At 36.6% G+C, this 60,948-nt stretch overlaps 1 pseudogene; it reads right to left on the reverse strand.

The window, feature by feature from the left end:
• Window positions 1–27,883: 27,883 nt before the first annotated feature.
• Window positions 27,884–44,425, reverse strand: LOC100252337 (4-hydroxyphenylpyruvate dioxygenase-like; annotated as a pseudogene).
• Window positions 44,426–60,948: the final 16,523 nt, after the last annotated feature.

Consider the following 60,948-nt stretch of genomic DNA (forward strand, 5'->3'; position numbering starts at 1 on the left):
CCCATAGTGAACATGATAAAGAGCCTCACCAATCAACAAATCAATGCTCGGAAAAAACAATTGAAAAATAAGAGTAAATCAATGTGGAAATGAGACATAAAAAGCTCACAATAGTCATACCTAGAAAGCTCCCCTCAAGCAAAGAGTTGCTTGGTTTCAAGCTTTGCTCTCTTTCCCACATATCAACAAGATCTCTCCATTTTTTGCTAGCCCTCTTTTGGATCTCAGAAAACTGAAAACCTCCCGCTCATCCTCAACTCCTCTATGAAAACTCACTCTAAACCTCTACCTCTCTCCCGTTCTCCCCAGGCTTCTCACTTTCCCTTGCTCATGGTTTAAGCTCAACTCACTCCTTCTATTTTTCCTCTAAGCTGCTACTCTTATATTTCTTTTTCCTGCTTCCCATCACGGCTCTCACCAGCTTTACTAATCCCTCTCTACTCATCTGTCATCCGTTCAGAAAAGTCTCATATTAACCACCACTATGGCGAGGTGGTGGCGTGTTCTTGCCACATGTCCATGCAACTTGCTTCTGGCATAAAGAAGTCCCCTCTCCAAATGAAATGTTGCCAGCTCTTCAAAGGTGATAAAAACATGCTCCAAAAATAACCAAAAAACTTAGACAAAAAATGAGGGTTTACAAACATGTCCCTCTTCGGTAGAGATAATGAGTGAAATGAATGGATCACAGATACATGAGAGGTGAATGGAATGAAGTGAATGTATCGAAGAATAGAAAAGATCCCGAATTTTGGTCTAAATACATAACACGATAAGCTCAAAATTAAAGGCACATACTAGGAGGATGAGACTCTAGCTAAATATGTGGATTATGCGAGGAGTGTATATGCAATGAATAACACTAGACTGTGATACAATGAACAGTACAAAAGTGATTGAGAAATGAGTGATCGACACATGGAAAAATAACTCAAAGGAAGGATAAGGTGTGGCTCAAGGCCGAATAGACTCAACTCAACTGACAAGATGAATGACCGATTGATATAGGTGCGATCCTAAAAACTCAAATTGAACTTAAATTGACATGGAAGACGACCGAACGATATAGGTGCGGTCCCAAAAATTCAAACTCAAACTGACAAAACAATGACCGATTGATATAGGTGCAGTCCCAAAAATTGAACTGACAAGATGAATGACCGATTGATATAGGTGTGGTCCTAACTCAAACTGAACACAAATTGATAGGAAGATAGCCGATTCATATAGGTGCGGTTCTGACTCAAACTAACATGACAATGAGATGATCGATCGATATAGGTGCGACCCCAAACTCTAACTGATAAGACGATGACCGATCGATATAGGTGCGGTCCTAGAAACTGAAATCTAACACAAGATGATAGGAAGATGGTTGATTGATATGGGTGCGACCCCAAAAACCTAAACTCAAACTAATAAGACGATGACCGATCGATATAGGTGCGGTCCTAGAAACTGAACTGACAAGATGAATGACCGATTGATATAGGTGTGGTTCTAACTCGAACTGAACATAAACTGATAGGAAGATGACCGATTGATATAGGTGCGACCCTGAAACTTTAACCGACATGATAATGAGATGGTCGATTCATATAGGTGCAACCCCAAACTCTAATTGATAAGACGATGACCGATTGATATAGGTAAGGTCCTAGAAACTAAAACCTAACACAAAATAATAGGAAAATGGCTGATCTATATGGGTGCGGCCCCAAAAACCCAAACTCAAACTGACAAGACGATGACCAATTGATATAGGTGCGGTCCCAACTCGAACTGAACACAAACTGATAGGAAGATGACCGATTGATATAGGTGCGATCCCAAAAACCCAAACTCAAACTGATAAGACGATGACCGATCTATATAGACGCGGTTCCAAAAACTGAAACTGAACTGACATGAAGAATAACCTATCGATATAGGTGCGGTCCCAAAAACACAAACTGAACTCAAACTAACATGGAAGATGGTTGATCGATATAGGTGTGGCCCCAAAAACCCAAACCCAAACTGATAAGACGATGACTGATTGATATAGGTGTGGTCCCAACTTGAAAACTAACATAGAACTGACATGAAGATAACTGATAGATATAGGTATTGTCCCAATTCGAAAACTCAAACTCAAACTGACAGGAAGATGACCGATCGATATAGGTGCGACCCCAAAAACTCAAACTGAACTCAAATTGACAAGACGATGACCGATCGATATAAGTGCGGTCCCAACTCGAACTGAACACAAACTTATAGGAAGATGACCGATTGATATAGGTGCAGCCTTGACTCAAACTCATACTGAAAAGATGAATGACCAATCGATATAGGTGTGGTCCTAACTCGAACTGAATACAAACTAACAGGAAGATAACTGATCGATATAGGTACGACCCCAAACTCTAACTGAATTGACAAGACGATGACTGATCAATATAGGTGCGGTCCCAACTTGTATTGAAATCAAATTGATAGGAAGATGATGATCGATATAGATACGACCCCAAACTTTAACTGAACTGACAAGAAAAATGATCGATCGATATAGGTACGGTCTTGAAACTCAAACTGACATGGAACCGACATTAAGATGATCGATCGATATAGGTGCAGTCCTGAAAACGCAAACTCAAACCGACAAGACAACGACCGATCGATATAGGTGCGATCCCAATTGAAACTGAACACAAACTGATAGGAAAATGATTGATTGATATAGGTGCGACCCCAAAAACGCAAACTCAAACTAACAAGACGATGATCGATCGATATAGGTACAATCCAAACTCGAACTAGACACAAACTGATAGGAAGATGATCGATTGATATAGGTGCGACCCTAAAAACCCAAACTTAAACCGACAAGACGATGATAGATCGATATAAGTGCGGTCCCGAAAACTGAACTGACAAGATGAATGATCGATCAATATAGGTGCGGTTCCAAACTCTAATTGAACTAACAAGAAGATGGCCGATTGATATAAGTGCGACCCCAAAACTCAAACTGAACTGAACTGATAGGAAGATGACCAATTGATATAGGTGCAACCTAAAAACCCAAACTGAACTAATAGGAAGATGATCCATCGATATAGGTGCGGTCCCAAACTCTAACTGAATTGACAAGACGATGACCGATCGATATAGGTGCGGTTCCAACTCGAACTGAACACAAACTGATAGGAAGATGACCGATTGATATAGATGCGACCCCAAACTCTAACTGAACTGACAAGAAAAATGACCGATCGATATAGGTGCGGTCCTAAAACTTAAACTGACACGGAATCGACATTAAGATGATCGATCGATATAGGTGCAGTCTTGAAAATGCAAACTCAAACTGACAAGATGATGATCGATCAATAGAGGTGCGGTCCCAACTGAAACTGAACACAAACTAATAGGAAGATGACTGATTGATATAGGTGCGACCCAAAAAAAGAAAACTCAAACTAACAAGACAATGACCGATCGATATAGGTGTAGTTCCAACTCGAACTGAACACAAACTGATAGGAAGATGACTGATTGATATAGGTGTGACCTTAAAAACCCAGACTCAAATCGACAAGACGATGATAGATTGATATAGGTGCAGTCCCGAAAATTGAACTGACAAGATGAATGACCGATCAATATAGGTGCAGTCCTAAACTCTAATTGAACTAACAAGAAGATGACCGATTGATATAGGTGCGGCCCCAAAACTCAAACTGAATTGAACTGATAGGAAGATGACCGATTGATATAAGTGTGGCCTCAAAACCCAAATTGAACTGACATGAAGATGACCGATCGATATAGGTGCGGTCCCAACTCAAACTGAACACAAATTGACAAGAAAATGACTGATCGATATAGGTGAGGTCCCAAAAACTCAAACTCAAACTGATAGGAAGATGGTCGATCGATATAGGTTTGGTCCTGAACTCTAACTGAACTGACAAGATGAATGACCGATTGATATAGGTGCGGCCCCAAAAACTCAAATTGAACTCCAACTGACAAGACAAATGAATGATCGATATAAGTGCGGTCCCAAAAAACTCAAGCAGAACTAATAAAATAGGATGAATGATCTATCGATATAGGTACAATTCCGAAAACTCAAATTGAACTGAACTGATAGGAAGATGATCGATTGATATAGGTGCGACCTCAAAACTCAAGCAGAACTAACAAGACAGGATGAATGATCGATCGACACAAGTGCGGTCCCAAAAACTCAAACTGAACTGAACTGATAGGAAGATGACTGATTGATATATGTGTGGCCTTAAAACCCAAACTGAACTAACATGAAGACAACTAATTGATATAGGTGCGGTCCCAACTCAAACTGAACACAAACTGACAGGAAGATGACCGATTGATATAGGTGCGACCCAAAAAACCCAAACTGAAACTGACAAGACGATGATCGATCGATATAGGCGCGGTCTCAAAAATTGAACTGAAAAGATGAATGATTGCTTTATATAGGTGCGGTCCCAAACTCTAATTGAACTAACAAGAAGATGGCCGGTTGATATAGGTACGGCCCCAAAATTCAAACTGAACTGAATTAATAGGAAGATGACTAATTGATATAGGTGCGACCTCAAAACCCAAACTGAACTGACATGAAGATGATTGATCGATATAGGTGCGGTCCTAGCTCAAACTGGACACAAACTGACAGAAAAATGACTGATCGATATAGGTACGACTCCAAAAACTGAATTGATAAGATGAATGACCGATCGATATAGGTGCGGTCCCAAAAACTTAAACTCAAACTGATAGAAAGATGGCTGATCGATATAGGTGCAGTCCCGAACTCTAACTGAACTGACAAGATGAATGATTGATTGATATAGGTGCGGTCCCAACTCGAAAACTCAGACTTAAACTGACAAGAAGATGACCGATCGATTTATGTGCGACCCTAAAAACTCAAACTAAACTCAAACTGACAAGACAAATGACCGATAGATATATGTGAGGTCCCAAAAAAATCAAGCAGAATTGACAAGACAGGATAAATAACAAATCGATATAGGTGCGGTCCCAAAAACTCAAACTGAATTGAACTGATAGGAAGATGACCGATTGATATAGGTGCGACCTCAAAACTTAAGTAGAACTGACAAGACATGATGAATGACCGATTAACATAGGTGCGGTCCAGAAAACTCAAACTGAACTGAATTGATAGGAAGATGACCGATTGATATAGGTGCGACCTCAAAACCTAAACTGAACTGACATGAAGACTACCGATCAATTTAGGTGCGGTCCCAACTCAAATTGAATAAAAACTGACAGGAAGATGACTGATTGATATAAGTGCAACCTCAAACTTTAACTGATAGGAAAATGACCGATCGATATAGGTGCGACCCTGAAAACCTGAACTGACAAGACAAATGATTGATTGATATAGGTGCGGTCCCGAACTCTAACTAAATTGACAAGATGAATGACCGATCGATATAGGTGCGGTCCCAACTCGAAAACTCAAACTCAAACTGACAGGAAGATGACCGATCAATATAGGTGCGACCCAAAAAACTCAAACTGAACTCAAACTGACTAGACAAATAACCGATCAATATAGGTGCAGTCCCAAAAACTCAAGCAGAATTGACATGAAAAATGACCGATCGATATAGGTGCGGTTCCAACTTGAACTGAACACAAAATCAAACTAACAAAGCAATGACTGATCAATATAGGTGCGGCCCCAAAAACCCAAACTCAAATTGACAAGACGATGCTCGATCGATATAGGTACGATCTTAAAAACTCAAGCAGAACTAACATGAAGAATGACCGATCGATATAGGTGCGATCCCAACTTGAATTGAACACAAACTCAAACTGAAAAAACAATGATCAATCGATATAGGTGCAACCCCAAAAACCCAAACTCAATTTGATAAGACAATGACCGATTGATATAGGTGCGACCTCGAAACTCAAGCTAAACCGATAAGATGAATGACCGATTGATATAGGTGTGGTCCCGACTCAAACTGAACTAGCATGATAATGACCGATCGATATAGGTTCGGTCCCAAAAACTCAAGCAGAACTAATATGAAGAATGACTGATCAATATAGGTGCGATCCAAAAAACTCAAGCAGAACTGACATGAAGAATGATTGATCGATATAGGTGCGGTCCCAACTCGAACTGAATACAAACCCAAACTAACAAAACAATGACCGATTGATATAGGTGTGACCCCGAAACTCAAGCTGAATTGACAAGATGAATGATCGATTGATATAGGTGTGATCCCGACTCGAACTGAATTGGCATGACAATGACCGATCGATATAGGTGTGGTCTTGAAAAATTCAAACTGAACTGACAAGAGGATGATCTAAACAAATGGCTCAAAGCTAAATGATGTCGCGGATAGTGATGTAGACAAATTTGACACAGAAGGGGATATGCCCCAGTATGCAAATCATGAGGGTCGATAACTAAGTTAAAAGGTGAGTGAAGTCTGCTGAAGGTCCGATGAACTCAAATAAGAGGGGTATGCCCTAGTATGCAAATCACGAGGGTTGATAACTAAGTCGAAAGGTGAGTGAAGTCTTCTGAAGGTCCGATAATCTCAAAGAAAGGGGTATGCCCCAGCATGTAACGATGAACAAACTGAAATACAAAATGCCTCAAAACTACTGTACTCTGAAATATGCTCATCCATCATGTAATGAAAATGTCTAACCTCAAATAGGTAATGCCAAATAGGACCATGTATTGTGATACCATGCTGACAAAACAAAACTAACTGATGAATAAAAACAATGATGACCAGTGCTCAAAATGCAAGGAGCAAACAAATCAACACTCAACATGCCAACTGTCAAAATGAAAGTATCATCACTAATAAATCAACAATCTGTCAGGCCTTGTCATCATGGAAGATGTTGAACCTAAAGTTCAAAAGATGTATGAAAGCACAACCAAGGAAATCAAAGACTGATTTACATCTTCTCTTAATCAAGAGAGGGGTGTGAGGTCATGTGTAATGGTGAGATGTGTGGGATAAAAGAATGTAATGATCAAGCTTTGGTAAGATAAAAAACATGAAAGTATCAATGGTGAAATGTCTGAGTACGAAATGAAAGGTAGACAGGTATTCGAGTGTAGACCCTCCATTTTGTCCTCCTAGCACATGTCCTATTAGGTATTTGTCCCGTATTTTACAGCAATTCCCCGATGACCCATTACTACTCGTGTAGCCTATCTTTTCTAAGCCACCTTGGGGACTTTGGTTAAGGGATTTATCTATTCCCATTGTGACTCTTGACAACCCTAATTTAGACTCAGGTTCACTTAGACACCTTAGGATCACTTAGACACCTTAGGATCACTTAGACACCTTAGACCCACTTAGGCACCTTAGAATCACTTAGGCATCTTAGGTCCACTTAGGCATCTTAGGTCCACTTAGACACCTCAGGCCCACTTAGACACATTAGGATCACTTAAGTACCTTAGGTCCACTTAGGCACTTTAGGTTCACTTAGCCACCTTAGGTTCACTTAGCCACCTTAGGTTCACTTAGCCACCTTAGACCCACTTAGGCACCACCCTAGGCCCATTTAGGCACACTTGGCCCATTAGGATGCATTTGGGCTCATTTAGGCATATTTCAACTTTTTCTAGGCCCATTTAGGCATGATTAGCCCACTTAGTTTTACCAGTCTTGCTTAGGTCACCTTTCAAGTAGGGTTGCATGGCTTGTATGATTAGCATGTGCTTGATTTTCTTATTTTATTTTATTTTATTTACTTATTTATTAGTTTTGTTCATTTACTTATTCACTTTTTTCGGAAAATTACATGAGAATTTAGATTTTAGTTTTTTTTCTAATTGCATGAATTGATATCTCATATATATTCATATATTTACTTTACTTCATTCATCTATTCATTTTTGTAGGAAATTGCTTGAGCTTCATATTTTAATTCTTTTAATGTGTTCGATATCTTAGTTTTAATTGCATAATTTTAATTTTAAATTTTCAACTACATGATTTTTTTTTATTTTACTATTTACTTTCTATTTCACAGGGGATGAGGAAATATTTTCTCCTAACGAAGTCGTTGAAGGTATTTTCATCATATGGGACGACATGAAGCAGAGTCGTGATTGTGGATTTGTTAAGCTTCCTAATAAAGAAATGATAGTGGCAACAATCATCGATCAATGCATTAAGTGGAAATTATGTGATGAGGGGTTATGATTTCTGATTTTTTAGAAAGTGGAGAATTAGTCCAGAAGATAACGATGTTTTCTTTTGAAAGAAAATTTCCATAGTTGGTTTTGGCAATGGAAAAAAGCTATGTAGCGTGTATATAGACGGGGTGTGAGGCCATGTTCAAGGAGAGGTGATTGAAAAAAAAAAGATTAAAAAGAAAGAAAGGAAATGAACATAGGTGGCTGTTGTTCCTTCTATTATTGTGGTTGGAGAGAGGAGCTGAATGAAGGGATTGATAAGAGATTAAAAAAGAAAAAAAGAAGAAGGAAGGGGGTTGATTTTTGAAAAGGGAAGGAAGTGAGAGAGAGTTAGATAAAGAGAGGAGGTTGTCGTTAGATTTGAAGGTCGATAAAGGAAGCTTTTGAGAGAGGGGAGATTGTCGTTTCATAGGAAGGCTGCCGTTTTGGGATGAGAGAGAGAGAGCTTTACAACATGAGATGAACTGTTTGAAGAAATCGGGAATGAGTTTTTTTTTCAGTGAGAGGAGACTGTCGTTTCATAGGAAGACTGCCATTTTGGGATGAGAGAGAGGGAGCTTTATAGCATGAGAGGGGCTGTTTGAAGAAATCGGGAATAAGTTTTTTTTTTTTTTTTTCAGAGTGAGTGGGGTTGTTTGAAGGGATCAAGAGAGAGAGCTTTGAGAACGTGAAAGGGGGCTGCCATTTTGGATCGGTGCAAGGAGTTTTTCAGAGGGAAGGATGCCATTTTTTCATCACCGGGCTACTAATTTTTTCATCACCGGACTTCTGATTTTTTTCATCACCGGGTTGCTGATCCATCATAGCATCAACTCCAAGTCACAATTGGTGTCTTCCACTCATCCTTCATCGCACCAGCTGTACACCACTTTTTCTGGTATCTTCACGGCCGTTAGGTAAGTCAATTGTCTTTTTTTATATATGCATGGGTTTTCAGAAACAGTGAAGGTTTGGAACTTTTTTTTTTTAGTGGAATTATTATTATACTAGGTAAGTGGTTTGACTTTTATTACTAGCTCCAACATACACTTGTTTTGTTTTAATATGGCAACATGATAATTATGTTTAGGGTTAGTTTCGATTTACTATATTAAATTCGGAAAACATAATTTTTTTATGTAATTTTACTTTGAGAGAAAAATATAGTTTGATCTTTATTTAATTTAGTTTTGATTCATTTAACTATTGATTATTTGTTTATTTATTTGCCACCAATTTAATGCTTTGTAATCTATTTATTTATTTATTTGTTAATAATATTGATCCTATGGGTTAAAAATTCACTTTAAAAAAAAAAAAATTGTTGTAGGTGGGTTGAATTGGCTTTAGGTTTAGTTAAAATTTTAGTTTGTCGAAATGATTGATTTTTATGTGTTAAGTATTACATTTTAAACTTACCTTGATTAGTGTTAAAAATGTTTGTTAAGCTTAAATTTTATTTTAGTAACGTAAGTTTATTAAAAAAAAAAAATTTCATTTCATTTCATTCATATTTATTTATCTATGTGTTATCAACTTATCCATTTGATTATGAGTTTAATTTTATAGGTTAGAAATTTAGTTTTAAAATTTGTCTTAGGTAATTTTATAATTTAATTTTTGGCTAAGGTAAAATTTTAGTTTGTTGAAATAATTGATCTTAGGTGTTAAATATTTTGATTTTTGAATTTGCCTTAGTGTTTAATTCATTTTGAGCTTAGATTTCAATGTAAATTCATTTAGGAAGCTGATTCCATGAACTCATATTTTGTTTTAGCTTGCTTTCATTTCATTTGATTCATTTTAATTGTTTAGGTGTTTTTTTATAACTTTAAGTTATTAATAAAATCCACATTTAGAAGGTGCTTTGCTTAGTTTACTCTGAATTTCACTCATCCATTCAGTTCAAGTATTTTCTGTAACATTAGCTCACTAATAAAATTAATTCTATGATTGACCATTCATATTTACCCTAATTTAATTTGGTCCATTTTAATCAGTCTAGATGCGTTTGTGTGTTTAACCGATCACGTGCTAATTCGTTATTAATACTCTAAATTGACATGTTTCTTGAATATTAGTTCTTAATTCTTAGTGGGTATCTCGTTAGTTTATTTGACCTAAGTTTAAATAGTTTATTACTTTGATAGTCTCTTGTAAAATTTGCTTTTCAGAGGCCATTGAAAAATCACGAAGATTGGCCTCTACCCTCACCTTTATCATTTTTGTTGATTACTAAAGAATTTTACGTCGTGATTTCATTTTCTTTTGTTTTGTTTGGTATTTTGTTTCTTATGTTTTGTTGTTTTCAAATTAATTTCATTTATTTTTAAAACAAAACATTTTTCTCAAAAGATCCATTAGAAAATCTATTTTTTTTTTTATTAAAAAAAATCATTTAGAGTCCTTAGAATTGAAATCTCATTTTCTTAAAATAATATGCAATCATTTTTTGATCGGTTTGCATCCTTCTTAGTTTTCAATGAAAATTTGGTTTTAAATAAAACACGAATCAAAGCTTGTGTTCCCAAATAAATGGGATGATTCTAGGCTAGATTTGTGTATACCAATTGGGGAATTGGTGAAACCCCTACATAAGAAAATTTTTCAAAACTCTTCCTTGCTACCAGTTTTCACTCAGCCACTGACCCTTCAGATTTAAAATTCATTTTAGCAACTTTAGAATGTTTTTAAAAATTTTCCAAAACTTGTATGACTTTCCTAATTTCTTGAACTTGAATTTAAAGTTTTGTTTGAGTTAGAAAGCCATTCTAGAATAGAAGATATAAACGAGTCTTTAGGGAGGCTCCGTTTTCACCTAGTTCTGGACACCCAAAATCTTTTAGCAAAAATAAAATCCTAGAAATTTTTTTTAAATTTGATTCAATATTTTTTCTCAATTATAGGCTTCTTAAAATTGATATTAGATACAATAAATATAAAAAAATATGCCTTTTTGAGGGAGATATGATTTTTCAAATTCGTACCTATTGTGCATGCTAAATTCTAGATATCTGATTAGCTTGAATGTTTTAAAAATATTTGGGGTACTATCTGACCTTGGATTCATTTTTTTTTTATGTGATATAGACACTTTGAACCGTGTGTGATTTTTTTTATTTATTATTTTATGTGATCATTTATTATCTAAAAAAAATTTGTTTATGCATGTCACTTTTTCTTATCTAATCTGGACGTTGTAGAACCTTTAGGTGTCTTTGCTATAATATGTCTTTTGAATGAGTGTTTGGCTTTTGGTATGTTGATCTAGATGTGTAGGAGTTGTTTCCTGAAATTTTTCGTAATTAAATTCCACTCTAAGCCATTTTTTTAGAAATTGTTTTATGATGTTTCCTTTTCTAACTGCATGATGATGGTTTTATACTTTACTTGAAATTGTTATTATTTTTGGAGTCATTTGATTTATCTTAGCTCAATTTTTGGATTTGACACTGTATATTAGACATAATGGATATGTTGTATAATTTATACTTGTCCTAATCACTCTAGCATTTTTGGAGGAATCATATAAATTATGCATGCTCTCCAAGTATGCTCTTTATCACTTACTTTTTGAAATTTTATGAACATGCATGTTATTATGAATTTCATTTATGCTTGATGTGATCTTTAGGTGCTTAGATGTATGCTTGATTTGATAAGATAACACACATGTTGTGTGCTATATTTCCAAACTAACCATTGATGTCTTGTGATAGTGCTTAAGAAGCAGTGTAGGTACACATCTTAACTCTCTTTTATGAGTATGATCGATTTTTCTTGTTTGGCATGCTAGTTTTGAAGTCACCTTAGCCTACCTAGGTATCCTCAATTAATCAATTGATTGCCACATTTCCCTCAACTTAGTCAATAGAGACATTTTTAGGGCTTAGAGGGATGCTACCTCTTAGAGGTACCTTCCTAGTAGGTAACCTGATCCTCGGACCTAGACTCGGGTTTTTGAGACACGATTTTCCAAAAATGTGGAGTCATTATTTTTAGGGTTTTATTTCTTATTTTATTTTCCCTTTAAAATAAAATAAGTGGCGACTCCGACTTTTTCCAAAACAATTTTTTCACAAATAAAAGCGAGTCTCGTCGATTGAGTTGGGGAGCACGTGAAAAATGCGGGTCCACATCGAGATCATCCAAGTATGCCGAGAAGACTAAACCCAAGGTGTCAATAGCTCCATAATCTATCGAAAGCAGCAATCATAAATAGAAAGTCAAGTCTCGATGTCCAAAACAACCAACTAAGTGGCTATGCTCCAGTATGTAATGATGACAACATGAAACAATCCAATGATCTCTATATCACCCATCAGATGCTCCAATGTAAAGAATCAATCTGATCTCCCTCCATAAGATGGATGTGCCCTAGTGTAAAGGATCCAATAGGATGGCTATGCTCCAATGAAAAAAAAAACTCTCCATCCCGGCTATGCCCCGGTATAAAGTAGTGTATCCGAGTCAACAACTGTTGAGGAAGATCATGCCTAGTGTACGTCAACAAATCTATCAATCTCTACTTTTGGTGCCAATAACGAAAACATCTGAACACAGTCCATATGAATCATAATCCCTGTGCTCTATGAATGCGAATGAAGTGGCTATACCCCAATATAAACCATCTGAAGTGACTATGCTCCAAGATAAATCAAAGTCCATCACCAATGAGAGGGCTATGTTTCAACATGTGTCATCATAATAAGGTCAATCTCATTTCTCAATGCTGAAAATGAATATACCAATATAACCTCAACAGACCCTAATCACCTCATGCTCCACAAGAAATAATAGAGTGACTATGTCAAGCATGCACAATCTCTGAAGCAACTGTGTCTCAAAATAAACCATCATCTAAAACATCAACCATTAATGAGTGGAGTGTGTCCCAATGTAGAATATAGAGTAAGGTGACTGTATCTCCAATGAAAGTGCTCTCTGAAATGGCTATGCCCCGGTGTAGGGTCATCCCACAACTCCTAATCTATCATAATCCAAGTGAAGAAGCGAACTGACTATGCCTCAGTGCAAGACATCATCTCGAAAGAAAATGTCATCAATGAGTGGGGTATGCCCCGGTGTAGATCACATCACCTCTGAAAATCCATCACTAATAAAAGGGGTATGCCCTAGTGGAATCCATCACCTCAACTCCCCATCCATCATGTTCCAAGAAATAATCTCCAACCAATCTCAAGTATTGCCCATGTGTGAGCCGTCAAGCACAATGTGTGAAGTCATGGTCTCAGGGTGGTTTTAAGACACGGGACATAACGTAGGCTAAGGTCTTAGGGTGAAAGAAATGAAAGGAAACTAGGCTCAATAATCCCAATGATATAATACTCATACCCCTCATGCATGAGATGCAACGCGTATAAAACATCATGAGTCACGGACCTAAGGATCCTCACACGAAAAGTGATGATAAAGGAATGGACATATCGAATAAGTAAGAATAAAGTGTGGATGTTGAACCCAAGTTAAACATCATGCAAGATGAGAAAAGAAAGAAATCATATGAGGTAGAGTGAAATGGAAGAATAAAATAAAGATAGAAAAAGGTAAAGAGATAGAAAAGTGAGTGATGGTCAACCTGCATCAAAGCATGGAGATAGGTCACATAAAAATGGATGTAATGATGAATATGTCAAGGATCCAAAAATCTTAAAGAAATGTCACACGCCCCTCTCACAAAAATCGAATGGGCAACTCATACTCTCACCCAAAATATATACTAAGATAGAATCTCATAAATATGCTCCTATACAAACTCTCTCTAACATATAAACTTAATTAAACAAACTAGCACATCCATACATGTGCTCAATGGAGAATGATAGAATGAAAAATGCACTATCTTTTATCTCTTAGGTATATTTTTTTGCACATACTCTGATCAATAATGAATGAACTCCCATGAAAATACATACCCAAATGATCAAACCCTCTCCATATACGGATGTAACACAAATCCTCACTAATAAGACAATCTCTCAAACTGAGATCTTTGAACCACTGCCTATGGGGTGAACGGGGGGAAAGAATGTGACAATCATCTATGCAGTGACGTGTGAAAAACCACCACTCAAGGTGAAACAAGGATAATGTCGTGTAAGCAATGATGAGAGGAAAGACAGATAACGAATATCACATGTGGTGATAAGTAATGTCGGAAAAAGTGATGAGATGATGTCAAAATGGAAAATATCACAATGAAGAGTGAAAGATGAGGCCTGAATATGTAAGGTCTAGAACTCATAACGTATCCAATCAAAGCATGCAAACACTATAAGGTCCCCAACCCAGTGTAATAGGTAAATGAGGTGATGAAAGAAAAAGGCTATTATGCACATGTGAGGCTCAAAGGGCTACCAACAAGTAACTCTATATGCGAGGGTGATAAAGTGAATAGGGTAAATGAGCTCATGAAACAATGGCCACCCATTCTTTAACCACAACCACAGACATCACACCCTCAAGATCTCACATGGTCAATACTAAAGACTGACATCTATCAAACACAGTCATGTCAACTCCTCTGAAATCGTGTGAAAGCTCTCATGGATGCTCTGTGATAGTCATCAAAGCCCTCTGACAATCACCTCACTCTATCATCATAATCCACTCACCATTGTCTCATAAAATCATCATCTCTAGTCATCCCGACTCTCTAAAGTCATGTGCAATGGCTCGGATTTGGATACTCCATGATAACTCCTCTGTCTTAGCAATATCATCAAGTAGTCAAACTACTCTTTCATCATGATCCATCTATCATCATGCAAAGCTCACCTCAAGTCTAACCATCTCGGACTCTACCTGGTCAGATCAAAGAAAATGGTGGAAGAAATAGGCAATGACACTGTAGTATGCTAAGGCGAACAAATGTAGTAAAGTCGTATAATGGTACCAAGGGGTGGTGTCATGTCAGGCTCAAAATGGGTAGGTCATCAAGTTTACAAAGCCAGGATATGGATATAGATATGGTACTACTCTGATCAGAAGGTGAAATGGGTCACAGTCTCGAATTCTTTAGGTCGATCTTTTGATCCTAGGTCAATAGGTTCAATATCCTCCATGATAGGTTAGGCCAAAGTGATCATGATGTATAAGTGAACAGATGTCTCATATCGAATGCATAACACACATTAAGGAAAGATATGTAAAACATGCGTTCAGAGTATGTGTTATTCTCTTTCTTATGAGTACATCATGCGTGAAGCGATAAAGGACTACAAATGATTGGACTCTTAACATGAACTATAAACAATGACTCTGAACCAAACTGGACTCAATAAAACAAAAATAACCTTGATGAACTAAAAACTGGACTCAAATAATGGAAATGACTTTGATGATGACCATAATCAAAATGAAAAGAGCTTTGAGCTAAACTACTACAGAGTGATGTGCCCATGTTGACTAAACCAAGTCCTCGCCTTGGAATATCCCAAAATACCATATGACCATCAATATCATCAACATCCAAATCAATCTACTGAAGACTAGGAGGAGAGGGAATTGCATGTGTAGAATGCGTAGGCAGGGGATTAGTGGTCACACTTGGCCCAGACAAGTTGACCAACCCTGAATCAATCAAGTCCTGTATTGCATGATGGAGAGCCGCACAACCCTTAGTATCATGCCCTTGAATCTGATGATATAAGCAATGCTCATGTAAGCGGAAATGAGGAGGAATAAGATGTGGCAAGAGGCGTGGTGCCAAAGGAACAATCACACCAGCATCTCTGAGCTTCTTGAAAGCTCTAGTCAAAGTCATGCCTAATGGAGTGAATTGTCTCGTGGGCCTCTATGCATATGGTCTAGGTGGTGGGGGAATAGTGGCTCTCGAATGTGGTGGTCGTGGCTGCATGCTAGTCTGAACAATGTAAGGCTGCTGAACATAAATTGGTTGATATTGATGCTGTGGATGAGAGAAATGAGCTCTAATTGTAGGAGGTCTGTAAGGTGAGTGATGTGCAGGCTTCTGATGTTGATAGCTAATAGTATCAACCTCTTTAGACTTACTAGATGATCCAATCGACTTTTTCCCCTTACTGTCAGGGGAAGGAGCAGTATCTGTCCATAATCCTCGAGCAATGAGCTCCTCAACATTGGAAGTTGCATGAATTAAATTCTTAAGATCCTGAATTAGAATGCCCACAAGGCGTCTAGCAAACCTCGACTGTAGGTTCTAAAGAACCATATCAATCTGATCTTGCTCCTTAGGCCGGTCTATCATACCAACCACCTTTACCTTCCAACGACTGACAAATGAAGAAATAGACTCATTTGGCCTCTGTCTGGTGGCCTTCAACTCACGTCTAAATGCATCAATGTTGGCACTAAAAACAAATTGAGTCAAAAACTCATGAGCCACATCCTCCCAAGTGCGAAGTCTCAAAGGCTCAACTGAGGCAAACCATATCTGAGTTGCTCCACTAAGAGACATGGGGAAAATAGCCACCAACTATGCATCATCTATCCCATGTGCTCTCATGACTGTGTTGTATAGTCTCAAGTGGATCTTAGGACAACCAATCCCATTATAATGCTCAATGTCTAGCATGCGAAACTTGGCGGGCAAGCTAGCCGTCGGTATGCCATTCCTATCATCCCAAGTCAAACCTCCATCGTGGACTCAAGCCTCTTAACCCTGGCCTCCTGCTCGACTAATCTAGTATCATCAGTAGTAGTAACAATGGAAGGTGACACTGTGGCAGCAGGTGGTGGAGCAGTCTCACAATGATATGATAGATGGAATGGAACGCCATGTGAAGTCCCAGGTGGAATAACCTGCGCTGTCTGAGATGCATGGGGAATTGTCTTGTCAATGCTAATGCCGATTGGATGATGATCCTAGCGAGAACTCTCTATCTGATCCAAGCGTCTACTGGCTCCTGTCATGAACTCCTGAACAGAAGCAAGTGTAGAAGCTAGTTCGTCAAACATCTCAACTAAACTATCTGAACTCTAATGTGAATCTGCTTTGATCAATCGACCTCCAACTTTCCTCTAAGAATGTGACTCCACACTCAACCAACTCCTAAACTGACTCCCTACAATGCAAACAAAATGAATGAAGGACACAAGATAGACCCCTAAAAGACAATCATACAACATGCAAACACATGGTCCTGGGGTGGCAATCTGAAATTTGGATGTATGATGAGAACTCTAGAGTTATAAAGGTGTCCACTGTGAGATGGCTACAAATGTGACTAGAGAATTCTTATCAATAATCCAAAATGAAAAAGGTGTGAGAAACACACTATCATGAGATCGATACTCCATCTATAACCACATATCCTTAACTCAGATTTCAACGCGAGCTCCATAAGAGAAAATATAAGGTGACCAAGGCGAATCTTTCGAAAAAAGTGTAAATGTGAAAACATGTTTTTCACATTTCTGTAATGAAAATATGAGCATCGAGTTGAAAATCAAATCAATGATCAAACAAAGAATGAGGTACTAGGCCCGTGATAGGTGTACAGTGTAAAAAGATGATCATGATCAATGAACATATCCCAAAACATCAAGTAAGTGACGATAAAATGAAAGGATGTGCCAAGCCAAGAAAGGAAGACGAAAGCCCTGGGGAGAAAACATGCTAAACTTGTCGAGTGAAAAGAATAATCTAAGGCGACATGACAAAAGGTAATCCAACTGATATTGAAACTCGTACTGATCCTTGAGCACTTTCAAATGGAAACTGAAAGAGAAAACACTGGACCTAGGTGGTGACTATGGCGACTCTAAAGGCTCTCAGCTGCACCCATGCGTGAGGAAAGAATCTTAATAAAAGGATCTAAGCTTATCCTGCAAGGTTAAGGTGGCTTTAAAAAGAGAAACGTAGATTTTCAAGGGTCCCTAGCAGAAGTGATCATACCCTCTGGTGGTACGCAACCCTCTGCACGCCTCCGAAGAGACGGGGCGTTTCCATGCAAGGGGCTCATCACCTCCACACATGCACTACCTCACATCCTAGGGGGTCTCCTATGGTGAAGGCTCTCCTAATGGTTGGCGTATCTCACAACTCTGGTCACTCATCAATGATCTAAGGTGTACAGTGAGTGGTGTGGGCGCATCCAAAAATCGTATGAAACTAAAAGAAAATACATTGGCCACACAAATATCCTGAAATCTAGCTCTAGGCTATACAAGTCTTCAAAGTTCGGACTCCAATCAACATCAATATGTTGACCACCTCCAGATTGCTCCCAAACATAGTTATAGCCCATTGCTAGACCCTACTCCTAGCCTCTAACTCGATTAGAGAAGCAGACACACACAAGGTCTCACACTTGCAAATGTAAGAACTGAAATGAAGGAAATGACTAAAATCAGAGGGTTGGAGGTAAGAGGATAGAAATCCAGCCCACACAAACAAGTAGCATGCAATCACACAAGAGAAGAACAGTCATGCACCATACAACCATGCAAAATAGGTATATACCATCCAAATCTACACACAAGCTAATCGAGATGAATATCTGGCAATGATAGCATGCTCTAAGATGATCAAGATAATATACAAATAGGAGAATCAACACTAAGACAAACAGGATATACAACAATATGAACATACATGTCAAAGTGAACAGGATAATCATGGTAAGAGCATAATCGATCAATATCATCAGCATGCCAATGTCGCAAATGGATATAGCAATCAAGCATAGAAAATCACTGTATCAAAATCCTCAATGTGCTATGATCACTTAAGCATAGAGAAACACAAAGGGAATGTATCTATCAATTGACTAATCAAACACCACATTTGCCTCAACTTGAGTTCAAGTTTGACCCTCTAATAATTCCTAGTAGAGTTGCCATTTTGTGGACCCCATATTTTGCACAATGCATTCCCACTTGATGGCACAATTCGTTTTTTATTTATTTGATGAAAATTTGATTTTTTTAGAAATACTTGGAGTCGCCACTTATTTTTGTTTTATTTTTAAAGGGAAAAACAAAAAAAAGAAAGAAAACCCTAAATGTGACTCCTGAAGGAAAAACGAATCTGTGAAAAATTGAGTCTCGGTCCAGGGGTCAGGTTACTTATTGGGAAGGTATGGTAATGACCATAACACCCCTCTAAGTCCTTAAAAATGGGTCTCTATTAATTAAACTAAAGCAAGTGTAGCAATTAATTAATCAAACATGGGTACCAAAAGAATATCAATATAAAAATAATCAAATGAATGAGAAAGATAGAGAGTGTACTTGAGTAATGAGCTGATTGCTTCAAGAAAACAAAGGTTAGTGAACGAACACAGAATAATCGCATGCATGTTATAGAGTTAGGCAAATCAATCAAGCATGACAATCAATCAATTAATGAAGGAAAAAAATCCCATATGTTAGGCCCCATAAAGGCCCAATTTATTTTTGCATGAATCAATTTCATAAATTCCATTATTTGGAATTATAGGATTTGATTCAAGCTTATTTTAAAACATTTAAAAATCAAGGAAAATATGAAATGATGCTTGCCGAAAAGAAAATGGTAGTAAATTTTATTGAAAAATGGAAAATATTTAAAAAAAAGGAAAAAAAAAAGGAAGGATGCATGCCTAGTGGAAAACGGTAGCTATTAATTTATTAAAATTAGATTTATTTAAAAACAAGAAAGAAAAATCGAAGAATTAAAATTATTTGAAAACAAGATTTTTGAAAATGCAGTTTTTGAAGGCATGCATAAAAATATAAGAGGTATGACACGTAGGTTTTGAGAGTGGCCCACCAAATGTGGCCATGCAAGGGATCTTGTGCACTGGTGGTGGAATATGGGATACCAACAAGAGAGAGAGTTGAGGTGACTGCTATGGGTCCAGATGGTTCATCGAATAGAATGTGAAGCATTGAGGCAAACGAGTAGGCTAGATATCCATTCAGCAGGGTATTGGCATGGTTTTGATTAGCCTTAACACATAATAACGTGGTGCATGGGTTAAAAAAATCCGTACTTTTTATTTATTGTCCTTCTTTAAGACATGTGCCTCCATCCCGAACCTTATGATCTTTGAAAACCTTTTCAAACCTAGCAGATTTTTTGAATCTCTCAGCAAATACAAACCCATTCTCACTGCGATACATCATGTCCAGCCTAAATCCGGAGTGGAGTACCATGTTTTTAATAGACGTTGCCTTGAGCCAAGCCCTCGTCTATTTCACTGTCATGGACATGGACACGGTCAGATTCAAGAGGATGCGTGCTCTTGGGTGTACTAGTGACGTTGTCGGAAAGAGTGGAAGCCAAGCTTATCAGTTATCTCAACAACATTCATAGCATTAGGAGGATCTTGTTCGTTAGCAAATGTAAGCAGCATAGCCTCATGAAGCTCATCCTCATTCGGCATCCTGTGCAACTAATCTCTGGCCTTGAAACCTTAATCTCTTAACCTCGACATCCCAGGTGGTGAAGCTAATGTTCTTGTATTCCACAACTGACAGCATCAAGAGCTTCATTGGCAATTCTATTGTAACTAACATACCATTGAGGCTTTATCAATGGCTCCACAATATCCTTGGTCCTTGAACAAAGGCCTAAACGCATCTCATTATCCTTTGCGCCTTTATAGAGTCCCATTTTTGTGTAATGCTGCAACCACAACCTCACGGGCTTTGAAACGTGGCATCCCTACAAATTCTGGACCACCATTGCTATTTATTTTTCCATCATTGGTGAAAATATTGATGAACTCAAGATTATGACGCTTCCCAACCTCAAAATCATTTGGATCATGGGCTGGAGTTATCTTAACAACACCAGTCTTGAAATTCTTGTCAACGAGTATTGCATCATAAATAATAGGAAGTTTCCTTCCATTAAATGGATGAATGGCGAATTTTCCATGAAAACCCATGTACATTTCATTATCAGGACGTACAACAATAGTAGTATCACCAAGCATTATTTCCACTCTAGTAATAGCCACAACTATTTTTTTTCCTCATTCTATAGGATAAGCAAACGATGTTAAAACACCAAACTCCACTGGCTTTTCATATCCAAGAATCTTTAAGAGAGTCTTAACTTTGATGTCCTCATAGTCCACCTCGATATCAGATATTGCTGTTCACAAGGTGCAATCCCAAATTCACTAATCCCATGAAACAACAATCACATCAGAGTCATCGAGCTTGCTCTCTTCTTCCAAATTTGGGTTTGAAGTTTCAATAGCATTCAGAAGCCCTTCTCTATCATAGTCAACTGGTAATGCACATACTGATATGCACCCAAAATACCCACATAAAATAGAGGAAGACAACCAAGAAAATAGAGTATGGGGAAAAGAAACAAAAATGAACCAGTGAAGGCCCCATTTCATGATCGTTCAATGGGCTCATACTGGTGGAAAAAAAAATTCACAAACTGATTCAAAGCAAAAATGCAACCAATATCTCTAGATGCCCCATAGTGAACATGATAAAGAGCCTCACCAATCAACAAATCAATGCCTGGAAAAAAACAGTTGAAAAATAAGAGTAAATCAATGTGGAAATTAGACAAGAAAAGCTCACAATAGTCATACCTGGAAAGCTCCCCTCAAGAAAAGAGTTGCTTGGTTTCAAGCTTTGCTATCCTTCCCACAGATCAGCAAGATCTCTCCATTTTTTTCTGGCTCTCTTTTGGATCTCAGAACACTGAAAACCTTCCTCTCATCCTCAACTTCTCTATGAAAACTCACTCTAAACCTCTACCTCTCTCCCGTTCTCCCCAGGCTTCTCACTATTCCTTGCTCATGGTTTAAGCTCAACTCACTCCCTCTGTTTTTCCTCTAAGTTGCTACTCTTATCTTTCTTTTTCCCACTTCCCATCACGACTCTCACCAGCTTTACTACTCCCTCTCTACTCATCTGTCATCCGTTCAGGAAAAGTCTCATATCAACCACCACCATGGCTAGATGGTGGCGTGTTATTGCCACACGTCGATGCAGCTTGCTCCTGGCATAAAGAGGTCCCCCCCTCCAAATGAAATGTTGCCAGCTCTTCAAAGGTGATAAAAATATGCTCCAAAAATAAATAAAAACTTAGACAAAAAATGAGGGTCTACAATTTTATTTATATTTTTTAATGGTTGAATAAAAATTTTTGTTTGTTTTTTTTTCTTAACTAAAAAAACTAAAATAAAATAAAATAAATTAATGCAAGGTAATTGTAGACCCCCTTTAGTGGTGAGGACCCGGGGGGGGGTTTGTTTTTTTGGGAATTTTCATTTATCTTGTTGGAGGGGTAGGGGACCCCCAACGGAGTTTGGATGTCGTCTGCATGAGACGTACAGATGGAGAGGGGCAGAGACGCCGACTGTGCCAGTGGTCAGAGACTTCATTCTTGCTGACTAGAGGAGCAGTGGACTCGAGGGTGGCTTGCTGAGGAAGACACAAATAGAGGAAGGAAAGAAAAGAAAGAAAAAAAAGAAGGAAGGGGGGGCCTGTTGAGAAAGACAGGAGAGTGGGTCAGGGGAGAAGGGCATTTTTCGGGGACAGACAAGGAGGAGGATCTGGGGGTGAAGCTTTTGAGGGGGAGAGAAAACTTACCGGTAAAGAAGGAAGAGCAGAGGAGGTCGCGTTCCGAACTTTCAGGTAAATTTATCTTGAACCTGGTATGTGTCCTTTTGTTAATGCCTTGCTTCATTTTCTGTTGATCCATGGATACGGTTATTGCTTGCTGTGGACGTTAAGGGCCACAGGTATGGGTTTTAGTGGAACATGTTTCGTCATTCTGGAACACCCTGTTCTAGTTCCTTTTGATGCTCACATTCACTTCTTCTGTAAATGACTGCATATTTCTTCTGGATTGCATGACTGAATAAATATTTTATGGATTTTCCTTTTCCTCCCATCAGCTTGTCATCCGTCCATTCATATGCAAACGAGGTCCCATGCATGACACCACACTCACCACACTCCATTTCTCTTTATCCTCATACCCATCACTTTCAACATCATCCATGCTCACCATCTCCGGCTTGACCCATGAAACCATTTGCAAAACCCACCACCTATCATACCCATCACCATTCTCATCCATTTTATTCATACCCATTTTCCACACGTGCATGGCTACCCAAGCCCCCTCCATAGCCATTACTAAAGTCTCAAAGTCCACCATTCCACGTGCATGGGGACTGCACATGCATGTCGCCACCCGCCACTCCCTTCACATCTTTCTCCATCCTTCCCATTTCTCATTCGCAAGCTTTCTCTCTCTACACCACATGCCATCTCCAATCTGTTTTCTTCACTCACTAAACCCATAAGATCTCGCCACTCTTCATCTCTCATTCCATTTATGCCAATCTATGTTTTTCATTTCTTGATACCTATTCCACTAACCTCCCAACATCCATGCCATTCATGAATAACACCACCGAACCCATGTTTCTCTCACTAACCCGCTTGCCATATCCATTGACCCACCCATTTCATACCCTCTTACCTACACCGTTCTCACTTCCATTCCCTACTCATCTCAATGCCCACTAACCCATTCCACCAATGGAAACTCCATGCGCATGGTACCACGTGAGAATGGTGGATAGGTAAGATGGTGGCTGCGTTGGGGAGTGGAGTTTGTTTTTTTTTCATGAAGAAAAATAGCTTTGTGGTGCTCTCGGTGGCTTTATTTGAGACTTGCATGAAAAGTGGGTTTTGGATGGCATTATTGTAATATGGGGGGTAGTCTAATGGCCTTCTTTAGTATATTGGCAGCATAGGGAATGGGTTGATTTCCACCTTGGGCACGTGGGGAAGTCTTGCAAATGAAGACCATCCAAGCCTTTTCTTTCACTATTTCTTTATATTTTAATATTAGGACAATTTTCTAACATTTCAATTTTTTCAAAATTTCTTTTTTTTTTTTTAATTAATTTAATTTTTCGAAATACCATTCTCGAATAATCTTTCAAAAAAAATCCTACGTCCAAAGTTAATTTTCAATCCCAAAATTTCCATTATTCAATTTCATTCGTTTAAATATTATGTTTGTTAATTATTAATATTATTTCGTATGTATTTGTTTATCCTCTTTTAAAAATCTTATTCATTAAAGCCCAATTCTTCAAAAATTCTCATGTACTAATTTAATTTTTCAATCCTAGAAATTTCATTATTCGTCTAAATTTTATTTTTGTTAATTAGAATTTTTATTCCATATCTATTTATCTATATAAGGTCCAATTCTCCGAAAATCCAATTTCTGAATTAAATTCTCAATCCCAAAAATTCAACTATTCGTCTTTATTCGCCTAAATATTATTCTTATTCATTAGTATTATAATCTCATACCTACCTATTTATTCAAAGTCAGATCCTTTAAAAATCCAACGCCCTAATTCAAATTCTTAATTAGAAAAATTCCACTATTCTTTTTTTATTCGTTTAAACATTATTTTTGCTAATTAGTATCATTATTCCATACTTATTTACTTATTTATTTCAATCATTAAAATTCAATTCTGCAAAACCGGATTTCCAAATTTAACCTTGAGACTCAAAAATTCCACCATTCACTTTTATTCATTCAAGCATCATCTTTGTTATCATTGTTATAAATTCCACGTTTACTTATTTCTTTCTTCTAAAAATTCCAATAATTAGAGTCCAATTATTCAAATATCCGACTTTCAAAATTAATTTTCAAAATCCCACTACTCACTTTCATCCGTTCAAATATCACTTTTGTCAAAATCCGATTTTCCAATTTAGTCTTTAATCTCACAAACCCCACTATTCACTATTCATCCGTCCAAATATCGTTTTGATTAATTAATAACATTATTCCATATTTACCCATTTATTTCTCTTAAAAATCTCAATCATTAAAGTCTAATTCTTCAAAATTCCGATTTCTAAATTTAGCTATCTAAAATTCCAAGTGTCCTGTCTCCGAACTTAATTTTCAATTCCTAATGTTCCGATTACCGTATTTACCCAGTTTCTCATTTGTTATCATCATTATTTTTATTACCATTTTATTTGTTCATTTCTAAAAAGTCCGCCTTCAAATGATCTTCGAGATTTCGTTTTTTCAATTAAATTTCAAAAATCTAATTTTCTCCCGAGTAGTTTTAATTCTGCTCTGGCTTTCAAACAATCTTCTGCTCCTCTTGACTTTAATAAGCGTGAGTGTCATTTTCATAATTTCAGAATAATGGAATTTGTGAGATTAATTCATACAAGATCGATCGGGCTTTGGTGGGGGCCCCACATACGTGATTTTATGATTGATTGATTTGTTTGTCACGCGCTATTTATTTATCCTGCTCTACGACGTGCATGCTATTATTTCTTAATTGTGCACTAACGTCACTTCTTGATAGCGCTTCATGGATCACTGCCCAGGTACGCATCTACATCCGCTCTGGTCATTTTCGATATGCATGTTTAAATTCTCACGTGTGCATGATCACTCTGAGTATTCATTGATTTCCTCATCAATTGCCATGATTGCTTCATTTTATTAATAGAGACCCGTTTTTAGGGACTTAGAAGGGTGCTACGGTTTTTACCGTACCTTCCTGATAAGTAACCTGACCCCCGAACCCGATCCGGTTTTTCACAGACCACCTTTTCCAAAATAAGGAGTCACACTTAGGGTTTTTCTTTCTTATTTTGTTTACCCTTTAAAAATAAAACAAAAATAAGTGGCGACTCCAAGTCATTTTCATAATCAATATAAATCAATTTTTCAAATTAAAAATCGAGCTCGCCATTCGAGTGGGAAACGCATGAGCTGAAATGCGGGGTCCACAAATTACTTTTATTTTCTAACATATTTTATATTTATATTTTTTATAGTTAAATAAATTTTTTATTCTTTTTTTCTTCAAAATAGAAAATAAAATGGAATAAATAAATAAATAAATTTGGACTAAAATCTATTTCTAACATATCTTTTATTTATATTTTTTATAATTCCATTTCAATCTTTAGGGCATTGTGCAATTAGTTTCCGTATAATTAGAATTGAACAACTTACCTTTTAAAATGATTTAATAGTATAACTTAATTTTTGTAAAAAAAATAAAATTACGAATATAGAATAAAAGAATGTTTTATTTGTTTTAATTCTCAAACAATTAGAAACATAGTTTACACACTAACGTGAATATATTTTATACATGCATATGGAATTTACACAATTGGATAAGGGTATTATACTAATTTTACAAAGCAAATACATTAATTAACAAGAGGTGTATAAAGCTATTCTTTGTAAACGATTTCAATCAATTTTGAACAATTTTTTTTTTTCTTGTCATCCAAGGATTACATACTCTCATGTCACATATTCCTTCATCACAAATTCATTTTATTCATTTTAGTTAACTCGCATATGACAATTCAAATACTTATTTTATTAATGATATTTAGGAAAAAAAATTTGGTTTTACATCTTCCACCATTTTCTTAATTAAACTGTCTGAAATAAGACATTGAAGCAATCACCCGAGCACGCCACATTCTGCCACGCCCATATATCGTATCAACATATTCCATTAGACCTCGTGTCACTGTTCGCTTAAAGGTGAGCCATTTTGCCACTACACAACTTGGAGTGCTTTTATGACCAAAGCCTTGGTTTGATTTTACCTATCCTTCAACATTCTACAATTTTTTCCAGAAAATAATCCATATGAAAGCTACGAAAAATTCCCCATTCCAAAACTCAAGCGAGTGGGAGACAGTTAACCAAGCCGAGTTCCCCATAGCCTTTGGGATGAACTAAAGGCCTCTTTAGTTAATCCCAAACTAGAAAAAAATACTTTTGAAACCAGATTGAGAGAGAGAGAGAGAGAGAGAGTAGCAACATGGAAAGCAAGCCGGGATCAAAGGGATTGCTCCCAGAATGATCACCCATCACGATGCCCGACCATCTCAACAACTGGATCTCAAAATTACATTGAACGTCTCTGAAGAAAGTTCTAGGTTCCAAAAGAGGCCCTTCCCACTTTCACGAATTACAATATCAGCCAGCGGTTCACAAGGCTTCCCTCATAGCTTTTACCCTTACAATACCTGTATCACTTCTGGTATACCTTTTGCGGACACTGGGATTAAAAGCAGCACCTCTGATATGGTATTCCTATAATGATTTCCAGCCTCTGTTTTCAGTGTTAGATGATTTAAAACACTGGAGGTTCTTTCTAAAGAATTCATGTCTTGGATAGGAAAGTTATATGAGATACAAGCAGTAATCAACGTAGTGGAAAGCAACTTGAAACTTCTGCCCCATTTGTGATGCAAGTGATTTCTGACCAGTATTAGAAAGAACCAATTTGGGTATTCCTATTGACAGCTTAATAGTAGCCAAGATGCTCTTCAAGGGGAATTGTCTCCAAATGCTTTCCATGTTTTGCATCCCCAATTAGGAAAATCTTTCCTTAGCAAGATTGGAAAACTTCTGCCCTGCGCACAAAGAACATGTAGCACCATAGTTCTTGATATTGGAAGCCACTATTATATCTTGTCTTCTTACCAAGAAATTGACTGACATCCCTTCCACAAGACAGAAAAGAGACTATCACAAAGATCCCAAAAAGTGATATTCCTCACAAAAGGTAAAAAGACAGCACTTGCACAAGTAACTTTAATGGAATACCTCTGATACTTCTAGAATAGGCCACCTTAGCCTTTTCCGATAATAAGTTCTGCACTGCTACTAGTTATCAATTTAACAGTTGGGGAATCTATATAATATTCAGCACAAAGCTAAATGCAGGATCATTCTTCCATGTACTTGATTGCAAAACACTGATCCACAAAAGGATTGGTAGCTTTAATGATCCATAAAATTATTTGAAGATTGAAATTAGGATACACACACTAGGTTAGACCCAGAATGATGAACACTGAACTTAACTATTCTCTCGTTCTTCATGTATAGATAGGGATGAACTAATACAGATAGGAACAAACTAACCCAGGTTCAGCGGCTGCCTCATCAAAGAGAATTATGGATCAAGGAGACACAAGAAGTTCTTGTTCTTATACAGGAGCAGGCTCTGCAATTCGCTTGGCTTCAAGAGTCTTCTCATACTCTTCAATGGATTTGAAAAGTTTTGAAAAGTTGCCTTTCCCAAACCCTCCACACCCAACCTTCTAGGATACCACCTTCCCTTCATCATCCTTCACCATACACCCTAATCTCTGAATCATCTCAATAAATATTGTGGGCCTGCACAAAAGATACAAGCAAAACCAATTAATCCAGCAATATAATGCAACTCCAGAAATATGAGTTTTTTTCTCCAGTTCTTGCCATAGCTATCTTCAAAATGGGGAAGACAGCCTCAAAACACTAGGTATCCAAAAGGGGTGATCAATTAGCAACTTAAGATTAGTTCTAAAAAAACAAAATGACAGATAAAAAAGACAAAAGATCAACTTTTTAGGGTCTCCCTTGTGCATTAGATTTAGATTCCTTTCCTCCTGAATGATGTTACTGTATCAGTTTAGAGGCTCCTCTCCCATCCTCTGTTTCTACCCATTTATTCCATTTCATCTCTCTGTTGTTGCCCCTTTTATTTGAACAAAAAAAATAAAAAAATAAAAAATGAAGAAGAAGAAAGGGGAAAATGGTAAAGCCTAGATCCCCTGCATCACCACTCTTCCAACACAAGGATTTAATCAGAATTTCCTGAAACAATAAATATCATTTAATTGGAAAAGAAAACAAAAACAAAAAACAAAAAAAGTGAATAACAACATATATGGGTTACGGGCATACCTATCATCCAAAGGCTTGGTTAAAATCTGGAGCAAGGTACCTTGATCATCCTTATCCACCAAAATCCCCAAGTCCTCACACTCTTTAATTTGATCATCCGTCAGCACATTCCCAGCCCTCTTCTTCATATTACGGTAGTAAGTTGGTAGTGGCGAGGGCATGAACTCGAAGCGCCCAACCCCGCTGCGCCGCCTCATCTCCCGCAGTGTCCTGCAAATATTGTCGCTCATCAGCACCAAATGCTGCACTCCAGCCCCCTCATTGTGCTCCAAATACGTCTGTATCTGCCTCTTTCTCTTTGCACCAAACACCGGCTCATTCAATGGCAGCAACACCATCTCATTGTTGTTGGCTAACACCACCGAGTTTAGCCTACTCTCGCTAGTTCCCACGTCCTCCGCCGCGAACTCTGCCAACTCGTGAAATCCATTTAATTGCTTCAAGTACGCGACCACCGGCGCCAGCTCCGGCACGTTACCCACGGTGTGGTCCACCCGCCGGAGCCCCAAGTCCATGGGAAACGATGATCCTTCGTCCACCCATAGGGATGGACCTCGGAGATCACGAAGGAGCCACCCATCGTGACCGGAGGCGACATCGGCCTCGCGCTGTCAGTGATGCTGGTATGGAATGCGCCCTCAGCGTCTTTGACCTCGATGGCCTCGGCGTTTTCTAGATCTCCGGCGATGGATGGAGAATAAGGTGCAGTAAAGAGGAAGTTAAGGTCGTCAGAGTGAATAAGATAGGAAGCATAGATAACGTTTCCAGTGGAGTTGTTGGACTTGACAACAATGGGCATGCCCAGACCCTAGGAGAAGCGATGGGCTAGATTGATGGCATTGGTGGACCAGAACTCGATATGGTGGAACCGCTTGACACCGAAATGATCGGACATGGGGTTGGTGCGCACGAAGTTGGAGAAGCCCACCAGCTTGAACCTGCGCCGTTGTCGCTTGCTTTTCCCATTTCACTGGCGAAGAAAGCAGTCGCGCGTTGGTCGAAGGCAAGTGTGGACCTGTAGTGCAAGAGAGTGGATATTATAGGAATGAAGGAGTCCAGGGAAGGAAGGGAACTTCTGGGCACGTGTTATCACTGGACTGGTTTAGCTTGTTTGATGTTTCAATAGCTTGTGCTTTTCTTAATGACGATGATTTAATTTTAAGTACATAACAATTCTCTGCTGTCAAAAATACAAAACATAATGTTTTTGAAAACATATTTTAATTTCCTAAGAATTATTGTAAAATATTTTCAGAATTTTTTTGAAACGAAAATTGTTTTGTGAAAAATTGACAAAAAGAAGAAGAAGAAGCAAATGGTATAAAATAGCTTAATAAATATTATAAATATAAAAATACTAATATAAGTAAAATATTATCATTTATATCTTTGAAATGAAATATGATGAAGGATGTAATGACCCACACCCAACCACTAATCAACCATATAGATATTGTCAGCTCGGTTCAAAGGCTTTAAATTGCGTGCCTACATAATTAAGAACCTGCACCCACCAATCAACCATGTAGATATTGTCAGCTTGGTTCAAAGGCTTTAAATCGTGTGTCTACATAATCAAGGACTTGCACCCAATAGTGTAAATAATGTCCAGGCTAAAAGGGTCCTTATGACTTTAAAATTCATCTACTTTAGTTAAGAAGAGTTTATACTAATATAGTGTCAAGAACTTTATCCCTTATCTGATGTGAGACATCACAAACATCCGCTATGTAGGCATAATGTCCTTGTTGCTTTCCATGGGTTTTAAGTCGTGACATAGGAAGTATGATCTACATATTTTGTTTATTTATTAAACTATAAATTATTATAAATGGATATATTTTTATATTAAAATAAATTATTTAATTAATTATAAGCATATTAGGTTATTTTATTAGATAATTTTTTTTAAAAAAAGAACAAATGCATTTCAAGTATAATATATATAAAAGATAATATAAATATAATTTTGATTATATTTTTTTATTAAATTTTTATAGTAATGAAAACTCAAAATCAAATAAGGTTTTACATTTTATTTTTAAAGTTTTCATTTTTCTTAATCACAAGCATTTTCAAAAAAATAAATAACTAAAAATTGTTTAAAAAAAATATAATTATCCAAGTTCATATAATGATTAACTAAACATAACTAAAAGAAAATTCATCTTTACAAAAATAAGAACAAGACTTAAAAATTTATTCTCATATTCACTTTTATCAATATTTTAATTCATCTTTTTGGAATATATTATGTTTCACTACTAATCCGATCATGTTTTCATTTCTTTTATAATGTACTAATATAAGCTGGGTTTGGTTACCTCAATAGGATGAGTTGGGATAAAACAAGATAAGATATAAATATATTAGGAATTATATGTCATTAGATAGTGTATTCATATCCAATGATATCATTTTTAATTGAATATTTGGATATTATATTAATATATGTATATTTCCTATAATATCATTTTCAATTGAATATGATATCTTTGAATATTATATTAGTATGTGTATTTCCTATAATATCATTTTTAATTGAATATGATATCTTTGAATATAATATACAGAGGAATGATTTTAGAAAGTAATATATTCAATGAGATATATTATGCCATATTTATGTTTAGTTTATAAAAAGAAAAAAAAAGGAATGAAAAACTTTTTATGATTAAAATATCTGGAGTTTATAAATAAAAATATTATATTATATTGTTAAATATAATATTTGTATTTTTAAATAAAAATTTTAATTTTTTGAATTAAAATTTTTCGTTTCACAAAATGATAATTAATATAGGAAATTATAAAAGATAAACAAAATAGGCAAAAAGAGTGAAGTTATGATTCATGAAATATGTATACCTTGTATCTTAATATAGAATTATTTTATCTCATATTAATATAAGATGATTATATCTCATATAGGGTGCAACTTTAGGCAGGTTGACTCTACATGGCTCAACATTTGGGTAAGTTTAGACAGTTATTTCTACATAGCTCAACATTTGGGCAAGTTTAGGCGGTTATTTTCAATATTATGATTGAGTTGGGGTCATGGTTCACATAGTTTGAACCTAACTTAACCCAAACTTGAGTTAATATTTTCATAACATTTATAACGTATATTATTCTATATAATAATATTTATTTTCTTTTTAGTTTTTTTAAAAAAATGTCAAATTAATTGTATCATATATTTTTATTTTTATTTTTATTTTTTAGAACAATACATAATTTTTTTTTGTTGCTATCTTGAAAAAATTCCATAATTACTATTTAAATTTTAGTATAAATATAAAGATTTTTTTTCTTTTTTAAATATTATGGATAGTATACAACCCAATTAACCTGAGTCTAACTCAATCAACTTAAGTCTAATCTCACAATCTAAACTCAATCCGAAGTTAGAGAAATAAGGATGGGTTGAAATTGAATTGAATACGTCAAGTTAGAAGTCAAGTTGGATAGGAGTCGAGTTGATTGTTTTTTAAGTTGGATTGAGTTTGAATTAGCTATCAATTCAACCAACCTCCCTAAGTTACAACCCTAATCCCATAGGAGATTAAAAAAATATTATTTATTTTATCTCATTTCAACCATAGGCAAGACATATTATCTCATTTTTATTTTATCTCATATTATACATGAGATATAATATAAATCACATGCTATATCCAACTAGTGAGACATGAATTAGAAATAAAGAAAAACGGTCTCATTTCATTAATGGGACAATAAAGTAATACATCATAGAGGAAAAAGACAGTAGACATCAAACCAAATAAACACATTCGGAGCCATCTTCCAATAAGCAAGTTGTCTAATAAGAAAGTTGTAATTTAAGTAATGCTAAATACACCCATATTTTATTTTTTCTTTGCATGGGCTTATTTAGAAATAATAAAAACAAAAAGAGATTGTCGTCTAGAGAGAAAATGAGTTTTACAAAAATATAAATATTCTTCTATTTTTATTTTTATTTTAGGATTTTATCTTATTAGATACTAATAATCCTTATAAAAAGAGTCAAACTTGGTATAAAAACAAGTTGATGGAGTAATTGCATATGAATATCTAATAGATGGAAAAATTATTAATTAAGAATAAGAAATTTATTTTATTTTCTATTATTTTTAGATTGTTTTTAAAATAAGAATAAAATTTAAAATTGATTTTCATGAAAACCACAATTCACTTTTATCAAGATTTTAACCCTTTTTGATATAGTTATGATTCACCACTAATCCAATCATATTTTCTATTATAGTGTGTACTAAATACACCTAAAAGAATTAGAAAATGCATAATAAAGAAGATTTGGACGAAGAAAAATAGTCTCTATTAGTTTGATTAATAGTGTAATAATAGTAATGTATTGTGGAGGAAGAAACATCTATGGAATGGAAAAGTGGTCCTCTAAGGGTGTTGCTAAACATGCCCATCTTTTCCTTTAATAAAAATGGAGAGAAAGGGTGCTCACAGATGAATATATTGATATATATATATATATAAAACCAGAAAGTTAATTTATTATATTAATGAAAATTTAATAACAATTAAAAATAAAAATCATTAAAATTTAAAAATTTAAAATTTTATATGCATCTTTAAGAAATGATAAAACAATTAATACATGAAATTAATTTTGTATAAAAATATTTGTAGACCTCTCTCGGATAAAGGGGTTGGATTTTATTTTATTTTATTTTTTTATTACTATTATTTTTTTGGCCATCTTGAGAAGGAGCCATTCTTGGGCAGCCAAACAAAATGGAAGGTGAAGGAAGAATAGCTGGTGGGTGAGCTGTGCTAGGCGGTCAAATGGGATGGGAAGAAGAGAGGACAGAGAGGTAGTTGGGGCTATAGAGAGCTGTTGGAAAGAAACCAGAGAGAGTTTTTGGGTTACATGGAAGAGGGCGTGTTGGTGGCTGGTTACAGAGGAGCGTGTTCGGCAACTTGAGGAAAAAGAGAGAACCTTTACAGAAGCAAAACCTAAAGGAGTTATTTCAGGTATGATTGACGTATGTTTCGGGTTCTTTTCTGCTTTCATGCTTTTGTTTCTATATTTTCTACTGGTCTTTGGATGTTGTTGGTTGTTTGTTGTTTGTTATGGACATTAAAGGGCCACAGGGTTGTCTTGCTGAATCTGATTGTATATATGCATGTTCCGTTTTGCTTCCATTTTCGATGTCTTTGATTTCTCTGGTAAGTATCTGATGTTTTGGCCCATCACTGAATGTGATCCTCAAAGATCGTGTTCTTACTCCTTTTTATTACACCCATATTTTGCCCATTGATCTTCATGAAATGGAGCTGGATTTAACAATGTTATCTTCTCTTGCACCTGTCCTGTTTTTCTTCACTTTCACTTCTCTCTCTCTTCTCTGTTTTCTCTTCCATGAATTTCCTCTTCTGCTCACTCTTTCTCATCTATTCTCTCATCTCTATTGTCTCATTCTCTTCTAATTCTTAGAGTCTCCTCTTATATTTTTGGGATTATTATGAGAAAACCGGAGGTAAAGTTTTCAGGCATGGAGTCAGCGTTTTCCTGTAACTGATTTTTTTTTTCTCTTTTCTCATTTTTTAAAACTTTTTTTTTGGTCTTTTTGTTGGTGGGTGCTAAACAAAGGTTCTGTCTTGCCTTGTTTATGATGCACTCTTCACAATGCCTGTTTGATTGAAGTCAGGTGCACATGGGTTTGCTTTTTGTGCTATTTTTTGTGGCTTTATTTTGCTATTTTTAGACCTATTTATTGCTTTGCTATTGAGAAATGAGAATGCACGTGGGGCAGTGTTTGGATGAGAAATATGTTTATGGTTTTTGTGTTTTATCAGGGTAAAAAAAACTGTTCTTTATTTTGTCTTGTATGTGTGTTGTGTTGTGTTGCTTTCAGTTTGGGTTGTTTACTTCTGGGTTTTGTTTTGTTCACTTCTTTTATTGTGTTAATATGTTGCTGAGTTCTTCAGCAAATCTATTAATAAACCTTAAATTTTTATGGGGAATATTGGCATCTTTTGTTGCCCTTAAGACTAGTGAACAACTAATTAGTAGTGAGATTTTCTGGTCATGTCTCTACCTTATGTTAATTAGGTTATTGTAGGGGTTCATTTTGTAGGATGGTGTTGGTTTTTGACGGACCCAAGCACATTCTTGGATCATACTTCAAGGGTGTGATTGTTTGATTGCCATCATTTTTTCATGATTTACATGTGATCTACTTCTGCCAATGGAATAGAGAGGGGTTTGCAATACAATGGTAGGGCAAACCATGATTAAAAAAAAGTAGCTTTGGCAATGAAGAAACATATTAAAATCTTTGGAAAAAAATCATTGTATTCTCAAATAATTTTTCGAAATTTCGATTCTCAAATTTAATTTTTAAAACTTCAATTTTTAAATAATTCTTCGAGATTCCAATTTTCGAATTTAATTTCCAATTTCCAAAATTCCAATTTTCACATTTATTTATTTAATAATTATTATTTTTGTTATTATTATTGTTTTATTTATTTATTTATTTTTAAAAATTCCATCTTTAAATAATTCTTCAAAATTCTGATTTCGAAATTTAATTTCCAATTTCCAAAATTTCAATTTTCACATTTATTTATTTAACCATTATTATTTTCGTTATTACTATCATTGTTTTATTTATTTATTTTGAAAATTTTCATCTTTAAATAATTCTTCAAAATTCTGATTTCGAAATTTAATTTCCAATTTCCAAAATTTCAATTTTCACATTTATTTATTTAACCATTATTATTTTCGTTATTACTATCATTGTTTTATTTATTTATTTTGAAAATTTTCATCTTTAAATAATTCTTCAAAATTCTGATTTCGAAATTTAATTTCCAATTTCCAAAATTTCAATTTTCACATTTATTTATTTAATCATTATTGTTTTCGTTATTTTATTTATTTATTTATTTGTTTTTAAAAATTCCATCTTTAAATAAATTTTCAAAATTCCAATTTCCAAATTTAATTTTAAATTTCCAAAATTCCAATTTTCACATTTATTTATTTAATCATTATTCTTATTATCATATTATCTATCTATTTATTTATTTTTAAAAATTCCATCATTAAATAATTCTTCAAAATTCTGATTTCCAAATTTAATTTCCAATTTCCAAAATTCCAATTTTCTCATTTATTTATTTAATCATTATTATTTTCGTTATTATTATTTTATTTATTTTTTTAAAATTGCATCTTTAAATAATTCTTCCAAATTTAATTTCCAATTTCCAAAATTCCAATTTTCACATTTATTTATTTATTCATTATTATTTTCTTTATTATCTATTTATTTATTTATAAACTTCCATCTTTAAATAATTCTTCAAAATTCCGATTTCCAAATTTAATTCCCAATTTCAGAAATTCCAATTTTCCAATTTCCGAATTTAATTTCCAATTTCCAAAATTCCAATTTTCACATTTATTTATTTATTTATTTATTATTATTATTATTATTATTATTATTACATTTATTTTTAAAAATTTCATCTTCAAATAATTTCCAAGATTCCAATTTTCATAATTTAATTTTCATAGGTTCAATTCTCAAATAATTTATTATTATTATTATTATTATTATTATTATTATTTATTTCAAATTTAATTTCCAAAGTTTATTATTATTATTATTATTACATTTATTTTTAAAAATTCCATCTTCAAATAATTTCAAGATTCCAATTTTCATAATTCCAATTCTCAAATAATTTGCTAATTTCTTTCAAATTTAATTTCCAAAGTATCAATTCCTTAATTTAATTTTCAAAACTCAAATTCTCAAATAATTTTCAAAATTCCAATTTCTTTCAAATTTAATTTCCAAAATTCCAATTCTTAAATTTAATTTTCAAAATGCCAATTTTCAAGTAATTTTCAGGCTTTCAATTTTCGAATAAATTTCAAAACTTTAGTTTTCTTTTAAATAATTTTGATTTCACTCCAGTTTTCAAATATTTCTTTAATTCTATCACTCTTCATTTTTCCTTAAGGTTTAAGGTCACCAAAAATCTCGTTTTTAATAAACTTGTTGCCTTTTTCTTTCAGGCAAGCACATTCATAAATTTTTCTTTGATTTTAAAATAATTTTTCTGTTTCTCTTGATTTTTAAATAAGCAAGAATGATTTTTTCATGATTCCAAAATAATGGAATTTGTGAGACTAATTCATGCAAGATAAATTGGGCTTTGGTGGGGGCCCCACATATGAGTTTTCTCTTATGATGGTCAATTTTCATACTTAATGAATATTGTTTGATCTTTGTCTTGCTCTTTGATACGCATGTGATAATTTTATACTTGAGCTAACCTTGTTTCCATGATAGCGCACTATTACTTGTTGTTAAGGTACGATCTCATTCCCACTTTGCTTATTCTTATGCATGATTTGTTTTATTATTTGATCATTTCATTGGTATCCATTAATTTTCTTATCAATTGCCACACTTGCTTCACCTTATTTAGTAGAAACCGTATGTATACGGGCTTAGAGGGGTGTTACGACTCACCACCGTACATTTCCAATAGGTAACCTGACCCTCGAACCCAGACTCAGTTTTTCGAAGACCTGTTTTTTTTTTCCCTTCAGGAGTCACATTTAGGGTTTTCATTTCTTATTTTTTTCCCTTAAAAAATAAAACAAAAATAAGTGGCGACTCCAAGTCTTTCTTTAAAAATCATAATTTTTCACAAATAAATAAAAAAACGAGTTTCACCATCAAATGGGAACGTATCGAGCGAAATACGGGGTCCACAAAATGGCGACTCAGTTGGGGAATTAGAGAGTCAAGCTTGAACTTAAGATAAGACAAATGTGGCGTTTGATTAGGTGATTGATCGATACCATCTCTTTGGGCTTTCCTATGCTTAAGTGATCATAATACATTGAGACATTGACATGTTGATGATATTGATTGATTCTCTTATTTGTCTTAGCAGACTAATTCTGCTCTTGCCATGATTATTCTACTCACTTTGACATGAATGTTCATTTTGCTGTATACCTTATTTGTCTTAGTTTTGATTTTTCTTGCTTGTATATTATTTTGATCAAATCATAGAGCATGCTATCCTTGCTAAATATTCATCTCGATTATCATATTTTTTCCTAGCTTGTGTGTAGATATGAGTAATACACATATGCTTTGCATGACTTCTCTCCTCCGTGTGATTGCATGAGTTGCTTATCTATGTGGGACACACACCTATCCCCTTATCTCCAAGTCCCTAGTCTCGGTCAACCTTGTTTTCCTTGATCTTGTATTTGATATGAGACTTGTTGCTTTGTTTGTTCTTCAATCGAGCTAGTGATTAGGAGTAGGGTCTAGTGATGGGCTATATCTATGTTTGTGAGCGTTTTGGAGGTGGTTGACACATTGATGCTAATAGGAGTCCAACATTTGAAGACTTGTATAACCTAGAGTTAGATTTTAAGGATATTTGTGTGGCCAGTGTGATTCTTTTTCTACTTTAACTTCATAGGTTTTTCGGATGCACCCACACCACTCACTGTGCACTTTAGTTGACTACTGAGTGTTGAGAGTTGCGAGAACTTTCACTATAGGAAACCCCATGAGATGTCGAGGTAGTGCATGTGTGGAGGCGATGACCACCTTGCATGGAAACGCCCCGTCTCTTTGAAGGTGTGTAGAGGGTTGCGTACTGCTAGAAGGTATGATTGCTTTTACTAGGAATCCTTTAAAGTTTACCCATGTCCTTTTTAGATCCACGTTGGCCTTATAGGTTGAGCCTTAGATTTTTCAATCAGGATTTCCTTTCTTAACACGTGGCTGCATCTGTGAGCCTTCAGAGCCGGTTTAGTAGTGATAGGTTTAGTTACCTTCATAATAGTCTCTTATATATATGCTCAAGATTGGATATCAGTTTGATTACTTCTAGGTTACCTTTCAACATATTTGATAGACATTCTTTGTGGAGTTTCCTTTACCCCGTATCTTATCTAGTATTTCCACTATTGTAGGAGTATTGATATTCGATTTGGGTCCAGCTTCTTGGATAAGAGTTAGGGGTAGATTGATCAGAGCATCAGACCAGTCAGACCAGAGATCAGATAAGAGGGATATGGATTCGCAGGTGGTTATCGTTGACTAGTTTGCTACGACCATGGCTTCGATTCAAGAGGCTATAGTTGGCTTAGGCTGGATGATAGATGGGCAGTAGGCCCAACAGGTTCCGCCTCAGGATGGCGCACAGTCTGAACCTACAGTACAACCACTCCCTCCACCTAATTCGTCGGCACCACAGGCTATACCTTTCACTCTACATAGTCAGATCGAGGTTATCCCGCCTCTTGTCACCATGCCTACCCTGACCTCAGAGGACCCACATGCTCGTATGGATAGACTTGAGTAGAGGTTGAGGCAGTTGAGGACTATAAATAAAGCTATTACTTGGAAGGATTTTAATGGAGCACTAGTGGCCAGTTTATCGACCAAGTTTAGGATGCCCGAGATTGAGAGATACATGAGCATTGGTTGTCCTCGCATCCATTTAAGGCTTTACAACACGATCATGAGGGCTCATGGATTGGATGAGGCCCAGATGGTTATGTTTTTCCCTATGTCTCTGAGTAGTGCGACACAACGTTGGTTTGCTTCATTAGATGTATCACGCTACCGGACTTGGGATGATTTGGCCCAGGAGTTTTTGAGATAGTTTGCATTTAATACTACCATTGACGTCTCGAGGAGAGAGTTAGAGGCTTTGAGACAGAGTCTGGAGGAGTCGGTCACCTCATTTATCTCCCGCTGGAGGGAGAAGATTTCACAGGTTATTGATAGACCATTTGAGAGGGATCAAATTAGCATGATTATGAGGAGCTTGCAGCCTCGATTTGCTCGGCACTTGATGGGATTTCCTCATATGGATTTTGGATATTTGGTACAAGCCTTATATGGTATAGAAGAGGGCATAGCTAGAGGATTATGGTCTGAGTCTTCTCATTTTGATTCAAAAGGGAAGAAGCCCTTAGGAGGACAGAGATCAGGAGATGTGGGTGCTATTGATTCAACAGGGTTGAGACCTTCTAGATGCTATCAGACAGTTGGGCAGGCTTTTGGATTCTACTACCCATCATCGTCTCGTGTGCAGTATAGGCCACGGGCACCTCATCAGTCATATGATTAGGCCTACATGTCTCCTACATTAGCACTGCCTTACCACGTTGCATAGGGCATAGAGAGCCTCCTGTTTCATATTTTGCCACAGGGCAGCCATGTTATGTAACACAGTTTGCCGTGAGACCTACAACATCCTATCTTAGACCTAGAGCTCTGCAGACCCCTACTCCTTTTGCTTTGAGGACCTAGAGACAGTTTTCACAATTGGGTATGCCGTTGAGCCAGGCTCTTCAAAAACTCACAAAGGCTAGATTGTTGACAACTCTCACTCCTAGACTATTACCTCAGCCTGCCCTGCCTCAGTTTAGGATGGATCTACACTGTGCATATCATCAGGGGCCATGACATGAGATTGACCGTTGTATTGCTTTGAGATATGCTATCCAGGATTGAATTGATCAGGGTTTGGTTCACTTAGGTCAGCCAAGTGTAACCACAAACCCATTACCGACTCACACTACACATGCGACTCCCCCTTCGACCGATGACATACACACTTCATTGACTTCGTTGAGCTTGACGATCATATCCACATGCTGAGCTGGGATAAGTCAGAGCTAGAGCCCATAGTATTAGACGAGATTTATGAGATAGGCAGAGTGAATTTGGGCCCTCAGATGTCCACACCATTTAGGCTGGTCCCTGAGGCGGCATCAGTATAGATGACCATTGTTGAGCCATTAAATTTCCCACATTACAGTGTTCAGACACCATTTGTTTTGATTCCAGATGTTGATGAGGTTTAGACTCCATATATTGATGATGTTCACACTTCCGATGTACAGTATGTGTGGACTCTCACCCGATCTACCGACCGGTGCAATTTGCTATTTTAAAGGTGAAAGGGAAAACTAGTTTTCAAGTTTTGAAAAATTCGTCCCTGTGAGGAGCGGTTTTATTTGGAGTCGCCACTTCCTTTTTATTTTTATTTTTAAATGGGGAAAATTTAAGTAAGAAAAAAAACCCTAGCATGACTCCAGTCAAGAAAAAGCGGTCTGCGGAAACTAGATTATGGGTCTGGGTATCAGGTTACCTATCGGGAAGGTACCTCATGCGAGGTAGCACCCTTCTAGGCCCGGAACTCGGTTTCTACTAATGAATTGGGTATATGGGAGCATATGGGTCAAATATCAAACAAACCTTGGGCTAAACAAATGACATGAATCACATAGACCCGCCTAGTATTTAGCATGCACGTACACTCAACAAGTCAAAATCAGAGTGCATACCTGAGGTCCCTAGCCAAGCGCTGCATAAGAGGTCAGTCAATAAGCTCAAATGCACAACAAATATACATAGAAATCATGCACCAAGCATTCATGGGAATTTCATTATCCAAAGCCGAAGTGCATACATGTGGTCCTCAGCCATGCGCCGCAAGGAAAAGGTGAGGCAAGTAATACAAGCATACAACATGCACTCTCAATCAAATATCAAATCTCATACCCAAAAGGGAAGAAAGCAGGTTGAAATGAAATAAATGATTTGCTTTCTTTTGCACACATTCCTCCAAATTCCATCAAACCAAACCATGCTCGCTTAATCCATATTCTTTCCATCCACAAAGTGGGCTCACGTGAAATCTAACCAAACCAAACTTTGACCCTAAAGGTGGCCCACAAGTGCCTTGGAGCCTAAGGGCTCAAGCCACAACAAAAATGGGGGTCAAAACATGATAAAACTGGGGCTGCCTAGCAGAACCTATTGAACCAGTTCCCAACTGGTTCAACTGATTGAGAAAAATTCTGAAACTTTACCAACAGATTCCTAAAAAGAATAAGGAATCCAAAATAAAAAATAAAAAAATGGCGCTCAATTCTGATCTCGGATGAGGGAGAACTAGCTGAAACAATGCAACGTGTTTATGAAACGGGGATTGCCTAGCAGAACCTGTTAAATTGGTTCCCAACTAGTTCAACTGATTGAGAAAAATTCTGAAACTTTACCAACAGATTCCTTGAAGAATAAGGAATCCAAAAAAAAAAAAACGGCGCTCAATTCCGAGCTTGGATGAGGGAGAACCGGCCGAAACAATACAATGTGTTTATAAAACAGGGCTGCCTAGAAGAACCTGTTGAACCGGTTCCCAACTGGTCCAATCGATTGAGAAAAATTCTGAAACTACACCAAAAGATTCCTCGAAGAATAAGGAATCTAACAAAAAAACGATGCTTAATTCCAAGCCCGGATGAGGGAGAACCGGTTGAAACAATACAATGTGTTCCTTGTAGAAGGCCAAACCTGAGCCACCCAACCTTTCTATAAAAAATCAGAAAAACTTCAAAATAGAGTCTTCCCTCTCACTCTCTGAAAATACTCCAAGAAGTTCTCACCAATCAAGAGCTCCTTACTTCCTTCTTTCTTTCCATTCTGGCCTTTTATACCAGAACCCCTGCTCCTATGTATCCCGGCGAGGGGAGGGGGCCACAAAAGAAAGGCGCCGCCCATGCCATGGCGGCAAAGGAAGCCATCCCGTTCGGGCACAAAACCTTCCAGAACTGGACAGGTTGATATCTTATATACAAGCCTCTGTCATTCTCCAATACAAGCTCAAACACACAGACAAGGACTCTAACACCGTAAAAAAAGAGTAGAAAGCATAGATGAAAACATCAAAGAAAAAAAATCCCAGGGAAGGGTGAGCAAAAGATGAATATAAATAGCCTTAGTTCAATGGTAGATTCATGGGCTGAAATGGGGGAATGATTCAAAACAGATTTTTAACATGAACAAAATCAAACGGGATCAATGGCATCTACTGAATGAAGAACATGGCAAACAGACAAAGAACCAATTTCAACATAGCAATTTATGGCCCTTTTCGTCCACACCAATCAATAAAACATTAAATATTCCAAAACAACCAGAAGGAGGAATTGAATTTAAGCAAGAATTCTGAGAGTAATTAGAAACATACCCTGAAAGAACCAGCATTTGAGAGGTGTTCCTCAACTTCAAGTGAGATTGATTATCCTTCTGCAAAATCCACTCAAGACCGGTGATCACGATTTTTTTTTCTTCTTTCCAAAGCAAACAAAAATTTTTTTTTTTTTTTTTTCTCAAGATCCTTCCATTTTCCCGTTCTCTCTGTTTTTCTTTAAAATTTTTTCCTCATTTTCCCTCTCAGACCTTCGTTTTTCTTTTTCTCTAGGTGTCAAACCCTCAAAGACCCCTAGACTTTTTCCCCATGCTTTCAGTTTCCCTTTCTGCAGAGTCTCTACCTCAGATTTCTCAAAAACCCTCCCTCTTTTCCTCTCCAAACATCTCATATTTTCCTTTACTCTCAAACTTTTTTTCCTCAACATCCGCACCACCCCATTTTCTTTCTCATTAAGCTTTGGAAATCCCCACCTTCAGCCTCAAAACCCCAACTCATTTAGCTCTCATCTTCCCAAGATGGGCAGCTGCCCCTCATTACTTCATAGTTCTTTGTCTGCCAAGAATCCACATGGATTCAAGGTGAGTTGCAATCACCCCGAAAAATGGCCCAAATCGGAGGACATAAAACATCCTCCTAACTCATCTGGAGCACCAGGGCTCGAGCTAGCCTGAACAAGGGCACCAAAAATGCAAAAAATAGAGTCGTTCGCAAGCAGCCCCGACGAATCGGTCGACCACCTAAAAAAAAACTTGACGAACCGGTTGAGCTGGTTGCCCAACCAGTCGACCGATTGAGAAAAATTCTCAAATTTTGACACAATGTTCCTTGAAGAATAAGGAATCCAACAAAAAAACGGTGCTTGATTCCGAGTTCGGATGAGGGAGATATGATCGAAACAAGCCCAAGTGCTCCGTATTTAAACTTGCTCTTATGGACTCTATCTGAACTGAAGTTTTGGGGAGACCTCACTTCTTTCTTTTAGCATGATGTGAACAACTAGGGAATTGGCCATGACGACACTCCAAAATGAACTACACACTCGCACTACATTGGATCGCAGATGAACCGACACAAGACTCGAAAACCGATCAAGCCCAAAAAGGGGCCATGGTGGTGTCATACGAAAAAAATTGGGTGCATGTGACACCCCTAAGATAAATGCAAGTTTTGAAGGAAAAAAATTGAGGGTCTCTGATGATGACTTGCCACCTGATGATTCACATGGTGACGGTTGGCAGAGTCACTTACATAGTATTCTCTGATGATGACTTGCTACCCGATAGTCCGGACCATACACGTCCACTATATATCTCAGTCGGTTGTTCAGGTCGTCGAGTCCCATATGTCATTTTGGACATTGGCTCAGCCCTGAACATCTGCCCTCTAGCTATTGCCATTGCCCTCGGCTATGCCTTCTTTGACTTTGGTCCCTCCACTCAGACAGTCTGAGCATATGATAGCACTAGGAGAGAGGTTATGGGCACTTTGGAGATTGAGCTATTGATAGGTCCGACCACTTTCCCCACTTTGTTCAAGGTTTTGAGGATTCCTACATCCTTTAACCTACTATTGGGTCGACTTTTGATTCATAGAGCTGAAACTATTCCTTTTTCCATTCATTAGAAAGTGAAGTTCATTCATGATGGCCAGGTCATCACAGTGCAGTTTATGGGAGATGTGTTTATTTCTTCTAAGCCAGTACTTCAGATCAGTCATAGTGATGATGACCTCTTTCTGATTGGGTTCACGTTTGATGAGGTGCAGACCCTAGAGATGGAGGATTTTTACCGAGACTTTGTGGCTATGTCGTTTGACCAGCATGGCAGCACAGTGGTACTTGACATGATGAGGAGCATGTCTTATTTACCTAGCATGGGTTTGGGGCTATGTCAGCACAAGCCTAGTGAGTTTATGGCTATCCCAGATCATGATGTACCGTTTGGACTTGGGCTCATCCCTACTGAGGTCGATTATCGATATATGACGCGATTACGAAAGGAGAGGGTGAGGGCTCGACTAACTCACACACCTTTTGATTATCCTGTTCGCCTATACACTATAAGCTTAGCAGACTACTTTGTGAAGGCGTCAGAGCTACAGTCACATTTGGATGGGATCATTGGGGGACTCAGCATTGTTCAGGAGGTCGAGTTTCAGCGTCTTGTCCATCAGCTATAGTTGAGTGATGGAACTCTCGGCACTTCGGCATCTGCGTTGGCTGCCCCATCATCTCTAGATCGTGTGAGCCTTATGACACTCTATTTTTCGGATGAGGTCGATGAGCACGAGACATTTTTCGAGATTGGAAACATAGTAGATGGAGTTGTTCCACATGACGAGTACATTGATGAGATGCTTGCAATGAGCATGAACCAAATTGATGGGATAGTTCAACCTGAGTTTGCTTCGCCATTCGATATCTTCGGGATGTTCGCCATCGAGGTTGCCGAGGAAGTCTAGACTGCTCCAGCTTCAGAGTTTTCAAATGATGTTATACTTGTTGAAGATTTGTTTGATGGCCCAGTTGAGGGAGCGTCTAACTTTATGGGCCCACCTCTTTCATTTGATGTTTTATAGGGATTTGTCTCCCGTTCTGACTATGTTCATGATTCTTCATTTATGGATTTGAGCATTTACGAGTATCTGCCTGTCTCTTGTGATATCACTTTATCTGCACCTTCTTCACCCATATCACAGATATTTGATATAGATAATGAGATTGTACAACACGATTCAGGTGATGACTCTTCTTCTGTTTCTGATTTGAGTCCTGGTGATTAGAGAGTTTCACCTGCTAAAGGAGATGGCAAGATTGTTGATTTTGGTATAGCAAACCAGCAGAGGGAGCTGAGGATTGGATTGGATTTGTCTACAGATGAGAGGAATGACCTCGCCCGATTGCTCAGATTGTATTTGGATGTTTTTGCATGGTTCTACGAGGACATGCCAGGCCTTGAACCATCCATCGTCCAACATTGTTTACCATTTCTACCCTATGCCAGATCGGTTAAGCAGAAGTTGAGACGATTGCATCCTCGTTAGAGCTTGTAGGTGAAAGAGGAAATTCAGAAGTAGCTTAGTGTGGGATTTTTATCAATGGTCGAGTATCCTGAGTGGCTGGCCAATGTTGTCCCTATTCCCAAGAAGGACGGCAAGGTGAGAGTTTGTGTTAATTTTCGAGATCTTAACAAGGCCAGTCCTAAGGATGATTTTCCTCTCCCACACAATGACATGCTGGTTGATAGTACAATAGGTCATTCAATGTTCTCCTTTATGGAAAGATTTTCTGGGTATAGTTAGATCCTGATGGCTCCAGAGGACTTGGAGAAAACGTATTTCATTACCGAGTGGGGTACTTAATACTACAGAATGATGTCGTTTGGTTTAAAGAATGTAGGAGCTACTTATCAGAGAACGACGACTACTCTATTCCATGACATGATGCATCGGGATGTCGAGGTTTATGTAGATGACATGATAGTGAAATCCCGAGATAGATCATACCACCTAGTAGCTTTGGAGAGGTTTTTTAAGAAGATCAGACAGTTCAGATTGAGACTGAATACCAAGAAGTGCATTTTTGGAGTGACTTTTGGGAAGCTCCTAGGATATATGGTTAGTGAGAGAGGCATAAAGGCAGATCCGGATAAGATCAAAGCCATCCTTGAATGCCTGCCTCGAGGACTGAGAGAGAGATCAGAGACTTCTTGGGTAGACTTCAGTACATCAACAGATTCATTACCAGATTGATAGACATTTGTGAGCCCATTTTTCGACTCTTGAGGAAGAGTCAACCTGCTGTTTGGGATTATTAGTGTCAACATGCATTTGAAAGGATTAGAGAGTACTTGTTGTCACCTACAGTCTTGGTGCCTCCTACACCAAGCCGTCCTTTACTCCTATACCTGTCGGTTTCAAACGTAGCTTTGGGTTGTATGTTGGCTCAACTCAATGATTCAAACAAAGAGTGAGCTATTTATTATTTGAGTAAGAAGATGTTGGATTATGAGACGAGATATGTCATGATTGAGAGCTACTGCTTGGCATTGGTTTAGGCTACTCGGAGACTGAGACATTACATGATCGAGTATTCAGTGCACTTGATATCCCATCTTGATCCTCTGAGATATTTGTTAGATAGACCCACTTTGGTTGGATGACTCATGAGATGGTTGGTACTTTTGACTGAGTTTGACATTCATTATGTCACTCAGAAGTCTATCAAAGAGAGCATTGTTGCAGATCACTTAGCCTCATTACCAGTTTATGATGGTAGAGCTATTGATGATGATTTCCCAAATGAGGATGTTGCTACTGTGAGTAGTATGTCAGGTTGGAATATATACTTTGATGGTGTGGCTAACCATTCTGGATATGGGATAGGTGTCTTGTTGATATCCTCTCGTGGTGACTGCATTCCTCGATCTGTTCGTTTGGCATTCTCGGATCGACATCCTACCACGAACAATATTGTTGAGTATGAGGCTTGCATCTTGGGATTAGAGACAACTTTTGAGCTCGGGATCAGACAGATGAAGGTGTTTGGTGACTCCAATCTGGTATTGAGACAGATTCAGGGTGAATGGAAGACTAGAGATGTTAAGCTTAGGCCTTACCATGCATACTTAGAGCTACTGGTTGGGAGATTTGATGATTTGAGATATACACATTTGTCTAGAGCGCAGAACCGGTTTGTTGATGCCTTAGCTACCCTAGCTTCCATGATTGATATTCTTGCCGATGCCATTGTTTGCCTCTTACTGATTGAGTCGAGATTTGCTCCTGCTTATTGTTGCTTGATTGATGAGGCAAAGTTTGATGATGGCTTGCCTTGGTATCATAACATATACCGATTTTTGAGACTTGGAGTATATCTTGAGGCTGTCACGACCAAGGATGAGAGAGCATTGAGACAGTTGGCCGCCCGATTCGTGATTTGTGGCTAGACTTTGTATAGACGGTCAGCTGATGAGATGTTACTATTGTGCCTAGACCGCGCGTCTCTACTGATTGAGTGATGAGAGAGGTTTATGCGAGAGTCTGTGGACCACACATGGGAGGATATATGTTAGCCTGTAAGATCATGAGGATTGGCTATTTCTGGTTGACCATGGAGATAGACTGTGGCCAGTTTATTCAGAGATGTCCAGAGTGCTAGATTCATTGGGACCTTATTCACGTACCCCCTTCAGAGTTACATGCACTGACTTCACCATGACCATTTTCAGTATGGGGCATAGACATTATTGGGAAGATTTCGTTGAAGTCTTCCAATGGTCATGAGTTCATCTTGGTCACCATCGATTACTTCACCAAGTGGGTGGAGGTTGCTTCGTATGCGAGATTGGCATCATTTGGGGTTGCTAGTTTCATCAGATCACACATTATCTGTCGTTATGGAGTCCCTTATGAGCTGATTTCGGACAATGGAGTGCATTTCAGAGCAGATGTTGACACTCTATTACAGAGATGTGGTATCCAACATCATAGATCATCTGCGTACATGCCGTAGACTAACAGAGCGGTAGAGGCTGCGAATAAGAATATTAAGAGGATTTTGCGAAAGATGGTTGAGACTTCTCAGGATTGGTTAGAGAAGCTCCTTTTTCGCATTGTGGGCTTATCAGACTTTTTTTCGCACATCCACAGGAGCAACACCCTACTTCTTGGTGTATAGTATGAAGGCAGTGCTACCAGTTGAGATTGAGATGGGTTCATTGAGAGTAGCATTGGAACGGCAGATTCCAAAGGTAGAGTGGGTTCAGGCTTGATTAGACCAGCTCAATATCCTAGATGAGAGGAGATTGCAGGCAACAGATTATGTTCGTGCCTACCAGAGGAAGATGGCCCGTGCTTTTAAGAAGCGGGTCAAGCCTAGACCGTTACAGAGGGGTGACTTGGTTCTGAAGGTCATCAGGGGATTGATCAGAGATCCCAGAGGAAAGTTCAGACCTAATTGGAGTAGACCTTACTTCATTAGGGAGCTGGCCCTAGAGAACGCTGCATGGTTGATGGATCTAGATGGAAACCGATTCTCAAAGCTGACCAACGTAGATCAGCTTAAAAGGTACTATGTTTGAGACCATGGTTGCAGGATGGGTGGCCATCATTTCGGTTAGCCATATACCCTTTCACCATTTTGATATATAGACCATTGCTAGCCCATTGAGCCTCGCATGTGCATTATAACATTTCTTTCTTATCGCCTTGCTCACATTTTGCACCGGGATAGGGGCCTTTTAGTGTATGCATGCATTGTTTGGGAGTCTCATGAGTCTTGGACCTATAGATGCATATTTCTCTCATTATTTTTTTCCTACCATAACTTTATTGCATTCCATCATATCTCATTGGTTGTGTTCGTTATATTTTCTTCTTTATTCTATCTACTGCTTGTTTTGCTTCATGTTTTCTCCACCCTGAGTGGTGATCCTCCTCAGTTCATTACATGGAGGATAGTCACATCATTTCCACTGTCTATCCCACGGACACTGATTCAGAAATCCTTAGTTTGAGAAGGTTATCTCGTCAAAGAGAGCTTTTGAGAGTGTACCTATCCATTATTGATATCATATTTGGGGTTCATTTGTTTATGTTCAGGGTATGCGCATTTGTACATATGTAAAAAAAATGAATAAAAAAAAGAAAAAAAAAAGAAAAATAAGCACATGTGTATAGATTCTCCGTCATTGAGTGTGTCTTTTGATGTTTGAGGTTCACTTTGTTGAGTATGTCTGTTGATGGGAGTTCGTATGTGAGCTTTCTGAGACCCTCCATTCTCTGTATTCATTTTGTCGTATATTTTGAGAGTGAGATGAGTGACCTTCTCTTAGGAGCTCTGGGTCATTGTCCCTTTCATCATTACGTTCATTGTTGATGTGACTTCACTCCATGTTTGATATGAGTTGATCACTACTCCTCTTCGTGTTATTTGCTTCACCATCATTCTCGTTTCTGCTTTTGATTCATCATCTTCGTCTCACCCCTTGTTCTTTCTTATGTTGACACATTTCAGTTTTGGAACCCTCTTTGCATCATCATTACACATCTCATTATCAATTTGATTTTCTTCATTGCCTCGTTATTGTTATCATATTCATATTGGGCACCATCGGGTCCATGGCTCACGAGATTTTCTGTACATGTTGCATTTCATACATGAGGGCATGGGTTTTGATCATTGGGTATTTGGGCCTAGTTTTTCTTCATTTTTATCACCCTATTACCCCAGCCTATGTTACGTCCCGTGTCTTAAGACCACCTTGAGGCCATGGGATCAGATGTCATCTTCGGCAGCCCCCACTCGGACAGGTGTTTGAGATTTGGTCGATATTTGGATATCATCATGCTTCTTCTTCTGGGAGACATTTTTTGACGTTTGAACCCGATTCAATTGTGGATTTGGATGATTGGGATTACACATTTGATGATGGATGATTTGAGGTTATCCGATTTTTCGATCTACCATACACCTATGCCATACTGGAGTATATTTCACTTTCGATCGAGATTTGTAGATCTTCATGGAGTCACATGATTCTCACCACTCATGGGATGCATGATGAGTTGATAGTTTATTGTTATCTTATCATGATCCCCTAGTAGAGTCTCTCTTGGGCCATTCAGTCAAGCTCACACTTTTCGACATTTAGATATCATCATGCTTCTTCTTCCGGGAGATGTCTTCTTGATGTTTGGATTTGATTCAGCTATGGATTTAGAATACTGGGATCACGTATTTGATTACAGATGATTTGATGTTGTTTGATTTTAGGCTTATTCCACATCTGATTCCATACTAGGGCATATTTCCGTTTCGATTGAGATTTATAAATCTTCACGGAGTTGCATGCTCATCCCTAGTTACGAGATACATGCTGAGACGATGACATATTTGTTATCTTATCATGATCCCCCAGTGGAGTCTCTCTTGAGCCATCCAGTCAGGCCCGCATTTTTTGGCATTCGAATGTCATCATATTTCCCCTTCTGAGGTATGTCTTTCTGATATGTGAGTCTGATTCAGTTATGGATGTGGATGATTAGGACTGCACATTCGATGAGGGATGATTTGATGTCATTCGATTTTCCGACTTATCACACATTCGATGCCATACTAGGGCATATTTTCTGTTCGGTTGAGATTTGTAGATCTTCATTGATTTGCATGATAATTCCTAGTTACTAGATACACACCAGGCTGATGATTTGAATTCATTTCGCCTTGATTCTCTAGTGGAGCCTTTCTTGAGACATTCGGTCGGGCCCATATTTTCTGATATTGTCATGATTCTTGGATGGAGTTATCTCAGACACATAGACCCCCACATCATCATTTTAGGGGAGTACAGTTCAGATCTTCTATACATCCCTACCGAGTTATTTTCGAGTCATCAAGACGGACTGGATGCCCTAGTTGCCATACTGGGGCATATTTCCCTCTTTTAGCCATGAAGGTGATTGTTTTCTCATAGGGTGGTTACCTTCTTCATTACTCGGTCGAGGGATGTTTATTCACATTATTGGTCATAGTCTCGATGATTCTTGTCGAGATGAGCCTCCAGATGAGCTTGACCTTCGAGTTTTGACCGTCCTACTATCCATGACTCTTCAATAGATTGAGATCGTAGTAGTTATCTTGGCAGACTATTCTTTTGAGACTTCCCAGTAGATCATTCATTTGAGATGACATGGACTCCTCTAGCGGAGTATTTTGAGTTAGGGGCGTCTGACTTGTTGAGACACATCATCAGGTTTCGTGATTCAGTCAAATGGATTGTGAGGTCATATTTATAGTCGATTTGATCATTCCGACTCGTCAGCGAAGCATCTTTTGAGACTCATGGAGTCTCTTTTAGATTCCACCCGTGGATTGAGAGTTGTAGCAGCATGCTACATTGAGGCATATCTCTCTCTCATTATCTCTTTGCATCCTTAGTTTGACATTCAGAGCCATCATGTCCATTTTCCGTTTAACGTTCAGAGTCGCATTCTCATTTTGGTATTCAGAGCCCCACTCTCAGTTTCGACGTCCAGAGCCATCATCGCTCCTTAGTTTCAGCGTTGAGAGTCATCCTTCTTAGTTTGACATCCAGAGATGTCAGTTCTCAATTTTGGCGCTTAGAACCACCATTTTCTTACAGCTCGACGTTCAGAGCCAGCATCACTTCTTAGTTACGACGTTTAGAGTCGTCCTTCATAGTTTAGCATTCATAGCCACTATATCTTCTCAGTTTGGGCGTTCAGAGTTGTCCTTCGCAATTTGGCGTTCAAAGCTTTCATTTTCTCAGTTTGGCGTTCAGAGCCACCATCTCCAGTTCGGCGTTCACAGCCACCATCTCTTTTCAGTTTGGAATTCAGAGCCACATCTCCAGTCTGGCGTTCAGAGTCACTATTTTCTCAGTTTTGCATTCAGAGTCGTGTTTTCAGTTTAGTGTTCAGAGTCGCATTTCCAGCTTGGTGTTCAGAGTCACTATCCCTTCACAGTTTGGTGTTCAGAGCTATCATCATATCATGATCAGGTATTCGTTGCCACTTTTTTCGGCGTTCAGAGCCATCATTCACAGTTAGGAATTCAGAGCCGTCATTCATTCCTGGAGTTTAGAGCCATCATATCTTTAGTTTGACATTCAGAGCCATTAGTCAGTTTGTCATTCAGAGCTACCATTTTCATCTAGTTCGGCGTTCAGAGTCACATTCCTAGCATTTAGAGTTCCTAGTATTTTGAGATGCATTTCTCTTTTAGTTCGGCATTCAAAGACACATTACTAGCATTTAGGATTGCCATTTTATTTTAGTTTAGCATTCAGAGTCATTCTTACCATTCAAAGCCACTTTCATCAGTTTTAGGTGTTCAGAGTCGTGTCTTCATTTGACATTTAGAGCCATTGTCCAGCTTGGCATTCGATGCCACCATCTTCCTTTAGTTTTGGCGTTCAGAGCTGTCGTACATACTCATTCAGGCATTTAGAGTCACCATCTTTCCTCCTTTTGGTGTTCAGAGTCATTTTTCCCCAACCTTGTCATTCATAGTCATGGCTCATGACATTCATATTCGCTGGCATTGCATATCTTGCTTTCACGATTTTACGTTTGTCCTCACTTTCCTCACCTTGTGCTTATCGTTTGTTCATCGCGTTCTTCCAGGCTTCCCCTTCCCCTACACATGACATAGTCCATTGAGTTCATGAAACATATTTCGATCACGTTGTTGGGCAACACTTAGCGTTCTCATGTAGTTCACATAGGGCAGTCTCCTTTGGACGAATTCTTTTCTGTACTCGAAGGTGGTTCGACCATTACTCATCTTTGACATCGATTTTTGAGTCACTTTTTGAGACATCTTAGAGGGGATTCTAGGTCCTAGGTGTAGCTTTAGAGGTGTCTTGAAAGGTGTTTTCCTCTTAGGATCAGAGCCTTTTTGTTCAGTTTGAGCGAGTTTGTGTTCTACTTGTATACTTTTGGGGGTCTTTCTTTGTTCTTCGGTAGAGTTCACTTCATTCCACCCACTTTTCACTCTAGTGTTCATATTCCTTGCACTCATGAACTCTACCGAAGAGGGGCATATTTGTAGACCCCCCTCGGATAGAGGGGTCGGATTTTATTTTATTTTATTATTATTTTTCTGGCCACCCTGAGAAGGAGTCGTTCTTAGGCAGCTAAACAAGACGGAAGGTGAAGGAAGAACAACTGGTGGGTGAGCTGTTCTGGGCGGTCAGATGGGATGGGAAGAAGAGAGGGCAGAGAGCTAGTTGGGGCTATAGAAAGGACAACGGCTGAAGCAGGGGGGGTACCAACATTGCATAAAAAGAAATATATTTTTTTGAACTGTGACAGAGAGATAGATATAGCTTGGAGGAAAAGCAAGCAGGGGAGAAAGAGATTTTTTCTTTGGCTGTTGGAGAGAAACCAGAGAGAGTGTTTGGGTTACAGGGAAGAGGGCGTGTTGGTGGTTGGTTATAGAGGAGCGTGTTTGACAACTTGAGGAAAATGAGAGAACCTTTACAAAAGCAAAATCGAAAGAAGTTATTTCAGGTATGATTGGCGTATATTTCGGGTTCTTTTATATTTTCATGCTTTTGTTTCTATCTTTTCTACTGGTCTTTGGATGTTGCTTGTCGTTTGTTGTTTGTTGTGGACATTAAAGGGCCACAGGGTTGTCTTGCTAAATCTGATTGTATATATGCATGTTCCGTTTCACTTCCATTTTCGGTGTTTTTTATTTCTCTGGTAAGTATCTGATGTTTTGGCCCATCACTAAATGTGATCCTCAAAGATCATGTTCTTACTTATTTTTTATTACACCCATATTTTGCCCATTGATCTTCATGAAATGGAGCTGGATTTAATAGTGTTATCTTCTCTTGCATCTGCCCTGTTTTTCTCCACTTTCACCTCTCTCTCTCTTCTCTGTTTTCTCTTCCATGAATTTCCTCTTCTGCTCACTCTCTCACATCTATTCTCTCCTCTCTATCGTCTCATTCTCTTCAATTCTTAGAGCCTCCTATTATATTTTTGGGATTATTATAAGAAAACTGGAGGCAAAGTTTTTAGGCATGGGGTTAGCGTTTTCCGGTAACTGATTTTTTTTTCTCTCTTCTCATTTTTTAAAACTTTTTTTTTGGTCTTTTTGTTGGTGGGTGCTGAACAAAGGTGTTGTCTTGCCTTGTTTATGATGTGCTCTTCACAATGCCTGTTTGATTGAAGTCGGGTGCACATGGGTTTGCTTTTTGTGCTATTTTGTGGCTTTATTTTGCTATTTTTAGACCTATTTATTGCTTTGCTATTGAGAAATGAGAATGCATGTGGGGCAGTGTTTGGATGAGAAATATGTTTATGGTTTTTGTGTTTTATCAAGGTAAAAAAAATTGTTCTTTATTTTGTCTTGTATGTGTGTTGTGTTGTGTTGCTTTCAGTTTGGGTTGTTTACTTATAGGTTTTGTTTTGTTTACTTCTTTTATTGTGTTAATATGTTGTTGGTTTCTTCAGCAATTCTATTAATAAACCTTATATTTTTCTGGGGAATATTGGCATCTTTTGTTGCCCTTAAGACTAGTGAACAGCTAATTAGTAGTGAGATTTTCTGGTCATGTCTCTACCTTATGTTAATTAGCTTATTGTAGGGGTTCATTCTGTAGGATGGTGTTGGTTTTTTACTGACCTAAACACATTCCCGGATCATACTTCAAGGGTGTGATTGTTTGATTGCCATCATTTTTTCATGATTTACATGTGATCTACTTTTGCCAATGGAATTGAGAGGGTTTGCAATACAATGGCAGGGCAAACCATGATTAAAAAAAAAGTAGTTTTGGCAATGAAGAAACATATTAAAATCTTTGGAAAAAAATCATTGTATTCTCAAATAATTTTTTGAAATTCCAATTCTCAAATTTAATTTTTAAAACTTCAATTTTTAAATAATTCTTCAAGATTCCAATTTCCGAATTCAATTTCCAATTTCCAAAATTCCAATTTTCACATTTATTTATTTAATAATTATTATTTTTGTTATTATTATTTTTTTACTTATTTATTTATTTATTTTAATAAATTTCATATTTAAATAATTCTTCAAACTTCAGATTTCCAAATTTAATTTCCAATTTCCAAAATTCTAATTTTCACATTTATTTATTTAATCATTATTATTTTCGTTATAATTATCACTGTTTTATTTATTTATTTATTTTTAAAATTTCTATCTTTAAATAATTCTTCAAAATTCCAATTTCCAAATTTAATTTTCAATTTCCAAAATTCCAATTTTCACATATATTTATTTAATCATTATTATTTTCATTATTATTATTATTTTATTTATTTATTTATTTTAAAAATTCCATCTTTAAATAATTCTTCAAAATTCCGATTTCCAAATTTAATTTTCAATTTCCAAAATTCCAATTTTCACATTTATTTATTTAATAATTATTATTTTCGTTATTATTATTATTGTTTTATTTATTTATTTATTTTTAGAAATTCCATTTTTAAATAATTCTTCAAAATTCCGATTTCCAAAATTTAATTTTCAATTTCCAAAATTCCAATTTTCACATTTATTTATTTAATCATTATTATTTTCGTTATTATTATTATTTTATTTATTTATTTATTTAAAATTCCATATTTAAATAATTCTTCAAAATTCTGATTTCCTAATTTAATTTCCAATTTCTAAAATTCCAATTTTCACATTTATTTATTTAATCATTATTATTTTCGTTATTATTATTATTTTGTTTATTTATTTATTTTTAAAATTTCATCTTTAAATAATTCTTCAAAATTTCGATTTCCAAATTTAATTCTCAATTTCGGAAATTCCAATTTTCCAATTTCCGAATTTAATTTCCAATTTCCAAAATTCCAATTTTCACATTTATTTATTATTATTATCATCATCATCATCATCATCATCATCATTATGATTATAATTATTATTATTATATTTATTTTTAAAAATTCAATCTTCAAATAATTTCCAAGATTCCAATTCTCAAATAATTTTCAAAATTTCAATTTCTTTCAAATTTAATTTCCAAAATTCCAATTCTTAAATTTAATTTTCAAAACGCCAATTTTCAAGTAATTTTCAGGCTTTTAATTTTTGAATAAATTTAAAAACTTTAGTTTTATTTCAATTAATTTTGATTTCACTCTAGTTTTCAAATATTTCTTTAATTCTACCACTCTTTATTTTTCCTTAAAGTTCAGGGTCACCAAAAATCTCGTTTTTAATAAACCTGTTGCCTTTTTCTTTGAGACAAGCACCTTCATAAATTTTTCTTTGATTTTAAAATAATTTTTCTGTTTCTTTTTATTTTTAAATAAGCAAGAATGAATTTTTCATAATTCCAAAATAATGGAATTTGTGAGACTAATTCATGCAAGATAAATTGGGCTTTGGTGGGGGCCCCACATATGATTTTTCTCTTTTGATTGTCAATTGTCATACTTAATGAATATTGTCTGATTTTTGTCTTGCTCTTTGATATGCATGTGATAATTTTATATTTAAGCTAACCTTGTTTCCATGATAGCGCACTATTACTTGCTGCTAAGGTACGATCTTACTCTTACTTTGCTTATTCTTATGCATGATTCGTTTTATTATTTGATCATTTCATTGGTATCTATTAATTTCCTTATCAATTGTCACACTTGCTTCATCTTATTTAGTAGAAACCATATGTATACGGGCTTAGAGGGGTGCTACGGCTCACTACCATACCTTCTCAATAAGTAACCTGATCCCCAGACCCAAAATCGGTTTTTCAATGACCTGTTTTTTTCCTTTAGGAGTTACATTTAGGGTTTTCATTTCTTATTTTGTTTTTTCCTTAAAAAATAAAACAAAAATAAGTGGCGACTCCAAGTCTTTCTCTAAAAATCATATTTTTTTCACAAATAAATAAAAAAACGAGTTTTGCCATCGAGTGAGAACGCATCGAGCGAAATATGAGGTCCCAATATTATATGATGATAAAATTTGTGACATTGGTTAATAATAATATGATATAATATGTGATGATAATAAATTTGATAATGAATATTGAATAACTATGGCTGATTATATTATGTGTTATGGTTTTCTTGTTAAGTTGTTAGTTTTTTACACCATCAAATCCAGTCAAAACATTTGTGCAAAATTTAAATGGTAGGTTTATATTATGATATTAAAATAAAGAATAAAAGAGAAAATAAATTGGAACTATATAAAAGCAAACTTGTTTGACATTTACTTCTCTTATTTGCTTGTTCTTTAGATCAATTTTTGGTTTCTATAAAAGGAAATTTGAAATATAAAAAATAATTTTAGGTTATGTTTGGTTCACGAAAAGTACTAAGGAAAAAAAAATAGTAAAGAATATTATTTTTCTTTATTTGATTTTATTATGAAAAATTTGAAAAATAATAATAATAATTAAAATTAGTTAAAAATTTATATATTTTTAAATTATTTAACTTTATATAGAAGAAATAAAATAAATAAAATGAGTTTAAATAAATATATAAAAATAATTTATTGATTTAAATTTTTTTTTTTCTCTGTTTTTCTTTTTCTCACATTTTCCCTCAAATTGTCTAGAAATTGAACATAAATTTTAGTTTTTTTTTACTTTTTTTTATTAGCATTTCACGTACTTACTATGTGAATTATGAAATGTTTGTTTGTGAAAATTAGATTCACATGTATTTTATTATGTATGCTTATTGAAATTTGCTCACATATTGTTGGATTAAGAGTATGGAAACAAAGGATTAGCCCAAAAGACACAAGCAAAGAACATAATGAATAAGAAGAAAAACTTATCGGCTGAGGCGTGACAAACACTGTCCCTGAAATAGATCTACCCTCCTCGAAGACAAACTCGGTGCATTAGGGTACTAGTGGTTTACCTCTAGGATTCAATAGCCAGAGAATCTCGCCTTGGATGCACTCGGTAAGCAAGACGTGTATAGCTCGGGTTCTGAAAAATTCCTCCAAATAGATGTAGGAAAAACTCTCTGAAAAAAAAAAAAAAAAAAAAAAACTCTTTGAAAATTTTGGTATTTGTATTTTGAGAGTGAGGGCACTTCCTGCTTTTATAGGTCACTAACACAGTCCCAATGGGATTCTACTTGTAAGTGGAATATGATTGAAAGTGGAATGAGATTCTACTTATAAGTGAAATGAGACTCCACTAGCACAATCCCAATAGGACTCTTCCCAAAAATATTCTAAGTAAAATGGAATAAAATTAAAATTTTAAAAAATATTTTGAATTAAAAAAAAATAGTCGAGTTCGGTAAAACACTTTTTCACATTTACACTTTTCCTACAATCCCCCCACAGAGTGTAGATGTGAAAAGAGAGAAAAAAATGAGGAAAAAAAATCCAATGCATCGGTACTTGTGCCCAAAGGCTATGAACCGATCTTAGGACAAATAAGTATTGAATCACAAAACATGGTGAAAATAAATTTCTATGAACTAGTGTTTCTTGATGTAACTCAAGGACTTTTATCCACATTGGTTTTTTCAACTACACTATGAGCCGTACAAAACGGGTTGACACAAATAGGCCAATGCTCCTTGCCTGTATATTCATGAGAGCTCTAAAGAACCTGCCTAAGTTCTCACAGGAAGCGACCTCACCTTCACTCTCATATAGGTGAATCCATTAAGTATGTTCTACATTTAGACATACCATCCATAAGGAATATGGTATTCATTAAGAGTAAACACTCAACCTCAGTCAATGTAGAATACACTCTATCCACACCATAGGGATAGACTCTCATACAATTAAAGTCGATAGAGCTCTTCAAGTCAACAAGTGATTTGTTATTACCCATATGAACCTACTTCATGGAATTTCCATTCTAATAGGTTGGTTTACCACCACTCTTAACTTTTGTAATAGGCATAAGCCTCATCCTTCTCGATGTTTCTTCCACTAGTTTCTTATTTAGTGGTTTGGTCAAAGGATCGACCAAATTCAACTCCGACCTCACAAATTCTAGGGATATATATAACCCCTATTTCAAGCAGTTTTCGTAAAATATTGTGTTTTAGGTGTATATGCATGTTCTTCCCATTAAATATTTTACTCTTAGTCTTAGCAATTGTAGCTTGACTGTCATAATGCATAGACACAAACGGGGTTGGCCTCGTCCATAAAGAGATATCTGCTAAGAGGTTTCTAAGCCACCTAGCCTCAGAACTTGCTTTTTCTAAGGCAATAAACTTAGCCTCCATAGTAGATCGAGTAAGACAAGCTTGGCAGACTTCCAAGAAACTGTATTTCCACCAAGAATGAAAACATATCCACTAGTGGATTTCATCTCATTTGAATCCGAGATCCAATTTGCATCACTAAATCCTTCAAAGACACTTGGAAATTCACTATAGCACAAACCATAGTTAATGGTGCCTCTCAAATACTTAAGGACTCTACAAACAGCAGTCCAATGGTCCTGATTAGGACTTTGGGTGTACCGACTCAATCTACCTACTGCATAAGCAATGTCAGGTTTGGTATAGTTCATTAAGTACATTAGACTCCCTATGATATGAGCATACTCTATTTGGGCAACACTATGTTCTCTATTTTTCTTCAGCTGTGAGCTGGGATCATAAGGAGTTGACACTGGTTTACAGTCAAAGTGTTCAAACTTCCTTAGGATCTTTTCAACAGAGTGCTCTTGAGAAAGTTTAAGCCCATTAGGTGTTCTAGTTATTTTAATTCCTAGAATCACCTCTACTTCTCATAGGTCTTTCATATCAAACTTAGAATCTAGGAATTTCTTGGTCTCACACACAACCTCTAGGCTAGTTCCAAAGATCAACATGTCATCAACATAAAGGTAGATGACTACTCATGTGTTATCCTCATACTTGTTGTAGATACACTCATTAGCATCATTAATGGAATATCCATTAGTTACTAACACATGATTAAACTTCTTGTGCCATTGTTTGGGAGCTTGTTTTAACTTATATAGTGATTTAACCAACTTACACACTTTTTTCTTCTTCTTTGGAACTACACAACCCTTAGGTTGTCCGATATAAATTTCCTCTTCCAAATCCCCATTCAAGAATGCAGTCTTGAAATCCATTTGGTGTATCATCAAATTATGAATGGAAGTTAGAGTGATCAATACTCTAATTGACGCTATTCTAGTCACAGAAGCAAATGTGTCAAAGTAATCTACATCATTTATTTGTTTAAAGCTTTTGATAACTAAAAAAGCCTTATACTTCTCTATGGACCCATCTTGTTTTAACTTTCTTTTAAATATCCACTTACAACCAATAGTCTTTGCACTAGGAGGTAAATCTACTAACTCCCATGTATAATGATTGATTCGATTTCACTCTTAATGGCCTTCTTCCATAATGGTGCATCGGGAGAAGTTATAGCTTCTTT

The sequence above is a fragment of the Vitis vinifera genome, chromosome 2, assembly GCF_030704535.1.
Source record: "Vitis vinifera cultivar Pinot Noir 40024 chromosome 2, ASM3070453v1".
Lineage (NCBI taxonomy): Eukaryota > Viridiplantae > Streptophyta > Magnoliopsida > Vitales > Vitaceae > Vitis > Vitis vinifera.